The following is a 72089-nucleotide window of genomic DNA, read 5'->3' on the forward strand; positions in this document are numbered from 1 at the left end:
AGTATCTGTTATTTATCTTTTTTGCTTCTTTCAGAGAATTTGGGCTTGTTCTTGACAAGGCCACTTTGAGACATATATGACTCAGGAATATCGGTGGTTGTTGTCTGGGTGGGTTTTTTGGTGGAGCTGCCAAGAATAACAAATGTGATTGTGGCACACACATCATTATTAGTCCGCGTATGGATTATCATTTTTGTTGGCATGGGGGTGAAGTTTCCAACACTCGTGCGTAGATTATTGCATTATGGGGATTGTTATACTCTGCTAAGTGGCTATCTAAAGAGACTTTGGAGGTATTTGGAGATTCTAAGGTGATTATTTAGTGGGTAGCAAAGCAATCTTCTTTTAATCCTCCATTAATGACAAGATGGTTACAAAGAATTCAGAGGTACTTTTCAAAGGGGGCGAACTTCTCTCATATACACATGGAGCAAAATAGAATTGTGGATGCAAAATTATTGAGGTTGAATTACACTTATTTTTATTTTTACTGTAAATTTCAAGGATATTTTAGAATCTTATAAATAGATATAGAATGGATTGCACCACAAAATCAAGTAAAATATCTTTATCAGACACACAACAGGGGATAAACGTTAAAAAAGGCAGTAGTAGGTCGAAGAATCGAGACTCCTGAGAAGCATGGGCAGTGGAAATGCAAAAGCGAACTTATATAATGTTGTGTTTAACAAAATATTTATGTTTTCTTTTGGTTAATTCTTAACCTGTTTCATAGGAAAATGATACTTATGTATCAATCCACAAATTAGAGTAGTTATTATATAGCGTCAATTATAATAAGCATGGAAATATAATTAACGAAGCCATATAAATTATATTTTTCAAGCTGCTAAAATTAAAGAAATTTGTTATAACTTATTTAAAATTACCATAGATAATTAAATCTTGGTTGATTTTGCAAATTATTAATCTAGATTTGTGAATTATTAATAGTATCCACGAAAAAAACAATAACAACAAAAATAAAAGTAAAAATATTTATAATAAAGTAATATATATATATATATATATATATATATGAGATTTAAAAAAATAAATTAGAACGAACAATATAATAAATTAACACAATCACATTAATAAATGTGGTTGATATACTAATCATTATTATTGTTAATTATAATTTTTATTATAATAAAAAAATGTTTTTTTTTTTAAATAATTTTTTACCATTAATAATAATTATTCAAATTATAAATTGAAATTGGTCTCCCTTGATTAAAGAGGAGGTCAAGAGCTATTTTGTTGGCAAAGGATTCTTCGTATTCATCTTCGAAAACCCGGACGATAGAAGTCTAATCTTCAGAAATGGCCCTTATTTTATGGGACCGCAAGACCTGTATCTAAACAAATGGTCCCCTGATTTTGTTCCCTCCCAGGACGTTCCCTCCGCTATCCCGGTTTGGGTGCAACTTACCCATTTGCCCCTCCACTGCTAGAACCAAAAAACCTTCCATATCATTGGTAACGCTCTTGGAAAGTACATGACCAAGCTGCAAGAAAAGACCAGTACTCATGTGCCCGAATCTGTGTAGAAGTCGATCTAGAAGAGGGTTTGCCTGAAGCAATTAAGCTCACTGTGGCTGGGTGGACACACGTCCAGGAACTGGATTACGAACAGCTCCCTTTCAAATGCAGACACTGCCATGGTCACGGTCATTTTGCAAAGCACTGCAAGAAAAAGGCAGAGGAGCAGGCAGACAAAATAAACGAGGAACAATGGACAGTAGTCCAAAAAATTGCCCACCAGAAAAAGGGAAATGGCAAAGGGTACACCTCCGGAGCTCTAGGCAGTTCCAAGACCAATCAAGAAAAGGATTCAACCCCGAACGTCTCAGGAAAAACTCAGATCAACCCAGCAGGCTCGATCCAGGAAAATCAGGAACACATAAGAGTCCCTCCTCCCAACAAAGAAGGGGAAGAAGCTTTGAGGCCTCACAAGGTAGCCCCTCCAACCCATCTTATGCTGAAGTAACAATGAAAAAACTAGTAGATAGCTCGAGTTCCTCAGAGGATGAAGCCTTCGAGCGTCCCTCCAAAAGAGCAGGCAGGAAATCCTGCAAAGAACTAAGGGAAGAGGAGGCTGAACGACTCAAAGTTCAAGGAAGCCAGTCCACCATAGAGATGTCCATTGGAAGAAACACCAGACCAAGGCCTTCTAAGGGAGGCCCTATCCCCCCCCTCAAGTAAATTATGAAGCTAGCCTCTTGGAACTGCAGAGGATTGGGGAACGCCTCTAAAATAGAAGTAGTCATGGACCTCCTGAAAATAGAACCCTCAGACATCGTCATGCTCCAAGAGACGAAGATAGAAGGGTGAGCTCTTGTAGACATCAGAAAGTCAAAATGGAAGAAAAGCGCAGGCAAAGCAGTAAGTTCAAGGGGATCTTCCGGAGGGCTGGCAACTCTTTGGACAGAAGATTTATTTTTGCTTAAAAAATCTCATGAAACCCAGCACTGGATCTTCACAGAGCTGACACATTGTGCAAGTACGCTGTCTATCTCTCTATTTAATCTTCATGTCCCTGTCACATACTCTGAAAAACGAGAATGCTGGAACTCCCTCTCAGCATTTTTAGAACTGCATAATCCAAGTAATATTATCATAGCAGGTGATCTCAATATAGTCTTGAAATCAAAAGAGAAAAGGGGCGGCTCCAACAGCAGAGATCCTATGCTGGCCTTTGTGGAAGAACTCTCTCAGCAATGGGACCTTTTAGACTTGGTCTAATAATAGATCTGCGCTGGACCATATTTCTGCTCGCCTGGATCGATTTCTGGTCCAAGGCTCCCTTATGATGAATAAAAAGATAATCAAGACCAAAATACTACCTAAGCTGACCTCTGATCACAAGCCGATCCAGCTACTCCTTGAAGATGAAGAAGATCTAGGCCCTCTACCATTCCGCTTCAGTCCCTTATGGATTGAGAGAGAAGGCTTTACCGATACTGTAAAAGAAGCTCGGGCCAAATCCTTCTTAGGCTCCTCTAGTTTTGTTTGGGAGCAAAAACTTAAGGCCACAAAACAAGCTCTGAAGGAGTGGATAAGGAAACCAGTCCCTACTCCAACCAACATAAGGAAAGAAGCAGTGTATGCTTTGGAGACCCTGCAAATAGATATGGAAAGCAAAGAGATTACAGCGGATCTTTTGGAACAACAAATAAAGGCTCAATGCTCAACCTACTGATCCTTCCGAAAAGAAGAAGAATATTGGAGAATCAAATCCAGCAGTCTGTGGCTAAAAGCAGGGGATCGGAACACCTCCTTCTTCCACAAACAATATAGAGCCCGGCTGTCCAGGAACCACATATCAGAAATAAAGAAAATAGAGGGCCATGTCAGCAAAGGCTTCACCCAAGTCAAAGCTGCTGCGGATAGCCACTTCAGGAATCTATATAGTGAGGGAACTTAGGCCTCCGAGGAGGAAACAATAGATTTCCTCTCGAACATTCCTCATCTAATTAGATCTGAAGACAATGTTGCCCTTACCAACGAGGTAACAGAGGAGGAAATCATCAAAGTTATCTGGTCCATGGAATCAGATAAGGCTCCGGGGCCAGACGGATTCACGATTCATTTCTATAAAGCCTGCTGGAATATCATCAAAATAGATCTCCAAAAAATGATAAAGGGGTTCATGAGAAAAGCTAAGATCGGTGGAGGAACCAACTCCACTTACCTAGCATTAATCCCCAAAGATTCCAATCCGTAAACATTTGCTAGATTCAGACCCATATCGCTTTGTAACGCATCTTATAAAATTCTGGCCAAACTGTTAGCAAACAGGATCAAGCCTCTGCTTAAAAGGCTTATCTCCAGTCCCCAAGGTGGTTTCATGGAAGGCAGGCATATCCTCGACAATGTCATTCAAGTCCATGAGACAATCCACTCCAGCAAAAAGTGAAAAGAGAAAGGTATGTTGATTAAATTAGATATGGCGAACGCGTTTGACAGAGTTAATCGCTCTTTCCTCATCAAGGTTCTCCTCTCCTTCGGCTTCTCTCCCCATTTTGTCCAGCTTATAAATGCTTGCATTGATAACCCATGGATCCCACCCCCTAGTTAATGGTCGCCCCTCCAATTTTTTCCAAGCCCGGAGAGGCATCAGGCAGGGATGCCCTCTCTCTTCCTTCCTGTATATCTTAATGGCCGACTCCCTCAGTAGAAAACTCACAGCTGGAAGAATTGCTGGCTCCCTCCCTGGTCTCAAACCCTCCTCAGATGTCGCTCCTCTGGATCATGCGCTCTTTGCAGATGACTCACTTCTCCTCGGAGGTGCGTCCGCCAGAATTGCCAAAGCCTTTGACTCGGTCCTAAAAGGCTACTATACAGTTTCAGGAGCACTAGTCAATGAGAGAAAGAGTGAAATTTACAGCTGGAACACAGGTCAACAAGAGCTCATAAGCATCTCGAACCTCCTGGGATTCAGAGGACATGCTCGTTGGGATCGGATTAAATATCTGGGTCTCCCTATCACAAATGGAGCCAACAGAAGGTCGCTATGGACAGATATCATATGTAAAATCAAAACAAAAATAGCAGCCTGGGGTGGCTTCTGGTTAACTAAAGGAGGAAAAGTCATTTTAATCAAGTCACTGTTGTCCGCGCTCCCAATTTATCAAGCCGCATTCTTACTGGCCCCCAGAAATGTTATGGAGCAGATATCTAAACTTTTAAGGGACATTTTATGGCAAGGAGGGAAAGGTAACGAAAGCAAATTGCATTTAGCTAATTGGGATCTGGTCAAAAGGCCGATCGTAGAGGGTGGCCTCCAAATTCGAGATCCCTCCCTTGTTAATCTGGCGTTGGGAGGAAAGCTCCTCTGGAAAATGGCACACGAGCCCAACCATCCAATCAGCACTACACTGTTGTCAAAATACGCCCACAATTCGTCCTTCAGAAACCTGCAATTCGATCCCTTTGTTAACAGCACGCATGTCTGGAGACTCTGCTGTAAAAGCAGTATTTTATTTAAAAAATTTCTGTACAGAGTGTCGGGCAATGGCAAGCGTATTAAATTGTGGCAGGACAGAATAATAGGGAGCGATCCTTTGGAGGGGAACGAGGATATCGCCGACATCAGAGATTGGTTGATACGCACAGGCATAAACAGTTTATACGATCTTTCGATTTGGGATCACCGGGGAGCATGGGCAGGCTGGGACTTCCATGGCGTCCTTGCTTGGTTAACGCCCCAAAAAAATCTGCTTGCCGAACTGCTGGAAGGCTCCACACCTGAAAACCGTTATACGAAAGACAACTGGGCTTCGGGACAGTCAGGCACATACACCGCAGCAGCTGGATATAAAGCTCTTCAGGACCCAAAGAACAACAGTCACTCTCCGGCCTTTTGGAAACTAGTCTGGGACAATCTAGCTCTCCCTAAAGTGAATTTCTTTTTCTGGACACTGGTGCACAACAAACTTCTTACATGAGACAATCTAGAGAAAAGGAACATTGCAGGGCCTCATAGGTGTGACCTATGCAGAAGCAACCTTGAAATAGCCCAACACTTATTTCTGGATTGCAATTTCGCTAAGGAAGTATGGGGTCTCATTCTTTTGGATCTGCAGATTCCTGCTTTCCCTCAGAGCACTGTTGCTGAACTGTTCGCCTCTTGGAGAAATTTCTATCCTCACAGCATCCCCACCAAATCCTTCTGGCGTAAAGTTTGGACAGTAATTCCCAAAATTGTTTGCTGGCAGCTATGGTTGGCCCGTAATGATCAAATCTTTAATGGAAATCGACACTCCCCTCTTCAGGTCGCAGTTAAAGCTAAAGCATTCCTCTTGGAAGCTGCCCAACAACAGTTCTTCAAAGAAGATCCACTGCTCCTTCCTGACGAAAGGAGATGGCTTTGCCCCCTTGAACCTTCTCCTCGTAAGTTCCTCCTCACTCCTCAAACAGTAAATCCTGAATGGCGAATAAGAGATCCCGAGGACTTTTTCATAAACTGGTGGAGATCCAAAAATCTCACCACAATCTTCTTTGACGGGACCTCCAAAGGAAACCCCGGGAACGCTGGTGCTGGAGGGGTCATTTACTCTTCGGATGGGAATTCAAGAGACTGCTTCTACTGGGGTTTAGGCCAAAAAACCAACAATCAGGCAGAGATTTTTGGTCTCCTCAAAGCTTGTCTTATAGCAAGAGAAAAGGGGGTTAAAGACCTCCAAGTCTTTGGAGACTCAGAGATTCTAATAAAAAAATTAAACACGGAGGATCTCTTCATCAATGCTAGTCTCAATAAAATTCTGGGCAGATTGAAAAGAGTTCTTCAAGAATTCACTTCCCACAAGTTCTACCACATTCTTAGAAATCTGAATGGCGAAGCGGACCAGATGGCGAACAAAGGATGCTCCCTCATGAAAGGGCAGCTATTTATAAATGACGATAATTTCTTTCAAATTCCTTGAAAATGATGTAAATCAAAAGCTGAATAGGCTGGCTGTTTTCTTTGTAACTGGGGCTGCCTTGGCAAAGACCACTCCTACCTTTTTCAAATAAATAAAATTCATAACCGTTACAGTTAAAAATAATAATAATAATAATTATTCAAATTATTATGTAACATAGAAACTTAAAATATTTTTGAAAAAAAAAAGGATATTTATTAAGAAAATAATATACAATATTTCTTATAATATTTTTTCTAAAGGTAATGTCCATAAGCATAAAATTTCAGTTTGAAACATCTATAGGCAAGGAGGAATTACCGTTGCTTTGAAAATAAATTTGATTTTTACTTATAATCTTAGTTTATTACCATTATATATATATATATATATATATATATATATATATATATATATATATATATATATATATGTATATATGTATATATATATATATATATATTGAGATTAATATTAATTTTTTTTTTTATGATTATAATAATTAAGTAATTAGTTATTATAAATAATCATGGCCATAGTTGACCATGGACGCCTATAGTGGATGGGCACGAATAGGCATAACCACCATTTCAATGGTGACCATAATGAAGTCATGGTTAACTATAGAGACAAAATAGTTGAAATATGGTTGAAATCAACCATGGTCCAATGTCGCATTGTCACAAAGATTGTCTCGATATGAAAATCAATCATGGCCAACCATGGTCAAATGTCATATTGTGACAAAGATTGTGTCAATATAAAAATCAACCATGGTCAACTGTGTTTATTTTAGGGTTTATAATATTTATCTTAGGGTCGCATATTAATGGGTCAAGTGTGGTCAACCATGGTTCATTATTGTTAGCCATGGTCGACCATGGTTAGCCATGGTCCAACGTTGTAGGGTTTATAATATTTATCTTAGGGTCCCATGTTATTGGGTCAAGTGTAGTCAACCATGGTTAACTATAGAGACAAAATAGTTGAAATATGGTTGAAATCAACCATGGTCCAATGTCGCATTGTCACAAAGATTGTCTCGATATGAAAATCAATCATGGCCAACCATGGTCAAATGTCATATTGTGACAAAGATTGTGTCAATATAAAAATCAACCATGGTCAACTGTGTTTATTTTAGGGTTTATAATATTTATCTTAGGGTCGCATATTAATGGGTCAAGTGTGGTCAACCATGGTTCATTATTGTTAGCCATGGTCCAACGTTGTAGGGTTTATAATATTTATCTTAGGGTCCCATGTTATTGGGTCAAGTGTAGTCAACCATGGTTCATTATTGTTAACCATGGTCGACCATGGTTAGCCATGGTCCAACGTTGTATTGTGACAAAGATTATTTTAATATGAAAATCAGTAATGGTGAACCATGGTCCGACCTCGTATTGTGAAAAAGATTGTCTCAATCCCTCGGGTTCTAATATCAAAATATGAAAAATATTGTCTCAATCCCTTGGTTTTATTAATCCAAGGGTTCAATTCCTAGGGTATAATATTATTCACATGGTTTATAATAGTAATCCTAAGGTTTAATATAAATCCCTTGTGTCTATAATCATGGTCGTCCAATGTGAAGAAGAAGACTAGTTGCCTGTTCCAACGTCTCATTGTGACAAAGATTGTTTCAATATGAAAATCAACCATGGTCAATCATAGATCTAAAGGCTTTAGGAAGATATGCAAATATAAACATAGATCTATCTTAAGTCCTAATCTACCAAATTGCACCAATTGGGTAGTCGAATTGGCTTGGGAGTAAAGCCAATTTGTTGTTATGTTGCATGTGGAATCTTAGTTTTTTTTTTCATTCATTTACAACCAAAGTTCTAATTTTGGCTTATAATTTGAGATTTCTAGTCGTTGTTTCAAACTGTATGTGTTTGAGGAAGATAAACGAGTTCCCTAAAACAAAAACAAAAAAGTCTTAGACTTGTAGGTAGGATAATGCCCTACAAAAAAATATATTTCCTTTTCCAAATTGTTGGAGAAATTCAAAATTTATTTACAAAATTGTTATAGTCCTTTGTACACACATGTTTTAAACTATAAAAAAATTTCTTTGTATCGTTGTTTAGCACGAGGAAGTGATCAAGAATAAATATGGACGAATTGTACCAAAACAACCTTAGGTAGCAAATCAAGATCTATTTCTTCAACAAAGGACTCATGATTTGTTTTCTTCAACATAAGACTCATGATTTGTAAGGCTCAAGGAGGCAGTAAGATTTCATTATTGCTTGGTCCTTCTATTTTTTTGGTCTTTCAACAGTTGTCAAAGAAGCAATAATTAGTGTTATATGCTATCTATTGCCTTACAAGCATTAGTTAGTGTTATATGTTATCTATTGCCTTACATAGGAATCATGATTTGTTTTCTACAACATAAGATTCGTGATTTCTAAGGCCCAGGGAAGCAGTAAGATTTCATTATATCACAGTCCTTGCCTTTTCTTGATATTTTTTTGTCTTTCAACAGTTGCCAAAGAAGCATTAATTAGTGTTATATTCTATCTATTGCCTTACGGCGTTTCCTTTGCAACATATGGTGCAAGTGATAGTTAATAATATGTTATCAAGGGTGTTATGAAACCAGCTCACAAAAAGATAGAAAAGTATAGACAAACGTTTCTTTCTTTCTTGAGGGGGATATTCATGATGTGTTTGTTGTGTCGTATTAAGGGGACACTGTTTGTGCTGCTTTTCCTTTTTCAAGGGAAAGAAACAAAAATAAAAAAGTGGTATAACAATACTATTTCAAATAGAAATTTGAATCTAAATGGTATATATTTACTATATGAAAAATAGAAATTTGAATATACAATGCTGTAATGGGCCTGAGCATTGAGGAAAAGATCTTTGTCAATATCAAAGCCTGAGCAACAAAAGGAAAAGAGGGGGAAGGCTATAAAGCCCAATTACTGCATACATAAAAAAGAATTGTCATGCACGCTCGCTCTCCTAACAAAAGCTTGGATCCAGATCTTCCCTGTGGAAAAGCCAAAAGAATGAAACAGCGGGCAGATTTATCAGCATCTGTCCTGCAGTTGCTGGGGCTAGCCTCCTCATTGGGTGTTAATCACTTAAGCATCCGATAGTCATATAAGCATCTGACAGTGGCCGAGAGTTGGGACTCTGCTTCTTCCCCCTGACTCTACAAACGTGTTGAAAAGAAACTTTATTGAAATTCTCTCTCAACTCCTTGGAAAGAGCTCTCCGAGATTGGGAAAGGGTCAAATTTTGGAGATTTACTTTACTATTAAGAGCTTTCCAAGACTGGGGAAAGGGTCAAATTTTGGAGATTTACTTTACTGTTAATCTGGTCAATGGCTATCTTCGAATTTGAATTTGCAGACTCCTTTTTCATGTTTCCAGCCCTATCAGCAATCAAAGAGAGATCAGCGTTGCCCACTTATTTGTAGCCTCTCTGAATGCTTCTCTGAAACTCGCTCCAAATATGAAATCCTTGCTGCCCCAACTTCGGTGGCTCTCCTTGACAGGGTCCATCAAAATATTCCCGTCTAGGACTTTTGTCAATATGTGGGTATACATTTATCCTCGCAGGGGTTTTTTCTTTCGCGGTAAGCAACTCTAATTTAGTGGATGACTTGAATGAGAGGACCTTTCCGGGTTTCCACACCCCCATTGGCCTAGCTTTGGGTCATTTGTGGGGGCATTAATAAAACCATCCTTTTATCGTATCAGGGGTTTCACGGTTCTCACCTATCTCTATCTGGATATGTCGTTCAATTAAACATGTCTTTTCCTTTTTTATCATGCACCAGAGGTTTTCAATCCAGCCTAGCTTCACTAGTTTGTGTGGGGGAGTTCTGAATTTACCACTCCCTAAACCCATGACCTAGGGGGCGGGGGGCAATTTCATCACTATGGCTATATGGCACTCTAGGGTCTAGGCTCTGCGAGTTGAAAACAGTTGACCTCTTCCCCCAACGACGTTGGAGGTTAAATCCTTGGTGGCCATGTCCCCTGCCGCTGTCATGTTAGAAGTGAGCTTGAGTTTAATTGTAGCATTCGAGAGGGTTTCGGTTGTTGTTACCATTCGCTGTAGAAGGCTCCTTGTGATCATAGCCTCTTGGAGCCGTTCCTCCATGCTACTATCCCTACATTCTCAAGTTCCTACATTTCTTTGTTCTTGTTACAACCCGGCAGAGGCGTGTGCTCTATTTCATGGATTGTTATCGTTGTACGCAGATAGAGTGAGGACGTTGATCGTCATTGGCGATTCAAGCATAATTATCAACCTTTTGGACCCTAAAAATGCTCCCTCTTAAAAGAATTGGTTGGAAAGCCAAAGAAAAATGACAATACCCCCGGCAAAGGAAGGAGACCTAACAAACCGATCAAGATCAAGATTGGGTGTCGCCAAATGACAAGCCCAAGAAGGAGGTGTAGCTCCCACAACTGTGGCTAGGAGTAGCAGCGCTCTGTTTGTTGGCAGCAAATAATAAATATCTATCTCAAGTAGGAATGAGGAAGGGATGCTTCCCAGGGCCAAACGGGTGTAGCGGATGCCTGGAGGAAGAGGAAGACTGGATCATTTACAAGAAACCTAGATAGGATCCTCCATGATAGCAATCACAAAAACCTGGGTCAAACAGGGAGGAAGACTCAATCCTCTACTAGTGCACTAAAGAAACCTAGATAGGATCATCCATTGTACTTGGATTCGCTCCAGATTTCGTTGTCCAATGATGATTAATTTGATCAAGGGGTTTCCACACCTCTCACATGCAGATGCTCTTCAGGTGCCATGATGGATGGATTCATTTTGCGACAAGGCGGATTGATGGCTTGAATTGCCATCATTAAAGTTCCTTGATCCTGCCACATTATTCCTATATGATGCTCTCTATGCATGATTCTCGATGTGGAGTTGTTGATTTTTGTGTTTTCGTATCCCCCGGAGGATGCTCCAAATCTGGATATCTTCTTGCACCCGTCCTTCCTGCTCCTTACCTTTTCGAGTTTCAAATTGGCTATGAGGGAAGGCGACAATGGATTCCAACCTCCAATGGTCCATGGAAGATTTTCGATTCCTTAATTGCTCACGGTTGAGTTTTGAGTCCCCTTTCAGGTTTATGCTTCCACATTCAAATAAATTTATGGACGCTTCCGTTCCTTCTTGGATGCCACAACGTCGACATAATCCTTGGCAGGTTAGACTATATTCCCTACAGCAACATAGGCTGGTTCTTCCATGCGATTCCTCATTACAAACTCAAAAGCTGCATTGCTAGGGCAACCTCTTGAAGAACCATCAAGATCGAAATCGAATTTAGAATGGAGACTTTCCCAACTGGACATATAGTAATTGGATTTCTGGTTTTTACAGCGTGAAATATATGTTATATCTATTTTTTGAGCCAACGTGGTTCAAGTGAAACACGGGCTAACAGAACAGTGGAAGAGCAGAGAACAGTTTTGCAAACGTTTGGCTCAGCAATATTTCATGCATTCCAATGTCACAATTGATTTTTGTTACCTTGAAAGAAGGGGCCCAAGACCAAAGTTGCAAATTCTCATTCCTATTTGCCCATCGGGTTTGGATGATGTTGTTCAAAGTGTCATCTGCCTTTGCCCAAAACGAGTCCAGCAATCCTATATCTGTGGAGAGGAGAAAATGCAGAAACAGGGTAACCACAGAATTTCCTAGTTTTAAAAGGAGCCATTGACAGCTGTTTTGAACAGTGAATGTGAGTGCGACCGAGACTCAGACCTATGGGTAAGTTGCGAGAAAAAAAGGACTTGGTCGTGCTGTGGTTTTAATTGTTACTGTTGTAACAGCAACAGCCATTGGAGGTTGCAAGTGCAAGCACTGTAAATTCCATTACCAGGATAACTAATAAAATAAAAAGCAAAACCCGTTGTGTTTATTGTGATTATTCCTTGAGCACATGCACATGCTTGAGTTTGTGTCCCACCCAACTTCCCAGTGAACTGAACTGAACTGTGCGTGATGCTCTGTAGGCAGGGGCGGTCTTTGTCCAATCACCCTTGCTGCACCAAATAGAGTCAGAGCACAGAGCATCTAAATCTTTACCAATCAAAGTGAACTTCACATTCTTTTGCCCAAAATGAGTTCAGCAGTCCTGTATATATATTTTTGAGCACGCACCCTGCACTCTCCCTAAGAAATCAATCTCTATTCTGCCCTCGTCGCAACATCATCTCATTGAGCACGCACCCTGCACTCTCCCTAAGAAATCAATCTCTATTCTGCCCTCGTCGCAACATCATCTCATTGACTGTTCTGCCCTCTTCGCAACATCATCTCATTGACAATGAAAAAAAATCCCTCAACTCTCTATAAACGTACTCACCCACATTGTCACATTTCAAAATTAAATTTTCAACGTTTCCCAGACTGCTGCTCATGTTGTGAGTGACATTGGAATATGCACGACATCCCTTTTGCAGAGTAGGCAAGCCATAGTTGAAATCGCTGCTGATATACATACATATATATATATAAACCAATTTCAGATCGGAAAACGCTTCCGTGCAGGGCACAACATTGAGAAAGTGCGTTAAAAGCTTAGGGAGTTGATAAAACTTATCAGTGGTATATATCCATTCCACCTTCAAAGCTTTTTACTGCGTTCTTCAAAGAACAACAGTTCAAGAATTGAGTCTGTAGATCGATCATATTGGATTTAGGACGACTGAGCACTATGGAATTGAGATAGCTTGAGCACACTATGGAATTGAGATAGATAGCTGGACCATACGCTTAAGCACTATACTATGGAATTGAGATAGATAGAGGTGGAGCATCAAAGGCTCTACAGACAGACTGTTGCTGGGTTGACATCAGAACGTGACGGTGAAGTTCGAAAAGCTGCAAACGGGACAGACTGTTGCTGGGTTGACATCAGAACGTGACGGTGAAGTTCGAAAAGCTGCAAACGGGGAAGAACTGGAAAATACCCAAAACGAGCGACAGTTATACACCATAATAATACCTGCTGGACTTGGCGCGGTAAACAACACGATATCTGATCAAGTCAATGCGCGGCTAATCAACCGACCGATTAGAATAGAATATAGAAGACAAAATTCCATTTGATTAGAATAGGATATAGAAGACAAAATTCCATTTCATTCACGGTAAATACAAGTTGTTCAATCCTAACAAACAAACCATTACATTAACAACATTCAACAATTTATTATTATTTAAATAAATTTGGTCTTGTCTTGGTGGGGTACGCCAGGCTGGTGCTGTAGTGCAACGCACAAGCGACGCCCGAGAGCCCCAATAGCAAGCTATTGTAAGTGGGCCCTCCCCCTAGAAAAATACATTTAATATCATGTGGTTCTATGAACCACGTATCAGATATTAAACTGATAAGAACAGATACTACACTTGATCTTAGCCAAAAGGCCGAGAAAGGTATGCTTTTCCTCTCCTCTTTCGCTTCTTTTTCTATTACTCCCCTTCTCCTCTATCCCATTCATCCATGCATGTGGGATAACTCATTTCTATTTCTTCTCATACCCTTTACTACCATTTAAATAGACATGCTTTTTAATATCATACTTATATTTTCAATATTCTCACCATTTTCACTTCCCTAGATCTATTTTACTTTTCGATTTCAGGGATCAAATCTCTTTTCACCTTAAAAGAGGTTTCCCAGATTTGATGCCAATCTCTTTTCACCCTAAAAGAGGTTTGCCAGATTTGATGCCTTACCGGGAATTCAGATGGATGTTTATAATTAAAATTATCTAGAAAGTACAAATATGAACTTTATTGCTTTTTATATATAAATAAAAGTAACTAAATATCATAATATTATCTACAATTAAAAATATGAAACTTCATATATATATATATATATATATATAATATCAAAATAATTAATTATATGGGAAAGAATCACTAAAGATTTTTATTTTTATTTTTTCCCTTTCCATGTTATCTTAAACTTGTGGTGGATGTTATCGTAACATAATAATAATTTATATATTAATATAAAGGAAAAAATTACACTATTTAAAAATCCTTCAATGTGATGTTTAATGCCATTGGACATAATCAATGGAGATCATTGCTCACCCATTCCTTGAAGTCAAATTCACCGGGATGTGTCTTAACTTAGTCAGATTTAATCAACAACCTATTGTTATGTCGGCCTTTCCATATTTAATCACCCACCGCGTTAACGTATTGATCATGTTGTAATTGTTGATTATGATACAATATAGCGTGTTTAGTTGTCTTTGAGAAAGCATAATGAGTTTACTACCAAGTTAACATAAAACAAATTTATTAATGGTTTTGAAAGATTAATCCACTGAGACATTTATATTAACTACTTGTGGAGAGTATATCATGATTTGATTTTGGCTATTCACGAAAGGTATATCAAGGTCTAATTTTGTTGCGATGAATATATATATATATATATATATATATATATATCACCGTTACAAACTAAACTAATACTCACATAAACTAAATTAGCAGAAGAATTAAAGCTATACACTTATTAAGTCAATTCTTGGGTTATAACACTTAATCTATTCGGTGCTTCACTCACACAAAACACTCGTCAAAGTTTAAGCTCTCTCGCACAGAAGCCTAGTCAAAGTTTAAGTTCGTGTGCAATGTACAACACTTTCAAAACTCTGCTCGTGAGTAATTTTCACATCTGCGTTGTTTCGAAAATGTGTTGCTAACCATTTTTACGAAACCCTAAGGAAGCAAGCTTTCGGTTCAGAGAGCCCTACAAAATCCCATTGTGATTGGTTTACCTGAGAGAGATAGAGAGAGAGGCATGAATTGCAGGTTAAGAAGCTGCTCGACGCCCCATACAGGGGCGGAAATGCGATCCTGTGAAATAGCGTTCGACGCCCATGGGCAACCGCATCTCTATTGTGGATCTCGAGAAGTCGGAGACTGCGACGCTCCCCTACGAGAACACCAAGAATGCGATGTAGATCGTTGTCCCCCAATAGGACCCTCCTGCTCTCCATTGATGATGAGGGCCAATGTCTGCTCATCAACCTCCACCGTCGCGTCCTCCTGTGGCTGGATTTCCTTCAAGAACGGCGTCTGGCCTATCAAATTTAGCCGCGACTTGGCCGCGACCGTAGGAGGGTTGACCGGGAGGAGAGCTCGAGGAGGATTCGATCTATATCTTCCTCCACTATCGACGTTCTATTCCATTCATATTAATATGTTAAATTAGCGAGAAGTTCTGGCATCGGGGTAAAATAGAGTTTGGCCCTAAAACAAATCACAACGACCTACCACCTGTAATCAACAACTTGACCGCTCATATTCCTTTCACATATGGCAAAGTGTCAGGACCCCGAGCTGGCACCAAGGCCAACGGGCGCCCCTGATGGGTCGTGCTCACTTGATGGCGAAAAACCGACTTGGAGGTACGATGAGAGTGCCCAAGTGCGACGAGCGCTCCCGCATGGAGGAGAGGCGCCCAGGTCGACACAAGGGGCAGCGTGCACGAGATGAGGGGCGCAAGCCCTAGGCGCGCACACACGAAGGCGGGGCACCGAGAGAGATGTAGTGGGCACGCCTGCCCACACGACGTGGTATATCGAAGGGCACATGAAGAAGAGTGCCCCCCCACAGCGGAGATCGTGCAAGGGAGAACGCGCACATCACAACGTAGCGACAACCTAATTCGATGGACCCGTACCCACGAGCGCGCCCGCACACAAGGTGTGGCACCGCGATGGTGCAAGGCTCAGTGGAAGTGCGACCGAGACATAGCGAGCAGTTGCGTGACAGGCGAGCGAGCAGGCAGCGCAATGTGGAGTGTGCGACACAGAAGTGACCAGAGGTGGTAGCGTGGGCAGCACGGTAGGCGAAGCTCCTAGGGTGGGGTGCGTCGGCACACCCACGAGCAGGTCGGCCCAGGGGCGCGCCCGCACAAGATGAAGGGTCGACTCAAGAAGAGAAGGGGCGTCGGTCCACGTAAAATCAAACGACTAGAGCATTATAAGATGAGGAGCTCGACACTTGGAGGAGTTAGCGAGCAAGTTCGCACAAGATAAGTAATATCACAAAAGCTAATCGCAGAAAGGACAAAGTCAGCGATATCGCAGAAATGTAAGGGGTCTGATATCGCAGAACTGCAAGGCTTACATTGCAGAATTTGAAAACGTAGTTAAGGCACGTCGCACAAGGAGGAGAGCTCGCCCAAGCGAGCTGGTTTCTGGGCAGGGCCGAGGGTTAGTTTTCTGGGCTGTTTTGGGACTCCGGTTTGGGGTTTCTGTTGGGAAAGGTGCACACCCTGGTTGCGAAACTTGGCACTTTTCACTAGTGAGTTGGGCTGGGCCAACCACTGCCACTCTTTGTACTTGGGCAGCGCATGAGTTTGGACACGGCTGGCCCCTTTCTATCTCCACTGTAAATATTATTTCAAGTTTAAGAGTAAAGGGGAGAAGTGTTTTGGGAGTTGCCCCCTCATGTCGCAAATACTTGTGTTCATATTGTTCTTTACGATATCGCAGACTGTTAATGAGTGTTATTCCGCTGCTTGTACTGAAGTTAGAGTATCACATAATTGTATAATTGTTGAATGAAATAATTGAATATAATAACACTTGAATGAAAAATTGGCTAATTGTTTAAGCGAATGAGAAGTTAGGTGCAGTCTGGGTTAGAGTAGCTGTACAACTGCGACGAAATATCACCGGTGGTGCACGTCGCCCACAGTGATCATAAGGCATCACAGCGTGGGGCCGTAACAAAAAGGAATCCATCTCCAAATGACTTGGTGCATCCAAATCCCCGTGGACTCAAGGAAAACGCGCCAAAGGGGAAGATAAAATCGGTGGACTATGAGAGGTAAAAGACCCCTTCAATCTCTATCACTCACATGGAACTCTCAAAGAACAACGTTCGAGCTCGAGACTAAGATTCTGACAATATGCTTTTACGGGTGAAATGTAAGTGCACACTCAGTGACATGGAAAAGATCAGATTAACCTTCAAAAGACAACACATTTCAAGGGATACAACACATTGACAACAAAAAACGATGAAGTAAACAGTGAACGTGGTCATTCAAAGTTCCTCCTAGTAGGATTTGTATCCAACACAGTCAATAAACATCTCCTTAATCGCACATGAACATCATCACCATCCAACTATTTGCTACAAGCATACGTGAAGAAGACAGAGGAAAAAAATGCTCCCATTTCCCCGAACAATTTAATAAAGAAGAGTTATCGATCACTGCAAAAGCGTTGGATTAGGTGTCTGCCTTGCTATAAGAGCCTTTAAAAGGAGCATCTCTTTTTATTATTGTAAAAACATTTGCAAAATAAATTATCTTGGTTGGAGTTGAACCCGTGTCTCTCAGATGAGAGATGAGTATCCCAGTCAACTAAAATACAAAAAGAAAACATTGAAATATAACTGGAAGTAATTCCAAAGACGATTTAGTTTTAGATTCAAAAAATTGGGGAATTTTTTAATTTGTTTGCACCGATAGTTTAATAAATTAGTCGCTTGAATTTGTTCAAGGCAATGCAACCCAAATATCGAGCTTGTGTTTTTCATTGAAAGCCAAAAGGTGTATATTGGCAAATATCCAAAGCCATCCTTTTATCTACCCTCAACTTTGTGGTGATGCATGATATCCATTCTACATATTGTATTATTCCTGTGATCCGCATCGATAATTCCAGAGTATCTTCTATTTTCTCGACCCTCCCCTCATTGGGTGCCAGTGATGCTGATAGGGATTTCGCTGGTCATTTGGGGGTCGACGACACTTATATCCGGGAAGGGTATTGCTCTCCTTCAGCGTATCCACCCACTTTGATGCTTCAATTTGGTTCCATTAGTGGACATCAGCCGCCTACTAATTCGATGGGGAGTGATATTGAACTTTTGAAATTAAACCCGGCACTTGATTTGGAGCCTCTTGCCATCCACTCGAAAGTGTCGCCATCAGATGGGGTGACTGTGATCCCCCACTCTCGACTAAATTTTACTATTATAAAGAAGCGACGGGTGAAGCATAAAGTAGATGGTATTTGGGGGTTGCTCCTACAGGTGTCTCTTTAAATTTTTGGAGGGGTCAAATCCTACCTTCCCATCTTCTCGTGTGAATTCACCCACTCAGGATCTTAGAGATCTCAAGCTCGTCAGTAAACTTTCGATATGAAAATCTTGTCACTGAATATTCGGGGTCTGGGAAGCTCCGTTAAACGACAATGCCCGGAATATTTTATTAAATTCCATCATCCTTTTATCATTCTTTTGCAGGAGACCATGATGCCTGGCCTTTACTCTTAAAAAATTGTCATGGTGGAGGGTTTATGCTACAGATGCTTCGGGACAATCTGGGGGTTTGGATGTGTTATGGGATCCTTGGGTTGTTAACTTCTTGGCCTATAAATATTTTGCAGGTATTTTACTATCCGGGTTTGCCAGGGATGCTAAGCTCTGGTTTCATATATTGAATATATTATGGGGCCAGAATTTCTTCTTTTAGCTGAGGAGTTGAGAACAACTTGCGTCATATCTTGTGAGCTAAACTCTACATTCATCACGTTGATTGCAAAGGTCTCAGGCATGATTTCTTTCAAGGACTCTCGACCCATAGCCTTGTGCAACATTGTGTATAAAATTATCTCTAAGATCATTGCTAACCGATTGAAAGTTACCCTATAGAAACATATTGCGTCGGAACAATTTAGGTTTCTTAAAAATCATCAAATCTAGGATGCCATGGCCATTGCCCGGGAATGTTTACATTGTATGAAAATGAAGAAAAATGATGCTTTATTATTGAAACTGGACCTTCACAAGGCATATGATTGTGTTGATCGGGAGTTTCTGCGTTCGGTGCTTCATAAGATTGGCCTCTCTAGATTGGTGATTGAGTGGATTATGGCTTGTATAACTACTGCAAATTTTGGTGTCTTAACCAATGGGGTGCCTTCATGCTTTCTGAAGGCATCTCAGGGCTCACTCTCTCCACTGTTATTTTTACTTGTCATTGAAGGCATGGGCAAAATGATTTCGGCGGCACACTCCCATGGGTCATTCTCGGGTATGTGGATTACGTGGAACATTTTTATTACCCATCTCATTTTTGTGGATGATGTCCTCATATTTGGGAATATTTTTGTTATGGAATTACATGTATTGCAAAAGATTATATGCACTTTTGGTGATGCCACGGGTCTATACATGAGAAAAGCTAAATCTCAGTTGATTTCTTCATCTCAGGCGGAGGCCAATGTTTTGGAGACAACGAGATTATTTGATGCTGAGAAGGTTTCATTGTGCGAAGGGTTTAAGTATCTTAGTTTCTCCCTTCCACCTAATAATTATGGCATTAAAGATTGGGTTTGGCTAACCAGAAAATTTGAGCATAGGTTGTTATCATGGTCACACGAGTGGCTTACAGTTGGCGGAAGGTTGATTATGGTGTAAGCGGTTTTGCAGAGTATTGCAGGATACTGGTTGCATCTATATCTGATGCCCAAATACATCATTGAGAGGATTAAATCCATTATGTCTAAGTTCATTTGGGCTTGTACTAAAGATGGTTACAAAATTCAACTTATTTGATTGGAGGATATCATCTCAAGTAAGGAGGATGGGGGTTGGGGAAACCTCATGGATATTGGAAAATCCAGTTGGGTCTTATCAATGAAGAGTTTGTGGCGTTCTTTAAATCGTGTTGGTATTTGGAAACAAATCATTAACGATAAGTATCTGAAAAACCAGTCTTTGGTAACTTGGATTAAGGATGGGGCTGGTGTCCCAGGTGCTATCTCATATATTTGGCGGCGCAAGATTAAAATTAAACATTGGCTCTTGGGGAAATTAAAATGACATATTGGGTCTATTTTCGGGGTGGATACCGTCTAGATCCCATCTATGGTTTTGTCGGTGAGCATACATTACCTTTCCCACTCATTCAACATCTTCACAATCTCGGTATTTATTACATTAACCAATTGCAGGGACCAACCAGCCCTCCCTATATTGCATCCTATGTGGACACTGGTTTGTGGGACCTTCTTATTTGGTACACTGGCTATGGCTTGGGACATATATGTGTACAATCTTAATACAAATGAGATATTTCTGGATTGCAATTTCGTAAGGAAGTATTCTCATTCTTTTGGATGGCAATTCCTGCTTTCCCTCAGAGCACTGTTTAGTTGAGGAGCATATTTGCAAATCACATCGACGTCTCCTTTTTCTATGTCTAAAAGATGGTTCAAAAAGGTAATGGAAATGGACACTCCCCTCTCAGGTCGCAGTTAAAGCTAAAGCATTCCTCTTGGTTAGCTGCCCAACAACAGTTCTTCAAAGAAGATCCACTGCTCCTTCCTGACGAAAGGAGATGGCTTTGCCCCCTTGAACCTTCTCCTCGTAAGTTCCTCCTCACTCCTCAAACAGTAAATCCTGAATGGCGAATAAGAGATCCCGAGGACTTTTTAAATGGTGGAGATCCAAAAATCTCACCACAATCTTCTTTGACGGGACCTCCATAGGAAACCCCGGGAACGCTGGTGCTGGAGGGGTCATTTACTCTTCGGATGGGAATTCAAGAGACTGCTTCTACTGGGGTTTAGGCCAAAAAACCAACAATCAGGCAGAGATTTTTGGTCTCTCAAAGCTTGTCTTATAGCAAGAGAAAAGGGGGTTAAAGACCTCCAAGTCTTTGGAGACTCAGAGATTCTAATAAAAAAATTAAACACGGAGGATCTCTTCATCAATGCTTCTCAGAAAATTCTGGGCTTGAAAAGAGTTCTTCACAATTCACTTCCCAGAAGTTCTACCACATTCTTAGAAATCTGAATGGCGAAGCGGACCAGATGGGAACAAAGGATGCTCCCTCATGAAAGGGCAGCTATTTACAAATGACGATAATTTCTTTCAAATTCCTTGAAAATAGTAAATCAAATGGAATAGGCTGGCTGTTTTCTTTGTAACTGGGGCTGCCTTGGCAAAGACCACTCCTACCTTTTTCAAATAAATAAAATTCATACCGTTACAGTTAAAAATAATAAAATAATAATTTTCAAATTATTATGTAACATAGAAACTTAAAATATTTTTGAAAAAAAAAGGATATTTTTTAAGAAAATAATATACAATATTTCTTATAATATTTTTTCTAAAGGTAATGTCCATAAGCATAAAATTTCAGTTTGAAACATCTATAGGCAAGGAGGAATTACCGTTGCTTTGAAAATAAATTTGATTTTTACTTATAATTTATTTTATTACCATTATATATATATATATATATATATATATATATATATATATATATATATATAATATATATATATGTATATGTATATGTATATATGTATATATATATATATATATATATATATATATATATTGAGATTAATATTAATTTTTTTTTTTATGATTATAATAATTAAGTAATTAGTTATTATAAATAATCATGGCCATAGTTGACCATGGACGCCTATAGTGGATGGGCACGAATAGGCATAACCACCATTTCAATGGTGACCATAATGAAGTCATGGTTAACTATAGAGACAAAATAGTTGAAATATGGTTGAAATCAACCATGGTCCAATGTCGCATTGTCACAAAGATTGTCTCGATATGAAAATCAATCATGGCCAACCATGGTCAAATGTCATATTGTGACAAAGATTGTGTCAATATAAAAATCAACCATGGTCAACTGTGTTTATTTTAGGGTTTATAATATTTATCTTAGGGTCGCATATTAATGGGTCAAGTGTGGTCAACCATGGTTCATTATTGTTAGCCATGGTCGACCATGGTTAGCCATGGTCCAACGTTGTAGGGTTTATAATATTTATCTTAGGGTCCCATGTTATTGGGTCAAGTGTAGTCAACCATGGTTAACTATAGAGACAAAATAGTTGAAATATGGTTGAAATCAACCATGGTCCAATGTCGCATTGTCACAAAGATTGTCTCGATATGAAAATCAATCATGGCCAACCATGGTCAAATGTCATATTGTGACAAAGATTGTGTCAATATAAAAATCAACCATGGTCAACTGTGTTTATTTTAGGGTTTATAATATTTATCTTAGGGTCGCATATTAATGGGTCAAGTGTGGTCAACCATGGTTCATTATTGTTAGCCATGGTCCAACGTTGTAGGGTTTATAATATTTATCTTAGGGTCCCATGTTATTGGGTCAAGTGTAGTCAACCATGGTTCATTATTGTTAACCATGGTCGACCATGGTTAGCCATGGTCCAACGTTGTATTGTGACAAAGATTATTTTAATATGAAAATCAGTAATGGTGAACCATGGTCCGACCTCGTATTGTGAAAAAGATTGTCTCAATCCCTCGGGCTCTAATATCAAAATATGAAAAATATTGTCTCAATCCCTTGGTTTTATTAATCCAAGGGTTCAATTCCTAGGGTATAATATTATTCACATGGTTTATAATAGTAATCCTAAGGTTTAATATAAATCCCTTGTGTCTATAATCATGGTCGTCCAATGTGAAGAAGAAGACTAGTTGCCTGTTCCAACGTCTCATTGTGACAAAGATTGTTTCAATATGAAAATCAACCATGGTCAATCATAGATCTAAAGGCTTTAGGAAGATATGCAAATATAAACATAGATCTATCTTAAGTCCTAATCTACCAAATTGCACCAATTGGGTAGTCGAATTGGCTTGGGAGTAAAGCCAATTTGTTGTTATGTTGCATGTGGAATCTTAGTTTTTTTTTTCATTCATTTACAACCAAAGTTCTAATTTTGGCTTATAATTTGAGATTTCTAGTCGTTGTTTCAAACTGTATGTGTTTGAGGAAGATAAACGAGTTCCCTAAAACAAAAAAAAAAAAGTCTTAGACTTGTAGGTAGGATAATGCCCTACAAAAAAATATATTTCCTTTTCCAAATTGTTGGACAAATTCAAAATTTATTTACAAAATTGTTATAGTCCTTTGTACACACATGTTTTAAACTATAAAAAAATTTCTTTGTATCGTTGTTTAGCACGAGGAAGTGATCAAGAATAAATATGGACGAATTGTACCAAAACAACCTTAGGTAGCAAATCAAGATCTATTTCTTCAACAAAGGACTCATGATTTGTTTTCTTCAACATAAGACTCATGATTTGTAAGGCTCAAGGAGGCAGTAAGATTTCATTATTGCTTGGTCCTTCTATTTTTTTGGTCTTTCAACAGTTGTCAAAGAAGCAATAATTAGTGTTATATGCTATCTATTGCCTTACAAGCATTAGTTAGTGTTATATGTTATCTATTGCCTTACATAGGAATCATGATTTGTTTTCTACAACATAAGATTCGTGATTTCTAAGGCCCAGGGAAGCAGTAAGATTTCATTATATCACAGTCCTTGCCTTTTCTTGATATTTTTTTGTCTTTCAACAGTTGCCAAAGAAGCATTAATTAGTGTTATATTCTATCTATTGCCTTACGGCGTTTCCTTTGCAACATATGGTGCAAGTGATAGTTAATAATATGTTATCAAGGGTGTTATGAAACCAGCTCACAAAAAGATAGAAAAGAGAGATGAACGCCTTAGAATTCAGCCTCTTCGAGGGGGAAACCTCCTTTACATTACACAAATGAACAATTCTTGGATGATACAAATGACAAGACCTCCTTTCTATATATAGGAGTCTAAGGGGTCATAATATAATCGGAGCCGACATAACAATAATAATGTACGGGCACAACAATAACAATAGTGGGCTTCTATGGGGCACATTAGTAACAATATGGGGACTGCATGGGTACATCAATATAATAACGGGGTTGTACAAATAACAATAGGGGGTTACACTAGTAGTACAGGGGCCTAACAAAGGGACCCACTTTTAAATAATACCATTAAGATATTAATGCAAGAATTCATCATTCAACATATAAAGAGCTCTCTCTGTCACCCTTAGGCCAAAGGAGTAGCAGCGTCTTCCAACGAGATTTCGATGAAGAGGCCGACCAAAATTTGAAACATCGGCAGGGATAAATAGGATGACAAAGACTTGAGATTCTTAAGAGCATATGGGAAAACCCACAAGAACAAACATGCCATATCCCATTTCAAATTACGCAAGGACAAAAAGCAGTGGCACTCGATGCCTCCGACAACAAAAAATACACGTGTGCTTAAACTTGACATGATGGCGCCTATGGAAGATAGACCAATATATATTACGACTTCACAACATGCATTACAATGCCTATAAAAACAACAGATGCACCGAAATCTCGCCATGATCAAATATAAGAAATGAGCAATTCAAGAATGGAGACCTTGTACCAATATATGGCAGTAAAACTAAGGGTAAGATGAGAAAATTGGAAATCACTAGACTTGGAACTTATATTGTCAAAGACATCAGAGCTAATTGCCTCGTCCAAATAGAAACACCCATTCGCATTCTTCGAGCGATGTTAGTCATCTCGCCGCTTCATTCCATTTTGAGCTAAAACCAAATTGTCCCGTAGCGTGCGAAGAATGGCTTCTTTGGTTTGGTGTGAAGCGTGAAGCCAACTTTTTGTAGCTAGGGTGTGCCTGGCAAATAGGAAGCCATTGCTAGGAGTTTTTGGCCATAGGCAGCGACACATGGCGTCATTTAGGTAGCACCGTGATTAGAGGTATTACGCCACAATTCTGTAAGGGGTGGCCATCATTCTCATTGGTGTTGCCCTTTCGAGGCAAAGCATCTCAAACAAGTTTCCACGCACTTATTGACCACCTCTATCTGGCTATCAATTTGGGGATGACGACCAGTGCTCACTTTCAATTGAGTACCCTAAAGTTTAAACGAATCTTGCTTGAAACTGTTGGTGAGTGCGGGGTCTCGATTCAATGCAATGGAAAGTGTGATGGCATGCAACTTAAACGTTGGGTCCACGGAAACATGAGTAACCACAGAAGGTGTAAATGGGTCTGATAGGGTACAAAAGTGAGCACATTTGCAAACGTGGTCGAAGAACAACATGGTGACATATTGGTTGTCTGTTTTCAGAAGGTCCACTGTGAATTCCATGGAAATGTCGGTCCTGATGGTGGTTGATATTGCTAGTGGCGGTGGCACTTCTTCACCATCTCACCCTTGTTCCTTTAACAAGCACCACATGTAGGTACAAAATCCTAGATGTGTGTTTTCAAGCCTTCCCGCAAGGAAGAGCGCGTAGTCGATTTGTAGGTACACTGAAAGCCAAAGTGCCCGTGGTGGGAGATGAACACAACTCCTCTAAGACGGGCATTGTTTTAAAGCACAGTTTTGAATCAAAAGAATGCACGCTTTATGCTTCAAGGTATCTTGTTGCCGCGTGCAGCCCTCAGGGGGATTGGGATTCTCCTAAAGCACTTGGATGAATTGAACCGCCATGTCAATATCGAGCCATTCTTGACAAGCGTTGATGAGGCAATCAAGTACTGTAAGGATAGGGCAAAGAGAGATCCTTTCTCCTCATATTTCTGCAATAAAGCAGATGCCTCGTTGCCTTTGTTGTATATGATCTCATAATCATACCGATGCATCTTAGTGACCCATCTATGTTTCTCCAAGGATGGTAACCTATCGTCGAGAAAATACTTCAAACTATGACGATGATCTCGATTTGGAAGCAACTCCATATAAGATATGGGTGTCAAGTCTCGACTACACAAAAGATGGCCATCATCTCTTTTCTCATAGGTGGACGTGCCCACGTTTTTGTCAATTGCATCAACATAGCGCCCACACCCCTACCTGATGCACCACATTCCAAGCGCAATTCGGCACTAGTAAAGTGGGTGCATTGCACATGGTTTCCTTTAACGCTGAAAAGGCCCACTCAACAACATCGTTCCATACAAAAGGCACTTGTTTTTAAAGCCGAAAAGGCCTGCTCGACAACATCATTCCAAAGTTATCGACAATATCTTACACGTAGCCGAAACAATTATTCCGTACATGGACGCATATCCACAATGGTAAGAACAAGCATCGAGCAAGGTTTGAACCTCAATGAAGGCCATGTTACCTACCCAGTTTCACTAACGGGTATCAACAACGACGATAATAAGAGGGATGAAATTAACGAATTGAGAGTGCACCATGTTACCTACCCACTTTCACTAATGGAGATGAACAACGAAAAGAATAATAAGGATGGAATTAACAAATTGAGCATGAATATCAACAGCAAGAGTAATGTAAGGATGAAATTAAGGAATTGTGAGTGAATATCATCATCAACAACAAGAATGATATAAGGATGGAATTAACCAATTGGGCGTGAATATGATCAACAAGAAGAATAATAGAAGCGTTAACGAATTGTGAGTGAATATGATCAACGACAACGAGAATGATATCAGGATGGAATTAACGAATTGTGAGTGAATATGATCAACAACAACAAGAATGATGTAAGGATGGAATTAACAAATTGGGCGTGAATATGATCAACGAGAAGAATATTATAAAGATGAAATTAACAAATTGAGGGTGAAGAAAAATATAAAGATGAAATTATCAACCAGAGCAATAAGAATAAGGATGAAATTCTTCATTCAACACCACCAATAGTAATAAGGATGAAATTAAGCAATTGAGTGTGTATTTTTTAAGGATGAAATTCTTCATTCAACACCACCAATAGTAATAAGGATGAAATTAAGCAATTGAGTGTGTATTTTTTAATTATGGAATAAGACATTATTGTATGGTGGATATATATATCCCACATTCAAAGTGGGGATGCACGGAAGGAAAGGAGGGGGTATAGAGGGGTAAGATGGAAATGTTCAAAACATACTTACCTGGGCGGGGTCAATCGATGATCATGAAGGTCGATGGCCTAGGAAGACCACTTCCATTGCACTTGGGAGGGGGGTTTACCTAGCATCTCCCATCGAGGAGAGTGCACGTCATAATTTGTGGCAGCGGAGGCTCGCGTTCGCGCGGCCTCCACACAAAAATTAAAATCAAATTAAGTTAACTGCAACTACGGGAGCTTTTGCATCTTTAAAAATTAAAATCAAAATCAAATTAAGTTAACTGCAACTACGGGAGCTTCTTTAAAAATTAAAATCAAAATCAAATTAAGTTAACTGCAACTACGGGAGCTTCTTTAAAAATTAAAATCAAATTAAGTTAACTTCAACTACGGGAGCTTCTTTAAATCTAACAGTCTGTCCGTAATTCCAGTTAAATTAAAATCAAAATCAAATTAAGTTAACTGCAACTACGGGAGCTTCTTTAAAAATTAAAATCAAATTAAGTTAACTTCAACTACGGGAGCTTCTTTAAATCTAACAGTCTGTCCGTAATTCCAGTTAAATTAATTAGCATCCGCAGCTCTGCTTTAAAATCAAACTATTTGTAAATCCAGTTGAATAAATTACCGGAGGTCTTACTTCATGATTACATACATAGTTGAGAGACGAGCGGAGTGCTCTGCTGCTGCGAGGCGAGAGGAGAGGGATGCTACGCCATTCCGTGCTAATCTTCTTGTTCCTGTTTGTTTGCAGATGCCATTCCCTTTCATAGATTGATACTGGTGCTAGTCTTCTTGTTACTGCTGTTTGTTTGCAGCTGCCATTCCCTTTCACAGATTGATATTGGTGGTGCTAATCTTCTTGTTACTGCTGTTTGTTTGCAGCTGCCATTCCCTTTCACAGATTGATATTGGTGGTGCTAATCTTCTTGTCACTGCTGTTTGTTTGCAGCTGCCATTCCCTTTCACAGATTGATATTGGAGCTAATCTTTTTGTTACTGTTTTGTTTGTTGTTCAAATGCTATTCCTTTCGCAGATTGATATTGGTGCTAATCTTCTTGTTACTGTTTGTTTGCAGCAGACGCCATCCCTTTCACAGGTTGATATTGGTGTTCCAACATATATAATAAACCCCACACCACACACGCCATTGATAGATTGACTGTCCACAACTCCAATTTCTTAAATTACAAGCTTGTCTTCAATATTACTCCATACACCTCACGCTCAACTGAACTTTTTATTCCGGTTTATAAAGTCTACTTTTTCGGCTCTCACCTGAGAGAGAGAGAGAGCGATCGATCCTGGTTTGGTTCATGTCCCAGCAGTAGCAGTGGAATTTATATTTGTCAAACGTTTTCACTGTATACGGCAAACGTTTCTTTCTTTCTTGTAGTTGGATATTCATGATGTGTTTGTTGTGTCGTATTAAGGGGACACTGTTTGTGCTGCTTTTCCTTTTTCAAGGGAAAGAAACAAAAAAAAAAAAGTGGTATATTTACTATTTCAAATAGAAATTTGAATCTAAATGGTATATATTTACTATATGAAAAGAGAAATTTGAATATACAATGCTGTAATGGGCCTGAGCATTGAGGAAAAGATCTTTGTCAATATCAAAGCCTGAGCAACAAAAGGAAAAGAGGGGGGAAGGCTATAAAGCCCAATTACTGCATACATAAAAAAGAATTGTCATGCACGCTCGCTCTCCTAACAAAAGCTTGGATCCAGATCTTCCCTGTGGAAAAGCCAAAAGAATGAAACAGCGGGCAGATTTATCAGCATCTGTCCTGCAGTTGCTGGGGCTAGCCTCCTCATTGGGTGTTAATCACTTAAGCATCCGATAGTCATATAAGCATCTGACAGTGGCCGAGAGTTGGGACTCTGCTTCTTCCCCCTGACTCTACAAACGTGTTGAAAAGAAACTTTATTGAAATTCTCTCTCAACTCCTTGGAAAGAGCTCTCCGAGATTGGGGAAAGGGTCAAATTTTGGAGATTTACTTTACTATTAAGAGCTTTCCAAGACTGGGGAAAGGGTCAAATTTTGGAGATTTACTTTACTGTTAATCTGGTCAATGGCTATCTTCGAATTTGAATTTGCAGACTCCTTTTTCCTGTTGCCAGCCCTATCAGCAATCAAAGAGAGATCAGCGTTGCCCACTTATTTGTAGCCTCTCTGAATGCTTCTCTGAAACTCGCTCCAAATATGAAATCCTTGCTGCCCCAACTTCGGTGGCTCTCCTTGACAGGGTCCATCAAAATATTCCCGTCTAGGACTTTTGTCAATATGTGGGTATACATTTATCCTCGCAGGGGTTTTTTCTTTCGCGGTAAGCAACTCTAATTTAGTGGATGACTTGAATGAGAGGACCTTTCCGGGTTTCCACACCCCCATTGGCCTAGCTTTGGGTCATTTGTGGGGGCATTAATAAAACCATCCTTTTATCGTATCAGGGGTTTCACCTATCTCTATCTGGATATGTCGTTCAATTAAACATGTCTTTTCCTTTTTTATCATGCACCAGAGGTTTTCAATCCAGCCTAGCTTCACTAGTTTGTGTGGGGGAGTTCTGAATTTACCACTCCCTAAACCCATGACCTAGGGGGCGGGGGGCAATTTCATCACTATGGCTATATGGCACTCTAGGGTCTAGGCTCTGCGAGTTGAAAACAGTTGACCTCTTCCCCCAACGACGTTGGAGGTTAAATCCTTGGTGGCCATGTCCCCTGCCGCTGTCATGTTAGAAGTGAGCTTGAGTTTAATTGTAGCATTCGAGAGGGTTTCGGTTGTTGTTACCATTCGCTGTAGAAGGCTCCTTGTGATCATAGCCTCTTGGAGCCGTTCCTCCATGCTACTATCCCTACATTCTCAAGTTCCTACATTTCTTTGTTCTTGTTACAACCCGGCAGAGGCGTGTGCTCTATTTCATGGATTGTTATCGTTGTACGCAGATAGAGTGAGGACGTTGATCGTCATTGGCGATTCAAGCATAATTATCAACCTTTTGGACCCTAAAAATGCTCCCTCTTAAAAGAATTGGTTGGAAAGCCAAAGAAAAATGACAATACCCCCGGCAAAGGAAGGAGACCTAACAAACCGATCAAGATCAAGATTGGGTGTCGCCAAATGACAAGCCCAAGAAGGAGGTGTAGCTCCCACAACTGTGGCTAGGAGTAGCAGCGCTCTGTTTGTTGGCAGCAAATAATAAATATCTATCTCAAGTAGGAATGAGGAAGGGATGCTTCCCAGGGCCAAACGGGTGTAGCGGATGCCTGGAGGAAGAGGAAGACTGGATCATTTACAAGAAACCTAGATAGGATCCTCCATGATAGCAATCACAAAAACCTGGGTCAAACAGGGAGGAAGACTCAATCCTCTACTAGTGCACTAAAGAAACCTAGATAGGATCATCCATTGTACTTGGATTCGCTCCAGATTTCGTTGTCCAATGATGATTAATTTGATCAAGGGGTTTCCACACCTCTCACATGCAGATGCTCTTCAGGTGCCATGATGGATGGATTCATTTTGCGACAAGGCGGATTGATGGCTTGAATTGCCATCATTAAAGTTCCTTGATCCTGCCACATTATTCCTATATGATGCTCTCTATGCATGATTCTCGATGTGGAGTTGTTGATTTTTGTGTTTTCGTATCCCCCGGAGGATGCTCCAAATCTGGATATCTTCTTGCACCCGTCCTTCCTGCTCCTTACCTTTTCGAGTTTCAAATTGGCTATGAGGGAAGGCGACAATGGATTCCAACCTCCAATGGTCCATGGAAGATTTTCGATTCCTTAATTGCTCACGGTTGAGTTTTGAGTCCCCTTTCAGGTTTATGCTTCCACATTCAAATAAATTTATGGACGCTTCCGTTCCTTCTTGGATGCCACAACGTCGACATAATCCTTGGCAGGTTAGACTATATTCCCTACAGCAACATAGGCTGGTTCTTCCATGCGATTCCTCATTACAAACTCAAAAGCTGCATTGCTAGGGCAACCTCTTGAAGAACCATCAAGATCGAAATCGAATTTAGAATGGAGACTTTCCCAACTGGACATATAGTAATTGGATTTCTGGTTTTTACAGCGTGAAATATATGTTATATCTATTTTTTGAGCCAACGTGGTTCAAGTGAAACACGGGCTAACAGAACAGTGGAAGAGCAGAGAACAGTTTTGCAAACGTTTGGCTCAGCAATATTTCATGCATTCCAATGTCACAATTGATTTTTGTTACCTTGAAAGAAGGGGCCCAAGACCAAAGTTGCAAATTCTCATTCCTATTTGCCCATCGGGTTTGGATGATGTTGTTCAAAGTGTCATCTGCCTTTGCCCAAAACGAGTCCAGCAATCCTATATCTGTGGAGAGGAGAAAATGCAGAAACAGGGTAACCACAGAATTTCCTAGTTTTAAAAGGAGCCATTGACAGCTGTTTTGAACAGTGAATGTGAGTGCGACCGAGACTCAGACCTATGGGTAAGTTGCGAGAAAAAAAGGACTTGGTCGTGCTGTGGTTTTAATTGTTACTGTTGTAACAGCAACAGCCATTGGAGGTTGCAAGTGCAAGCACTGTAAATTCCATTACCAGGATAACTAATAAAATAAAAAGCAAAACCCGTTGTGTTTATTGTGATTATTCCTTGAGCACATGCACATGCTTGAGTTTGTGTCCCACCCAACTTCCCAGTGAACTGAACTGAACTGTGCGTGATGCTCTGTAGGCAGGGGCGGTCTTTGTCCAATCACCCTTGCTGCACCAAATAGAGTCAGAGCACAGAGCATCTAAATCTTTACCAATCAAAGTGAACTTCACATTCTTTTGCCCAAAATGAGTTCAGCAGTCCTGTATATATATTTTTGAGCACGCACCCTGCACTCTCCCTAAGAAATCAATCTCTATTCTGCCCTCGTCGCAACATCATCTCATTGAGCACGCACCCTGCACTCTCCCTAAGAAATCAATCTCTATTCTGCCCTCGTCGCAACATCATCTCATTGACTGTTCTGCCCTCTTCGCAACATCATCTCATTGACAATGAAAAAAAATCCCTCAACTCTCTATAAACGTACTCACCCACATTGTCACATTTCAAAATTAAATTTTCAACGTTTCCCAGACTGCTGCTCATGTTGTGAGTGACATTGGAATATGCACGACATCCCTTTTGCAGAGTAGGCAAGCCATAGTTGAAATCGCTGCTGATATACATACATATATATATATAAACCAATTTCAGATCGGAAAACGCTTCCGTGCAGGGCACAACATTGAGAAAGTGCGTTAAAAGCTTAGGGAGTTGATAAAACTTATCAGTGGTATATATCCATTCCACCTTCAAAGCTTTTTACTGCGTTCTTCAAAGAACAACAGTTCAAGAATTGAGTCTGTAGATCGATCATATTGGATTTAGGACGACTGAGCACTATGGAATTGAGATAGCTTGAGCACACTATGGAATTGAGATAGATAGCTGGACCATACGCTTAAGCACTATACTATGGAATTGAGATAGATAGAGGTGGAGCATCAAAGGCTCTACAGACAGACTGTTGCTGGGTTGACATCAGAACGTGACGGTGAAGTTCGAAAAGCTGCAAACGGGACAGACTGTTGCTGGGTTGACATCAGAACGTGACGGTGAAGTTCGAAAAGCTGCAAACGGGGAAGAACTGGAAAATACCCAAAACGAGCGACAGTTATACACCATAATAATACCTGCTGGACTTGGGCGCGGTAAACAACACGATATCTGATCAAGTCAATGCGCGGCTAATCAACCGACCGATTAGAATAGAATATAGAAGACAAAATTCCATTTGATTAGAATAGGATATAGAAGACAAAATTCCATTTCATTCACGGTAAATACAAGTTGTTCAATCCTAACAAACAAACCATTACATTAACAACATTCAACAATTTATTATTATTTAAATAAATTTGGTCTTGTCTTGGTGGGGTACGCCAGGCTGGTGCTGTAGTGCAACGCACAAGCGACGCCCGAGAGCCCCAATAGCAAGCTATTGTAAGTGGGCCCTCCCCCTAGAAAAATACATTTAATATCATGTGGTTCTATGAACCACGTATCAGATATTAAACTGATAAGAACAGATACTACACTTGATCTTAGCCAAAAGGCCGAGAAAGGTATGCTTTTCCTCTCCTCTTTCGCTTCTTTTTCTATTACTCCCCTTCTCCTCTATCCCATTCATCCATGCATGTGGGATAACTCATTTCTATTTCTTCTCATACCCTTTACTACCATTTAAATAGACATGCTTTTTAATATCATACTTATATTTTCAATATTCTCACCATTTTCACTTCCCTAGATCTATTTTACTTTTCGATTTCAGGGATCAAATCTCTTTTCACCTTAAAAGAGGTTTCCCAGATTTGATGCCAATCTCTTTTCACCCTAAAAGAGGTTTGCCAGATTTGATGCCTTACCGGGAATTCAGATGGATGTTTATAATTAAAATTATCTAGAAAGTACAAATATGAACTTTATTGCTTTTTATATATAAATAAAAGTAACTAAATATCATAATATTATCTACAATTAAAAATATGAAACTTCATATATATATATATATATATATATAATATCAAAATAATTAATTATATGGGAAAGAATCACTAAAGATTTTTATTTTTATTTTTTCCCTTTCCATGTTATCTTAAACTTGTGGTGGATGTTATCGTAACATAATAATAATTTATATATTAATATAAAGGAAAAAATTACACTATTTAAAAATCCTTCAATGTGATGTTTAATGCCATTGGACATAATCAATGGAGATCATTGCTCACCCATTCCTTGAAGTCAAATTCACCGGGATGTGTCTTAACTTAGTCAGATTTAATCAACAACCTATTGTTATGTCGGCCTTTCCATATTTAATCACCCACCGCGTTAACGTATTGATCATGTTGTAATTGTTGATTATGATACAATATAGCGTGTTTAGTTGTCTTTGAGAAAGCATAATGAGTTTACTACCAAGTTAACATAAAACAAATTTATTAATGGTTTTGAAAGATTAATCCACTGAGACATTTATATTAACTACTTGTGGAGAGTATATCATGATTTGATTTTGGCTATTCACGAAAGGTATATCAAGGTCTAATTTTGTTGCGATGAATATATATATATATATATATATATATATATATCACCGTTACAAACTAAACTAATACTCACATAAACTAAATTAGCAGAAGAATTAAAGCTATACACTTATTAAGTCAATTCTTGGGTTATAACACTTAATCTATTCGGTGCTTCACTCACACAAAACACTCGTCAAAGTTTAAGCTCTCTCGCACAGAAGCCTAGTCAAAGTTTAAGTTCGTGTGCAATGTACAACACTTTCAAAACTCTGCTCGTGAGTAATTTTCACATCTGCGTTGTTTCGAAAATGTGTTGCTAACCATTTTTACGAAACCCTAAGGAAGCAAGCTTTCGGTTCAGAGAGCCCTACAAAATCCCATTGTGATTGGTTTACCTGAGAGAGATAGAGAGAGAGGCATGAATTGCAGGTTAAGAAGCTGCTCGACGCCCCATACAGGGGCGGAAATGCGATCCTGTGAAATAGCGTTCGACGCCCATGGGCAACCGCATCTCTATTGTGGATCTCGAGAAGTCGGAGACTGCGACGCTCCCCTACGAGAACACCAAGAATGCGATGTAGATCGTTGTCCCCCAATAGGACCCTCCTGCTCTCCATTGATGATGAGGGCCAATGTCTGCTCATCAACCTCCACCGTCGCGTCCTCCTGTGGCTGGATTTCCTTCAAGAACGGCGTCTGGCCTATCAAATTTAGCCGCGACTTGGCCGCGACCGTAGGAGGGTTGACCGGGAGGAGAGCTCGAGGAGGATTCGATCTATATCTTCCTCCACTATCGACGTTCTATTCCATTCATATTAATATGTTAAATTAGCGAGAAGTTCTGGCATCGGGGTAAAATAGAGTTTGGCCCTAAAACAAATCACAACGACCTACCACCTGTAATCAACAACTTGACCGCTCATATTCCTTTCACATATGGCAAAGTGTCAGGACCCCGAGCTGGCACCAAGGCCAACGGGCGCCCCTGATGGGTCGTGCTCACTTGATGGCGAAAAACCGACTTGGAGGTACGATGAGAGTGCCCAAGTGCGACGAGCGCTCCCGCATGGAGGAGAGGCGCCCAGGTCGACACAAGGGGCAGCGTGCACGAGATGAGGGGCGCAAGCCCTAGGCGCGCACACACGAAGGCGGGGCACCGAGAGAGATGTAGTGGGCACGCCTGCCCACACGACGTGGTATATCGAAGGGCACATGAAGAAGAGTGCCCCCCCACAGCGGAGATCGTGCAAGGGAGAACGCGCACATCACAACGTAGCGACAACCTAATTCGATGGACCCGTACCCACGAGCGCGCCCGCACACAAGGTGTGGCACCGCGATGGTGCAAGGCTCAGTGGAAGTGCGACCGAGACATAGCGAGCAGTTGCGTGACAGGCGAGCGAGCAGGCAGCGCAATGTGGAGTGTGCGACACAGAAGTGACCAGAGGTGGTAGCGTGGGCAGCACGGTAGGCGAAGCTCCTAGGGTGGGGTGCGTCGGCACACCCACGAGCAGGTCGGCCCAGGGGCGCGCCCGCACAAGATGAAGGGTCGACTCAAGAAGAGAAGGGGCGTCGGTCCACGTAAAATCAAACGACTAGAGCATCTATAAGATGAGGAGCTCGACACTTGGAGGAGTTAGCGAGCAAGTTCGCACAAGATAAGTAATATCACAAAAGCTAATCGCAGAAAGGACAAAGTCAGCGATATCGCAGAAATGTAAGGGGTCTGATATCGCAGAACTGCAAGGCTTACATTGCAGAATTTGAAAACGTAGTTAAGGCACGTCGCACAAGGAGGAGAGCTCGCCCAAGCGAGCTGGTTTCTGGGCAGGGCCGAGGGTTAGATTTCTGGGCTGTTTTGGGACTCCGGTTTGGGGTTTCTGTTGGGAAAGGTGCACACCCTGGTTGCGAAACTTGGCACTTTTCACTAGTGAGTTGGGCTGGGCCAACCACTGCCACTCTTTGTACTTGGGCAGCGCATGAGTTTGGACACGGCTGGCCCCTTTCTATCTCCACTGTAAATATTATTTCAAGTTTAAGAGTAAAGGGGAGAAGTGTTTTGGGAGTTGCCCCCTCATGTCGCAAATACTTGTGTTCATATTGTTCTTTACGATATCGCAGACTGTTAATGAGTGTTATTCCGCTGCTTGTACTGAAGTTAGAGTATCACATAATTGTATAATTGTTGAATGAAATAATTGAATATAATAACACTTGAATGAAAAATTGGCTAATTGTTTAAGCGAATGAGAAGTTAGGTGCAGTCTGGGTTAGAGTAGTTGTACAACTGCGACGAAATATCACCGGTGGTGCACGTCGCCCACAGTGATCATAAGGCATCACAGCGTGGGGCCGTAACAAAAAGGAATCCATCTCCAAATGACTTGGTGCATCCAAATCCCCGTGGACTCAAGGAAAACGCGCCAAAGGGGAAGATAAAATCGGTGGACTATGAGAGGTAAAAGACCCCTTCAATCTCTATCACTCACATGGAACTCTCAAAGAACAACGTTCGAGCTCGAGACTAAGATTCTGACAATATGCTTTTACGGGTGAAATGTAAGTGCACACTCAGTGACATGGAAAAGATCAGATTAACCTTCAAAAGACAACACATTTCAAGGGATACAACACATTGACAACAAAAAACGATGAAGTAAACAGTGAACGTGGTCATTCAAAGTTCCTCCTAGTAGGATTTGTATCCAACACAGTCAATAAACATCTCCTTAATCGCACATGAACATCATCACCATCCAACTATTTGCTACAAGCATACGTGAAGAAGACAGAGGAAAAAAATGCTCCCATTTCCCCGAACAATTTAATAAAGAAGAGTTATCGATCACTGCAAAAGCGTTGGATTAGGTGTCTGCCTTGCTATAAGAGCCTTTAAAAGGAGCATCTCTTTTTATTATTGTAAAAACATTTGCAAAATAAATTATCTTGGTTGGAGTTGAACCCGTGTCTCTCAGATGAGAGATGAGTATCCCAGTCAACTAAAATACAAAAAGAAAACATTGAAATATAACTGGAAGTAATTCCAAAGACGATTTAGTCTTAGATTCAAAAAATTGGGGAATTTTTTAATTTGTTTGCACCGATAGTTTAATAAATTAGTCGCTTGAATTTGTTCAAGGCAATGCAACCCAAATATCGAGCTTGTGTTTTTCATTGAAAGCCAAAAGGTGTATATTGGCAAATATCCAAAGCCATCCTTTTATCTACCCTCAACTTTGTGGTGATGCATGATATCCATTCTACATATTGTATTATTCCTGTGATCCGCATCGATAATTCCAGAGTATCTTCTATTTTCTCGACCCTCCCCTCATTGGGTGCCAGTGATGCTGATAGGGATTTCGCTGGTCATTTGGGGGTCGACGACACTTATATCCGGGAAGGGTATTGCTCTCCTTCAGCGTATCCACCCACTTTGATGCTTCAATTTGGTTCCATTAGTGGACATCAGCCGCCTACTAATTCGATGGGGAGTGATATTGAACTTTTGAAATTAAACCCGGCACTTGATTTGGAGCCTCTTGCCATCCACTCGAAAGTGTCGCCATCAGATGGGGTGACTGTGATCCCCCACTCTCGACTAAATTTTACTATTATAAAGAAGCGACGGGTGAAGCATAAAGTAGATGGTATTTGGGGGTTGCTCCTACAGGTGTCTCTTTAAATTTTTGGAGGGGTCAAATCCTACCTTCCCATCTTCTCGTGTGAATTCACCCACTCAGGATCTTAGAGATCTCAAGCTCGTCAGTAAACTTTCGATATGAAAATCTTGTCACTGAATATTCGGGGTCTGGGAAGCTCCGTTAAACGACAATGCCCGGAATATTTTATTAAATTCCATCATCCTTTTATCATTCTTTTGCAGGAGACCATGATGCCTGGCCTTTACTCTTAAAAAATTGTCATGGTGGAGGGTTTATGCTACAGATGGTTCGGGACAATCTGGGGGTTTGGATGTGTTATGGGATCCTTGGGTTGTTAACTTCTTGGCCTATAAATATTTTGCAGGTATTTTACTATCCGGGTTTGCCAGGGATGCTAAGCTCTGGTTTCATATATTGAATATATTATGGGGCCAGAATTTCTTCTTTTAGCTGAGGAGTTGAGAACAACTTGCGTCATATCTTGTGAGCTAAACTCTACATTCATCACGTTGATTGCAAAGGTCTCAGGCATGATTTCTTTCAAGGACTCTCGACCCATAGCCTTGTGCAACATTGTGTATAAAATTATCTCTAAGATCATTGCTAACCGATTGAAAGTTACCCTGTAGAAACATATTGCGTCGGAACAATTTAGGTTTCTTAAAAATCATCAAATCTAGGATGCCATGGCCATTGCCCGGGAATGTTTACATTGTATGAAAATGAAGAAAAATGATGCTTTATTATTGAAACTGGACCTTCACAAGGCATATGATTGTGTTGATCGGGAGTTTCTGCGTTCGGTGCTTCATAAGATTGGCCTCTCTAGATTGGTGATTGAGTGGATTATGGCTTGTATAACTACTGCAAATTTTGGTGTCTTAACCAATGGGTTGCCTTCATGCTTTCTGAAGGCATCTCAGGGCTCACTCTCTCCACTGTTATTTTTACTTGTCATTGAAGGCATGGGCAAAATGATTTCGGCGGCACACTCCCATGGGTCATTCTCGGGTATGTGGATTACGTGGAACATTTTTATTACCCATCTCATTTTTGTGGATGATGTCCTCATATTTGGGAATATTTTTGTTATGGAATTACATGTATTGCAAAAGATTATATGCACTTTTGGTGATGCCACGGGTCTATACATGAGAAAAGATAAATCTCAGTTGATTTCTTCATCTCAGGCGGAGGCCAATGTTTTGGAGACAACGAGATTATTTGATGCTGAGAAGGTTTCATTGTGCGAAGGGTTTAAGTATCTTAGTTTCTCCCTTCCACCTAATAATTATGGCATTAAAGATTGGGTTTGGCTAACCATAAAATTTGAGCATAGGTTGTTATCATGGTCACACGAGTGGCTTACAGTTGGCGGAAGGTTGATTATGGTGTAAGCGGTTTTGCAGAGTATTGCAGGATACTGGTTGCATCTATATCTGATGCCCAAATACATCATTGAGAGGATTAAATCCATTATGTCTAAGTTCATTTGGGCTTGTACTAAAGATGGTTACAAAATTCAACTTATTTGACTGGAGGATATCATCTCAAGTAAGGAGGATGGGGGTTGGGGAATCATGGATATTGGAAAATCCAGTTGGGTCTTATCAATGAAGAGTTTGTGGTGTTCTTTAAATCGTGTTGGTATTTGGAAACAAATCATTAACGATAAGTATCTGAAAAACCAGTCTTTGGTAACTTGGATTAAGGATGGGGCTGGTGTCCCAGGTGCTATCTCATATATTTGGCGGCGCAAGATTAAAATTAAACATTGGCTCTTGGGGAAATTAAAATGACATATTGGGTCTATTTTCGGGGTGGATACCGGTCTAGATCCCATCTATGGTTTTGTCGGTGAGCATACATTACCTTTCCCACTCATTCAACATCTTCACAATCTCGGTATTTATTACATTAACCAATTGCAGGTCCCAACCAGCCCTTTTATATTGCATCCTATGTGGCCTGGTTTGTGGGACCTTGGCTTATTTGGTACACTGGCTATGGCTTGGGACATATATGTGTACAATCTTAATACAAATGAGATATTTTTAAGTGATCGTGAGGATATTTATTCGTGGGATGGAAATACATTACCGGGACAAGTATTAGTTGAGGAAGCATATTTGCAAATCACATCGACGTCTCCTTTTTCTATGTCTAAAAGATGGTTCAAAAAGGTATGGAGTTGGAACATTCCATTAAAGCTCAAATGATTTGGCTGGTTAGCTTGGCATAACAAGATATTCACTTGGGACAATCTTTGTCGGCGGGGGGGGGGGATTCTGTGGTCCTGTCAGATGTACCTTGCGCAAATCGGACCTGGAAGATGTGGCACATTATTTTTAAATGTCTGTTCGTGGTGCCTATCAGGTTTGATGTGACGCATAGTTAAACATTTTCGCTGATTTGAACTCATCTACGTTGGAATTATGCTTGTAGGAATGGATGTCTAAATGTAAAGGATATCGTTCCTTGCCTCTATTTATCATCTGGGGTATTTGGAGATGCCGAAATTCATGAGTTTTTTAAGTGCAGGTTGAGAATGTCAATAGTATCTGTTATTTATCTTTTTTGCTTCTTTCAGAGAATTTGGGCTTGTTCTTGACAAGGCCACTTTGAGACATATATGACTCAGGAATATCGGTGGTTGTTGTCTGGGTGGGTTTTTTGGTGGAGCTGCCAAGAATAACAAATGTGATTGTGGCACACACATCATTATTAGTCCGCGTATGGATTATCATTTTTGTTGGCATGGGGGTGAAGTTTCCAACACTCGTGCGTAGATTATTGCATTATGGGGATTGTTATACTCTGCTAAGTGGCTATCTAAAGAGACTTTGGAGGTATTTGGAGATTCTAAGGTGATTATTTAGTGGGTAGCAAAGCAATCTTCTTTCAATCCTCCATTAATGACAAGCTGGTTACAAAGAATTCAGAGGTACTTTTCAAAGGGGGTGAACTTCTCTCATATACACATGGAGCAAAATAGAATTGTGGATGCAAAATTATCGAGGTTGAATTACACTTATTTTTATTTTTACTGTAAACTAAATAGCCACTTCAGGAATCTATATAGTGAGGGAACTCAGGCCTCCGAGGAGGAAACAATAGATTTCCTCTCGAACATTCCTCATCTAATTAGATCTGAAGACAATGCTGCCCTTACCAACGAGGTAACAGAGGAGGAAATCATCAAAGTTATCTGGTCCATGGAATCACATAAGGCTCTGGGGCCAGACGAATTCACGATTCATTCCTATAAAGCCTGCTGGAATATCATCAAAATAGATCTCCAAAAAATGATAAAGGGGTTCATGAGAAAAGCTAAGATCGGTGGAGGAACCAACTCCACTTACCTAGCATTAATCCCCAAAGATTCCAATCCGGAAACATTTGCTAGATTCAGACCCATATCGCTTTGTAACGCATCTTATAAAATTCTGGCCAAACTGTTACCAAACAGGATCAAGCCTCTGCTTAAAAGGCTGATCTCCAGTCCCCAAGGTGGTTTCATGGAAGGCAGGCATATCCTCGACAATGTCATTCAAGTCAATGAGACAATCCACTCCAGCAAAAAGTGAAAAGAGAAAGGTATGTTGATTAAATTAGATATGGCGAACGCGTTTGACAGAGTTAATCGCTCTTTCCTCATCAAGGTTCTCCTCTCCTTCGGCTTCTCTCCCCATTTTGTCCAGCTTATAAATGCTTGCATTGATAACCCATGGATCCCACCCCCTAGTCAATGGTCGCCCCTCCAATTTTTTCCAAGCCCGGAGAGGCATCAGGCAGGGATGCCCTCTCTCTTCCTTCCTGTATATCTTAATGGCCGACTCCCTCAGTAGAAAACTCACAGCTGGAAGAATTGCTGGCTCCCTCCCTGGTCTCAAACCCTCCTCAGATGTCGCTCCTCTGGATCATGCGCTCTTTGCAGATGACTCACTTCTCCTCGGAGGTGCGTTCGCCAGAATTGCCAAAGCCTTTGACTCGGTCCTAAAAAGCTACTATACAGTTTCAGGAGCACTAGTCAATGAGAGAAAGAGTGAAATTTACAGCTGGAACACAGGTCAACAAGAGCTCATAAGCATCTCGAACCTCCTGGGATTCAGAGGACATGCTCGTTGGGATCGGATTAAATATCTGGGTCTCCCTATCACAAATGGAGCCAACAGAAGGTCGCTATGGACAGATATCATATGTAAAATCAAAACAAAAATAGCAGCCTGGGGTGGCTTTTGGTTAACTAAAGGAGGAAAAGTCATTTTAATCAAGTCACTGTTGTCCGCGCTCCCAATTTATCAAGCCGCATTCTTACTAGCCCCCAGAAATGTTATGGAGCAGATATCTAAACTTTTAAGGGACATTTTATGGCAAGGAGGGAAAGGTAACGAAAGCAAATTGCATTTAGCTAATTGGGATCTGGTCAAAAGGCCGATCGTAGAGGGTGGCCTCCAAATTCGAGATCCCTCCCTTGTTAATCTGGCGTTGGGAGGAATGCTCCTCTTGAAAATGGCACACGAGCCCAACCATCCAATCAGCACTACACTGTTGTCAAAATACGCCCACAATTCGTCCTTCAGAAACCTGCAATTCGATCCCTTTGTTAACAGCACGCATGTATGTAGACTCTGCTGTAAAAGCAGTATTTTATTTAAAAAATTTCTGTACAGAGTGTCGGGCAATGGCAAGCGTATTAAATTGTGGCAGGACAGAATAATAGGGAGCGATCCTTTGGAGGGGAACGAGGATATCGCCGACATCAGAGATTGGTTGATACGCACAGGCATAAACAGTTTATACGATCTTTCGATTTGGGATCACCGGGGAGCATGGGCAGGCTGGGACTTCCATGGCGTCCTTGCTTGGTTAACGCCCCAAAAAAATCTGCTTGCCGAACTGCTGGAAGGCTCCACACCTGAAAACCGTTATACGAAAGACAACTGGGCTTCGGGACAGTCAGGCACATACACCGCAGCAGCTGGATATAAAGCTCTTCAGGACCCAAAGAACAACAGTCACTCTCCGGCCTTTTGGAAACTAGTCTGGGACAATCTAGCTCTCCCTAAAGTGAATTTCTTTTTCTGGACGCTGGTGCACAACAAACTTCTTACATGAGACAATCTAGAGAAAAGGAACATTGTAGGGCCTCATAGGTGTGACCTATGCAGAAGCAACCTTGAAATAGCCCAACACTTATTTCTGGATTGCAATTTCGCTAAGGAAGTATGGGGTCTCATTCTTTTGGATCTGCAGATTCCTGCTTTCCCTCAGAGCACTGTTGCTGAACTGTTCGCCTCTTGGAGAAATTTCTATCCTCACAGCATCCCCACCAAATCCTTCTGGCGTAAAGTTTGGACAGTAATTCCCAAAATTGTTTGCTGGCAGCTATGGTTGGCCCGTAATGATCAAATCTTTAATGGAAATCGACACTCCCCTCTTCAGGTCGTAGTTAAAGCTAAAGCATTCCTCTTGGAAGCTGCCCAACAACAGTTCTTCAAAGAAGATCCACTGCTCCTTCCTGACGAAAGGAGATGGCTTTGCCCCCTTGAACCTTCTCCTCGTAAGTTCCTCCTCACTCCTCAAACAGCAAATCCTGAATGGCGAATAAGAGATCCCGAGGACTTTTTCATAAACTGGTGGAGATCCAAAAATCTCACCACAATCTTATTTGACGGGGCCTCCAAAGGAAACCCCGGGAACGCTGGTGCTGGAGGGGTCATTTACTCTTCGGATGGGAATTCAAGAGACTACTTCTACTGGGGTTTAGGCCAGAAAACCAACAATCAGGCAGAGATTTTTGGTCTCCTCAAAGCTTGTCTTATAGCAAGAGAAAAGGGGGTTAAAGACCTCCAAGTCTTTGGAGACTCAGAGATTCTAATAAAAAAATTAAACACGGAGGATCTTCTTCATCAATGCTAGTCTCAATAAAATTCTGGGCAGATTGAAAAGAGTTCTTCAAGAATTCACCTCCCACAAGTTCTACCACATTCCTAGAAATCTGAATGGCGAAGCGGACCAGATGGCGAACAAAGGATGCTCCCTCATGAAAGGGAACCGATTTATAAATGACGATAATTTCTTTCAAATTCCTTGAAAATGCTGTAAATCAAAAGCTGAATATGCTGGCTGTTTTCTTTGTAACTGGGGCTGCCTTGGCAAAGACCACTCCTACCTTTTTCAAATAAATAAAATTCATAACCGTTACAGTTAAAAAAAATAATAATAATAATTATTCAAATTATTATGTAACATAGAAACTTAAAATATTTTTGCAAAAAAAAGGATATTTATTAAGAAAATAATATACAATATTTCTTATAATATTTTTTCTAAATGTAATGTCCATAAGCATAAAATTTCAGTTTGAAACATCTATAGGCAAGGAGGAATTACCGTTGCTTTGAAAATAAATTTGATAAATTTGATTTTTACTTATAATCTTAGTTTATTACCATTATAATTAATATATATATATATATATATTGAGATTAATATTATTTATTTTTATTTATGATTATAATAATTAAGTAATTAGTTATTATAAATAATCATGGCCATAGTTGACCATGGACGCCTATAGTGGATGGGCACGAATAGGCATAACCACCATTTCAATGGTGACCATAATGAAGTCATGGTTAACTATAGAGACAAAATAGTTGAAATATGGTTGAAATCAACCATGGTCCAATGTCGCATTGTCACAAAGATTGTCTCGATATGAAAATCAATCATGGCCAACCATGGTCAAATGTCATATTGTGACAAAGATTGTGTCAATATAAAAATCAACCATGGTCAGCTGTGTTTATTTTAGGGTTTATAATATTTATCTTAGGGTCTTATATTAATGGGTCAAGTGTGGTCAACTATGGTTCATTATTGTTAGCCATGGTCGACCATGGTTAGCCATGGTCCAACGTTGTAGGGTTTATAATATTTATCTTAGGGTCCCATGTTATTGGGTCAAGTGTAATCAACCATGGTTCTGGGAGTTCTGGTGTAGACAACCATTGATTTTCCAAGTTCAAGATTATTGGTCAGAAAATTCTTACCGTATTCAAATGAATTAAGTTAGATGCATGTTACGTTACATAGACTGAAAGTTATGGTTTGTTACTCACGTTGGGTATTGTTCCTTATCTGTACAAATTTGGTGGTTAATTACATTAGTTGTATACCAACAATCTATTATCATCTGTAGGTAACCATTTTTCTTTAGTTATAGGAGTGTAAGTCATTATTAATTTGACTGCATGTTGATGATTGTTACCTTATGTGGGTGAATCTTCTTATGAGTTGTAGAGCTATACTTTAACTAATAAATTAATGCATGATGTGATTACCTAGCTTTTGGAGGAATGATAATTAGTATTTGATGCAGGTTGATGATTATCTAGCGTAGGGATGATATTTCTTATTAGTCATATAGTTGCATGTCATGTTATAACATATGAATGTCAATTAAGAGTAACATTTGTGGAAGATAATGGCTATTGATCAACACAGAGCTCATTAAAAGTGTAGGTGACTTTCTGAGCGGAGCTGGTAGGCTCCTATATTGGTGAAGTAAAAAAATAAATAAAGAATCACAAGCCCCATAAACCATGGGAATTTGAGTCCATTGATCCATATGGTAACATGTTAGGTGTGGGGTATATGTAAGGATGAAAAAATAGTAAAATATTAATGGTTATTGTTCAAAAGAAAAAAACGTAATTTTGTACTACTAAGTTAGGGGAAGACTCTAAATTTGGGCATGTAGGTGCTCCGGACGGAGATTGTGTCCCACAGTTGTGAACTGTAAAAAAGAAAAAAATATGTGAACTAAACATCTGGACTCCTTTCTTTGCAGAACTTCTGCGAGAAATGAAAATTTAAATCTGAAGAAGTGTAACATGAGAAAAAAATAACGCTAATATCAGACAGAATGAGTATATACATGTATATAATGAACAACAACAAATTAGAACTGAGAATTCAGAATCTACCCAAATATCCAATTGAACGAACAATAATAGCATCAGAGTCATAGCCCCATTGTTTATTAAAATGAAAATATGAATAAGACAAACCCTAGTTATTAAAATCGATCCATTCAACAACTATATTACCTTAAGTGAAAAGCTACAGCGACTACTACGATATAATCGAAGGATCTTAAGAACAATTGCATAAACATTAGTAAAAGAAGGAAGGATTTAACAATGATGGAAGGATTTCTGCCGCCAAATACGGGAAATGAGGAATTGTATGTGGATTTGGGGGAAGTTGGCAGTGCTTCTGTCATAAGCTCTCAGTTGGTGGAAACAGTAAGGACACTGCAATCTGAGTTAGTTCAACTCCATGGCAATAACGAAAAGTTGATAAAAGCTATTGAAGATCAGGAGAATCTAATCCGAGAATGGACGGAGAAGTCCAATCATAGGAGTGTAAATCAGGAAGGTGCCGAGAAGATAGGATATGACAAGTCAGGAAGTAGAGAAGAAACTGATCTTGAATCATCAAAAACATATGAGAAACGAAGGAAGGCCGAATTACAAGGAGAATTTAGAAAGATCAAACCACCAGTGTTTGATGGCAAGAAGGAGGAGGATGCAGAGGCATGGCTTCTGAATATGACAAAATATTTTCAAGTATATGGATATGAAAGAAACTTGAAGGCATGATTGGCAATTTACCAATTCCAGGGTAAAGCCACTCTGTAGTGGGAGGAACGTAAGAGTGTTCAAGCGCTGGAAGAAAAAATAGTATCGTGGGAAGAATTTCAGTAGCAATTCAAGGCCAGATTCCTGGGTGAGAGGTATTATGATGACAAGGCTAAGGAATTTCATGAGTTGAAACTGGGGCAGCTAACTATGGATGAATTTGTAAATAAATTCAGCGGTTCCTAAACTGTTTACCGATCCCTTATAAGGAGATGATAACCCAAAGACAATGGATGAAGTAATCAGGAAAGAGAGGCTATGATATCAACTGTTTAAAATTAAAAGTGAAGGTGGAAAAATGTGGGAGAACAAGGATGGTGGAAGAACTGGTGGGGGAATGAAGAAACAAAAATAACCTTATTTGAGAAATTTTGGTAGAGATCATTGAAAGAAGAAAGGAATCAGAGAAGAGACACTCTTGCGAGCTGAGTCTCACACAGGTTCAAGAGTAACATAATAGAATAACAAAACTTATGACACCACCAAAGAATTACTAAGGTGTTGGGGATGTGGGGGACCTCATATGATGAGAGATTGCCCACGTAACTCTCGATCAATGCACAATATACAGATAGTTCGGGAGGCCACTACAGTAAATCAGCGTTGCCCTGGAAAATCGACACGCTGAACATCAAGCTACTATGCTGGAAATAGAAGGTAAAATCTCAAGCCAAACTCTTTCTATTTTAATAAATCCAAGAGCTACCTTAAACTATATTAGTCCCCAAACTGTAGAAAGGTTCAACCTGAAAGCAAAAAAATTTAGGAATGCATGGCTAGTACAGTTAGCCACGAGCACTAAGAGAAAAATAACTTAGTATGTGAAACAATGCCCTGTTGATTATAGTATGTGCGCATATACGGAAATTGGGCATATACAGAAGATATGCGCATGTCTTCCGTATATCCCTAACTTTCCTGTATGTGCATATCTTTCGTATATGCACGTCGTTCATGTATCTGCATCGTATATGCGCAGATTCCATATACAGAAATTGCGCATATACGGAAACTGGGCATATACGGAAGATATGTGCATATCTTCCGTATATGCCCAGTTTCCATATATGCGCATATCTTCCGCATATGCACAGTTTCCGTATATGCACATACAGGAAAGTTAGGGATATACAGAAGACATGCGCATATCTTCCGTATATGCGCAATTTCCTTATATGCGCACATCTTCCGTATATGCCCAATTTCCGTATATGCGCAATTTCTGTATATGGAATTTGCGCGTCTACGATGCAGATACATGAACGACGTGCATATACGGAAGATATGCACATACAGGAAAGTTAGGGATATACGGAAGACATGCGCATATATTCCGTATATGCGCATATCTTCCGTATATGCACAGTTTCCGTATATGCGCAATTTCTGCATATTGAATTTGCGCATATACGATGCAGATAAATAAACGACGAGCATATACGGAAGATATGCACATACAGAAAAGTTAGGGATATACAAAAGATATGCGCATATCTTCTGTATATGCGCATATCTTCCGTATATGCACAGTTTCCGTATATGCGCAATTTCTGTATATTGGATTTGCGCATATACGATGCAGATACATAAACGAAAATATGTACAATTTCCATATAAAGAAATTGCGCATATACGGAAGATGTGCGCATATAAGGAAATTGGGCATATATGGAAGATATGCGTATGTATTCTGTATATCCCTAACTTTCCTGTATGTGCATATCTTCCGTATATGCACGTCGTTCATGTATCTGCATCGTATATGCGTAGATTCCATATACAAAAATTGTGCATATACGGAAGATATGGGCATATGCCAAATTTCCAAATATGCGCATATCTTCTGTATATGCACAGTTTCCGCATGTGCACATAGATGAAAGTTAGGGATATACGGAAGACATGCGCATATCTTCCGTATATGCGCAATTTCCGTATATGCGCATATCTTCCGTATATGCACAATTTCCGTATATGCGCAATTTCTGTATATGGAATTTGCGCGTATACGACGCAGATACATAAACGAAGATATGTACAAATTCTATATACATAAATTGTGCATATACGGAAACTGTGCATATACAGAAGATGTGCACATATACGGAAATTGAGCATATACAGAAGATATGCGCGTGTCTTCCGTATATCCCTAACTTTCCTATATGTGCATATCTTCCGTATATGCACATCGTTCATGTATCTGCATCGTATATGCGCAGATTCCATATACGGAAATTGGACATATACGGAAGATATGCGCATATATTCCGTATATGCCCAATTTACGTATATGCGCAGTTGCGCAGTTTCCGTATATGCACATACATGAAAGTTATGGATATATGGAAAATATGCACATATCTTCCGTATATGCTCAATTTCCGTATATGCGCACATCTTCCGTATATGCGCAATTTCTGTATATGGAATTTGCGCATCTAAGATGCAGATACATAAACGACGTGCATATACGGAAGATATGCACATACAAGAAAGTTAGGGATATACGGAAGACATGCGCATATCTTCCGTATATGTGCATATCTTCCATATATGCACAGTTTCCGTATATGCGCAATTTCTGCATAATGAATTTGCGGATATACGATGTAGATAAATAAACGACGTGCATATACAGAAGATATGCACATACATGAAAGTTAGGGATATACGGAAGATATGCGTATATCTTCCGTATATGCGCAGTTTCTATATATTGAATTTGTGCATATACGATGCAGATACATAAACGAAGATATGTACAATTTCTATATAAAGAAATTGCGCATATACGGAAACTGTGCATATACGGAAGATGTGCGCATATACGGAAATTGGACATATACGGAAGATATGCGAATGTCTTCCGTATATCCCTAACTTTCCTGTATGTGCATATCTTCTGTATATGCATGTCGTTCATGTATCTGCATCGTATATGCGCAGATTCCATATACAAAAATTGTGCATATACGGGAATTGGGCATATACGGAAGATATGCGCATATACAAAATATATGCGTATATATTCCGTATATGCACAGTTTCCGTATATGCGCAATTTCTGCATATTGAATTTGCGCATATACGATGCAGATAAATAAACGATGTACATATACGGAAGATATGCACATACAGGAAAGTTAGGGATATACGGAAGACATGCGCATATTTTTCGTATATCCACAGTTTCCGTATATGCGCAATTTCTGCATATTGAATTTGCGCATATACGATGCAAATAAATAAACGACGTGCATATATGGAAGATATGCACATATAGTAAAGTTATGGATATACGGAAGATATGCGCATATCTTCCGTATATGCACAATTTCCGTATATGCATAATTTCAATACAGAAATTGTGCATATACGATGCAAATACATAAACGAAGGTATGTATAATTTCCATATACAGAAATTGCGCATATACGATGCAGATACATAAACGAAGGTATGTATAATTTCCATATACAAAAATTGCGCATATACGGAAACTGTGCGTATACGGAAGATGTGCGTATATACGGAAAATGGGCATATACGGAAGATATGCGCATGTCTTCCGTATATCCCTAACTTTCCTGTATGTGCATATCTTCCGTATATGCACGTCGTTCATGTATCTGCATCATATATGCGCAGATTCCATATACAAAAATTGTGCATATACGGAAGATATGCACATATCTTCCGTATATGCCCAATTTCTGTATATGCACATTTTTCATATATGTACATATAAGAAAGTTAGGGATATACGGAAGACATGCGCATATCGGAAGATATGCGCATGTCTTCCGTATATGCGCAATTTCTGTATATGGAATTTGTGTGTATACGACGCAGATACATAAACGAAGATATGTACAAATTCCATATACAAAAATTGCGCATATACAGAAACTGTGCATATACGGAAGATGTGCGCATATACGGGCGCATGTCTTCCGTATATCCCTAACTTTTCTGTATGTGCATATCTTCCGTATATGCACGTCATTCATGTATCTGCGTCGTATATGCGCAGATTCCATATACAGAAATTCTGCATATACGGAAACTGGGCATATATGGAAGATATGCGCATATCTTCCGTATATGTCTAGTTTCGTATATGCGCGTATCTTCTGTATATGCACATACAGGAAAGTTAGGGATATAGGAAGATATGCGCATATATTCCGTATGCCCAATTTTCGTATATGCGCAATTTCTGTATATGGAATTTGCGCATCTACGATGCAGATACATGAACGACGTGCATATACGGAAGATATGCACATACAGGAAAGTTAGGGATATACGGAATACATGCGCATATCTTCCGTATATGCACAGTTTCCGTATATGCGCAATTTCTGCATATTGAATTTGCGCATATACGATGCAGATAAATAAACGACGTGCATATACGGAAGATATGCACATACATGAAAGTTAGGGATATACGGAAGATATGCGCATATCTTCTGTATATGCGCAATTTCCGTATATGTGCATATCTTCCGTATATGCATAGTTTTCGTATATGCGCAATTTCTGTATATTGAATTTGCGCATATACGATGCAGATACATAAACGAAGATATATACAATTTCCATATACAGAAATTGCGCATATACGGAAACTGTGCATATACGGAAAATGTGCGCATATATGGAAACTGTGCATATACGGAAAATGTGCGCATGTTTTCCGTATATCCCTAACTTTCTTGTATGTGCATATCTTCTGTATATGCACGTCATTCATGTATCTGCATCGTATATGCGCAGATTCCATATACAAAAATTGTGCATATACAGAAATTGGGCATATACGGAAGATATGCGCATATACGAAAGACATGCGCATATCTTCCGTATATGCACAGTTTCCGTATATGCACAATTTCTGCATATTGAATTTGCGCATATACGATGCATATAAATAAACGACGTGCATATACGGAAGATATGCACATACAAGAAAGTTAGGGATATACGGAAGACATGCGCATATCTTCCGTATATGCACAATTTCTGCATATTGAATTTGCGCATATACGATGCAGATAAATAAACGACGTGCATATACGGAAGATATGCACATACAAGAAAGTTAGGGATATACGGAAGACATGCGCATATCTTCCGTATATGCGCACATCTTCCGTATATGCACAGTTTCCGTATATGCGCAATTTCTGTATATTGAATTTGCGCATATACGATGCAGATACATAAACGAAGATATGTACAATTTCCATATACAGAAATTGCGCATATACAGAAAATGTGAAAATACGGAAGATGTGTGCATATACGGAAATTGGGCATATACGGAAGATATGCGCATGTCTTCCGTATATCCCTAACTTTCCTGTATGTGCATATCTTCTGTATATGCCCAATTTCCCTATATGCACAATTTTTGTATATGGAATTTGCACATATATGATGCAGATACATGAACGACGTGCATATACGGAAGATATGCACATACAGGAAAGTTAGGGATATACGGAAGACATACGCATATCTTCCGTATATGCCCAATTTCCATATATGCGCACATCTTCCGTATTTTCACAGTTTCCGTATATGCGCAATTTCTGTATATGGAAATTGTACATATCTTCGTTTATGTATCTGCATCGTATATCCGCAAATTCAATATACAGAAATTGCGCATATACGGAAACTGTGCATATACGGAAATTGGGCATATACGGAAAATATGCGCATGTCTTCCGTATATCCTTAACTTTCTTGTATGTGCATATCTTCCGTATATGCACGTCGTTCATGTATCTGCATCGTATATGCGCAGATTCCGTATACGGAAATTAGTTATATACAGAAGATATGCGCATATCTTCCGTATATGCCCAATTTTCGTATATGTGCATATCTTCCGTATATGCCCAATTTTCGTATATGTGCATATCTTCCGTATATGCACAGTTTCCGTATATCCACATACAGGAAAATTAGGGATATACGGAATACATGCGCATATCTTCCGTATATGCGCAATTTTCGTATATGCGCATATCTTCCGTATATGCACAATTTTTGTATATGAAATTTTCACGTATATGACGCAGATACATAAACGAAGATATGTACAAATTCCATATACAGAAATTGTGCATATACAGAAGATGTGCGCATATACGGAAATTGAGCATATACAGAAATTATGCACAATTTTCGTATATGCACAATTTCTGTATATGAAATTTTCACGTATATGACGCAGATACATAAACGAAGATATGTACAAATTCCATATACAGAAGATGTGCGCATATACGGAAATTGGGCATATACGGAAGATATGCGCATGTCTTCCGTATATCCCTAACTTTCCTGTATGTGCATATCTTCCGTATATGCACGTCGTTCATGTGTCTGCATCGTATATGCGTAGATTCCATATACAGAAATTGTGCATATACGGAAATTGGGCATATACGGAAGATATGCCCATATCTTCTGTATATGCCCAATTTCCGTATATGCGCAGTTTCCGTATATTGAATTTGCACATATACGATGCAGATATATGAACGACGTGCATATACGGAAGATATGCACATACAGGAAAGTTAGGGATATACGGAAGACATGCGCATATCTTCCGTATATGCGCACATCTTCCGTATATGCGCATGTCTTCCGTATATGCATAGTTTCCGTATATGCGCAATTTCTGTATATTGAATTTGTGCATATACAATGCAGATACATAAACGACGTGCATATACGGAAGATATGCACATACAGGAAAGTTAGGGATATATGGAAGATATGCGCATATCTTCCGTATATGCGCATATCTTCCGTATATGCACAATTTCCGCATATGCGCAATTTCTGTATATGGAATTTCCGTATATGCACAATTTCCGTATATGCGCAATTTCTGTATATGATGATGATGATGATAGTGGTTAACGTCCACTGAGACCAAATTTGTCTGTTAGACCTATAATTTTCTTATTTTTTAATTGTCTGACTCCTCGTCTTTCTTGGAAAGATTGGTTTTTTATTTTTTATTTTTTTTTATTTTTTATTTTTATTTTTTATTTTTTTTTATGGTCTTCCAACTTCCTTTGTCTTGCATCTCCTTCATCTCTTCTGGTTCTTGGGACATTGGTGTCTTAGCTTCGCGATCTATTGTGTTCATCCTTTTGATGATAGTCGAAGAAGAAGTTTGGTCTAGGAGATCTGCTTTGCCGTTAAATGAAGATTTATTTTGTGTGGTATTCGAATCCTCATAACTGTTGATGCTTGAGGGGTTGTCGAGTTCATTTTTTTGTTGTTGGGCGGGGCTTTCTCCCTGCTTGTCTTGAGAGTTGTTTATTTCTTGCCCGATTTCTTGTGATTCAGAGTTTTCTCTAGAGTATTCTTCCACTACTTCAATCCTACAAAGAATGTAATTAAAAAACCATTGACTCTCACCATGGATGCTAATATTGTTGAACGTAATTATTTTGCACATAGAAACTATTGTGAAAAAGTAATGATCTTACTCCTTGCATGTTATTAAAGAGAAAACACATAATGTTGACATTATCTATTCTAGATATTTATTTTTAGGAATGTTCATAATATTTTTCCCCAAAAAAATATACTCACTATTTTAGTTGAAAAATGAACCCCTTAAGTGTATTGCGATTGCATTACTATCTTAATTCAAAATGGAATACATTCTTTACATAAAAAAACTAATATGCACACTATATCCATCACTGAAGGGATTGTCAAAACTGTATAAAAAAATTGAAATAGCAAAACAAGAATACAGGCCCAAGTGGATCACTGTATTTTTAGAAAAGTGGATCATTATATTTTTAGAAAGTTTTTCAGAGATCATTCCTATGATAACAAATTCTTTTCTAACTAATTTATAAAAAAACTAATTACATATACCATGTACTAAAATCTTAAAACAAAAATGATTATATAACTAAATTTCAATATGTGTTCACCATCTACTCAAGTAGAAATAATGTAATTAAATATTAAGAGAAAATTCCCAATAGAAAAATATTTAATCTAGTAACCAAAAAAACTGAATTAGAAATTTACGCTTCACCATCTACTAAAGTAAAGACAATGAGACTAAATATGAGAAAATTCAGAATGGAAAAGACTAATTATAGCTTGTTTATCTCAACTTCTAGTTTCTTGAATGAGACTATGCTCTAATCATCAGGAATCTTTCAAAAGTCCTGAAACTGATTATACCCAGAATGATATTTTGTATCAGTCATTATTCCAAGGTCAATTTGGAACTATAAACATTACCAATCGATGAAATTTCGAAAATCATTAAAAGACAAGAAAGGTAAAGATTGTTAAAGGTTCAGAAGCCATTAAAAGGCAAGGAAAGGTAAAATTGGAACAAATAACCATACTGAGGATCGAACCCAGAATTTCTATTCATTAATTAATTAGTCTAATAACCAAAAATTATAATTGAGCCGAGAGGCTCATTTACTAATTCGTTTCATTTGTTGCTGATGTTTCACTTCCTAGTGGGTTCTAATCAACTAACTTTGATTTCGGAACCGGAATTGGTTCATGACTCTCACCGATCTGGATCTATCGCAATTACCTGAACTGTAGATTGAAAATGAACTTAATCCTTTGGAAAATATGTATGTGACCCTGTAGGACGATGTGTGCCCCATATCCACGGCGCATTGCGTTTGCTCCTCTACCAAAACATCTTACTGGAAGACAAAAATATTAGTGAATAGGATTATTATAAGAAAATGAGAGAGAGAGTTAACAACATATAATTCCAAAAATATAAATGAGTAAAACCAATTTGCTACCACTTTTAATTGATGATAAATTTGTAGAAGGGCCAAAATTTGTCACCTAGATTTGAACATTCATCCATTGGATAGTGAGATACAAGTCTTTTGAAACCTGCAAGTCAAAAAAATTTAAAATTTTTTTCATTGCACATTTAAGGAGAGTAAACAAACCTTTAAACTCTTTTTCATTGTTTGATTCTTGTGAGTTTGAAACATGCCAAATGAATCCTACCACTCATGTGATCCCATCGTTGATAGGTGCTATTGAAATAACCCGAGGAAACATTCTTGTTGATGCTTGCCAATTTTATCTCACTAAAAATTTCAAGCAAGACCATCGTCCAGCAGCACACAGCCCAAAAGAGGAAGAAACACACCAGGAAGCCAAGCAAGGCCATCGTCCAGCAACACCCAGCCAAAAAAAGAAGAAACACACCAAGAAGGTAACCTAATGACCATGTAGGCGGACAAAAAATTCAAATTCAAATTCAAATAGAGCGACTGACGATAGGCCAATGGTGCAACAGGTTGAAAATTCAAAATTTAAATTTCAGAAGGTAGCTGGTCCATCCATGCTTTAATTGCATGCATGGTCTGGATAGGACGATGGCAACAAATGGAGATGTGGACGGTATAGGGCCTGTTTCGGCAGTCATCGGAAAATTAGGTAAACACGTTAGAGATATCAGATGTGATGTTGGATACATGTTATGGAATGCATGTATCACCATCCATAAGGAGGTCACGTCAATTTCAAAAAGTTAATTGGTGAGCACATGACCGAACATGTAATATGCAGTTAACCAGCTTAGTCAAGCTATGGTTAAGCCTACAAAATTGTATTGGAAGGTAGCCAAACATGTTTTGAGATACCTCAGAGGCACCACTCAGTTTTGTATTTGGTATAGACGAACAAAAGTAGTGAAGCTTCAAGGCTTCACCGATGCTAATTGGGTAGGAAGTCCATCCGAAAGGAAGATCACATAAGGTGGGATCTTCCGTATTGGGTCAACAACTATTTCTTTGTACAACATGAAACAAAGATCAGTTGCACACAGTTAAGCAAAAGCAGAGTACATGGCTACCCGTCAAGTCACTTGTGAGGCTATCTGGGTGAGGAAGATTCTGGTTGGTTTGTTTGGTCAGCAAATGGATCCAACAGTGATTTACTTTGACAATCAGAGTTGTATCAAACTCTCTAGGAATCCAATTTTTCATGATCGGTCCAAACATATTGATATCCAGTATCATCACCTTCGAGATTGTGTGCAGAGGAGAATCATGTTGCTGGAGTACATTCCTGCAGAGGAGCAGGATGTAGATATTTTGGCAAAGGCATTGTGAAGATGTAAATTCGCATTTCACAGAGGAAGGATCAGGGTAGCAGATAATCCATTTCTTGTTGACAGGGAGTGTTAAAAATAGCAACAAGAAATCCTAATTTAATTTGTCCTTGAATTAAATTAGGAATTAAATTGAAATTCTATTTTCGTAGCAACTTGTAATAGTTAACTAAGTTAATTTGACTTAGTTGGCTCAATAAATTTGGGTTGGAAGTCTATATAGAGTCATGTAGAGTGATTCCTAAATTTTAGGGGCCCAGGTTCAGTTCTTTTGAGTTGTAATTATTTAATTCAGTTTAACTGAGTCAAATTCAGTTAAACTAGTTCAAATAGTTGGAGGAACTAGTAGGAGGTCTAGTAGTGGGGATCAACTTTAGTGCAGCTTCATCACTCCACGAGTTAATTGAAAATTCTCTCATAAAAAACTCATGCATGTCAGTTCAGAAGAAGACCCAGTTGAGATTAGAGTTCAGGGACAATGTACTATCAGTTATATAATTTTCTGAGTTGTATAGATGGTTCATGCAATCAGTAGAAGGGCTATGAAGGATTGCACAGTTGTGGTGAGGCATTTTCCCAATTAAATATGAGCTAATTATCTCAAGAATTGCACAAGGAAGTAGGGGCTTGGTAGGCAGCAAAATTGGCTAAGTGTTGGCTTGAGATGGTTTATGAAGCAAAGAGATAAATTGTACTTGTGTAAGGATTGTTTGGGTTGAACAATCATTGTATTTGGGTCTCATATATTCTAGTTAATGCAATATAAATAGTCGGGGTTTTCAGCAGTTGCTTTCCCTAGAAAAATATTGTGTTATGTGCGATTGAAATTCTTCCTTTTCTTCTTAGTGTTTTCATTGATCACTTTTGGTTTCCGCTGATGAGTAGAGTAGATTATTGTTTTTTGTTTTAGCATATCACATAAGGTGTTGAATCTACAAGTAAAAATATACATCCTGCATTGCAGGGCTTCCATAGAGAGACTTTCCATGGTGGCAAATTGTGTTTATTTCTCATGCAACCTCTCTCTCATCATTGTGTTTTATGCCTGTAGCTCCTCCTTCATAATAGACTCCCTTTGTCTCAAATCACTCAATTCCTTGCCCATTTCAATGGCTTTCTCCTCCATGAGGTCCACATATTCCACATTCTTGGATTTGGCAATTTTCATCCACCTGTGGGTTCTGCCTCTCTCTGTCTCCAGCCCATAGAAGAGTGGGACTACAATTTTTTCAGGGATAATCCCTCCTCCAATAAATTTGTAGTAGGACACCAAGATAGGTTGTGGATCAGGGTCTTGGAGCTCTTGGAGGTCCTTTCCAACTGGGTTTGAGGTGGCTTCTTCTTTCTGTAGCTCATTTTTCTACTCCTATAGCTTCCCTTGTTCTTGCTGTAGCAAACTCTGCCTCTCCTGTAGCAAACCCTATCTCTCTTGTACCTTCTCTTCTTATGCTTGCTCAAATGCAACTTGTATCTTGGGTTTCTTGAAGGTCACTGACCTAGTGGTGGGCCTACCCATAGATGTTAACAATGACTTGGTTTTGGTTTTAGGAGAAGTGACCTCCTCAATCTTTCCCTCACTGGGTCCTACTTCTTCTTTTTTACTCGATGAATCATCAATAATGATACGGACCCTTGTGGGAGTTTGTGATTTCCCTTGTCTAATTATGATGATTTTCCTGGTTTTGAATTATAGGGGACCTTGTCTTGGTTTGCTCCTCTTGGGCTTGATAGGTGTGCCCAATGTAGCCAATGTTGCAGCTACTTCTTGTCCAGTATCCCCTGGAGATAAACTTGTTTGATGTGGTTGTTTCTATGATTCTTGGCGTTTAGAAATCTCCTTAGGGATTACTATTCCTTCTACTTATTTCTTCCCATCTTCTCGTTTAATTTATGCTTCTCTTTCCTCCTCTTCCTCTTTTTGTCTTTCCTCTTCTTCTATTTTTGCTGCCTCTTCCTCTATTTTTCTGCTTCTCATTCCTCTGGTTTTCCTTCTTTACCTCTAGTGTTAGAGGTTGGTCTTTCTCAAGGTGTGATGGCTTGGGTTTTTATGAAATTTTCCCTATCCATGTCCACAAATTTATTCCATAGGATAGGGTTCCTTAAGTGGCTCAAAACATCCATCACAATTAACTTGATGAGGCCATGGTGAGCTAAGTGTTGGTTCTTTCCTTCCATCAACTGATTCAACTCCATGATTAACTATAGGAGGAAATGGGGAACAATAAGTCTTTGAGGGAGAGGCGATTATGCCTTGAATCTCAACTCATGGAGCAATATGAAGGGGTAGGCATAAACTACACTCAATCTCCCTTCACAAGATATATATGATTCAAGGATCTCCTATAAGATATCTGGTGTTATAAACTCCATGTTTATTGCTTTGATTTCTAAAGTATCATTGGAAAAATCCTTTATGGATTATAGACCAATTTCAATGTGCAATATTGCCTACAAAATGATCTCGAAGATTATTGCAATGTTTCTAAAGGATACACTGTCAAAATATATTGCACCAGAACAATTTGGGTTCTTAAAAAAATCGACAAATACAAGATGCAGTGGTGATTGCACATAAATCTATGCACTCCATTTAGGTGAAAAAGAAGAATGCCTTATTATTAAAATTAGACTTGATTAAAGCTTATGAATGTGGTGACTTCTGTTTTCTACAAATGATCCTACACAAGATTAGTCTTGCTTGGAGATAGTCAATTGGATTATGGCTTGTATCACCTTTGTAAACTTTGCAGTATTGATTAATGGGGTGCGTTCTCGGATTTTCAAGGCCTTTAGGGGTTTGAGACAAGGATGTTCTCTATCACCTCTTTTATTTTTACTAGTTATCGATGGGATGAGCATAATGATTTTTGAGGCTCATCTCCAGGGTTATTTCTCAGGGTTTAAGATCACCAAAAACATTTCCATCACACACTTAATATTTGTGGATGATATCTTATTTCTTGGGAAGGCTTCTGCTAGGGAATGGAAATATTTATACCATATTATCTCTTCTTTTGGTCATGCCTTTGTCTTTTATACAATCCATGTAAAATCTATATTAATTGATGCAACATTGGCGCTAAACATTATTGATATATTTCTTGTCGAGGTAGTCCCAATGGATTTGGGATTCAAATACACCAATTTCCATCTGAAATCAAATAATTATGGCAATAGAGACTGAAGTTGGCTAATTGAATTGTTTGATTGGAGATTATCAAATTGGTCTCTAAAGTGGTGGACACTAAGTGGCAAGTTGATTTTGGTTCAGTCAGTCTTGTAGAGCATCATTGCTTATTAGATGCATCTATATTTATTGCCTCACAATATCATCAAGTGAATTGATTTTATTATTTCTAATTTCATCTAGTTTGGTTCCAACATCGTAAAAAAAAATCATATGGTTCGGTTGGAAGATATATCCAAGATGAAAGTGGATGGTGGATGGGGTATAATGAATATTGAGAAGTTTAGTTGGGCTTTGAGGGTGAAGAGCCTATGGCATGCATTATGCAAAAATTGCATATGACGACATATTATAAAGGAGATATATCAAAGGAATATGTCGATAAATGAGTGGATAAAGAAAGAGGCTCGAGCACCTTGCTCAGTGTCATACATATGGAATGTTTTGATGAAAATTAAACATTGGTTAATTGGGAACTTAAGATGGGAGATTGAATCGGGCACACTGCTGGAGATTGGGCTAGAATACCTGTTTGAGGATTCAATGGTGATCATACATTGCCTATAACACTCATTAGACATATCCATAATATGGAAATATATTATTTAAATCAGATCCAAGTGGCATATGATCCTATTTTCAATATCCATCCTAGTTATGCTTGCGATATTTGGGTCTTTTTGGCGAAATGGTTGTGTTGGGACATGTACATACAAAACTTATCTATGGCGGGTACCATATTAAGGGATAATGAAGACATTTTCACGTGGGATAGCAAGATTGAAGAGGGGTTTATATTTGTAAAGGAGGCTTATAGGTATATCACACATGTTCAATAGTGTCCTATAGGTCGGGGGTGGTTTAGAAAAAGTTTGGATCAGACAATTCCTCTAAAGCTAAAATGTTTTGGTTCGCTGGTCAAATAAAATATTAACCTAGGATAATTTATGTCACGGGGTTTTATTGGATTGGGCAGATGTGTATTATGTAGGGTTGCACTTAAGGACGTGACACATCTTATGCTAAATTGTCTATTTGTGGTATCCATATGGATTGCAGTGTTGAACACTTTAAAGATATTTGTTGATTGGAATACAACATTTGTGGATGCTTGTATTTAGGACTTAAGATGGGCTACAATTACCACCTATCTCTTCCTTTCTATATTATGTTGGCCATTTGGAGGTGTAGAAATGCTTGCATTTTTTAAAATATTTCATTGGACATAAAGCATATATGCATTATGATTTGTTCATACTTCAACGAGATTGGACCTGTGGCCAACAAGGGACCAATGAGATGCATCAAACTTGTGGACATCTAGTGAAAATACTCATAAGGGTTTTTCGATAGCACTGCAAATATCAATATATGTCGCAGTGGGGCATACATTGTTTTAAAGTCTAGTCAATACTTTTATTTTTGTTGGAATAGTGGGGCAGGCTCCAACACTAGGGCGAAGATCATGGCACTCTGGGGTGTATTATATTTCACTAAATGGTTATCCATTAAGTTGATCAATGTATTTAGTGACGCCAAAGTGATTATTGAATGGGTTGCAAAGAATATTTTCTTTGATCCTCCTATATTTTCCTATTAGATGAAAGGGATTAGGAAGATGATTGGATTGTTTTATGTGTTGACATTCACCCATATTTTCCAAGAACATAATGGAATTTTTTATGCTCTATCTAAAGTTGGCCATAGATATCATCCTAAGAAGATCATCTACTCTGTCTTCATCAATGACAGTTATCATGGGACCAGGAAAATCCAGTTTACATGAATACTTTTTTGCAAAATGAGGACTTTTTTGTTTTTATTTCCATAATCAAAACTAGCATATTTCTCTTTAACTTGTAGTGGACATATATGTAATTTCTATTGTTTTGGAATGTCTATATGACATGCTACATGGGATACATGGACTATATTGTTCACAAGGTCTTCTCTAGAGAATGGTGTTATTAATATGAAGGTATATATCTATATATATATATATATATATATCTATATATATATATATATATATATATATATATATATATATATATATATATTGAACTTTTTTAGCTATGATCACTTAAATTTTGAATATTTAATTGAAAATATTCATTTTCATTGATTAATCCTTGGAAGAATTAATATGAGACATGTTCTTCATGTTATATTTAAAAGAGAATTTCAAAATTCTAATTTTGAATTTGTAGCTTCAAACTAGTCAAGTCGACCCTCCCTCAATTCAAGTCGGTCCTAGTGTAGAGACACACCCATTCGCAAATGCAGAACAATATATAAAGAGCATTCGACCGCATAAGACACCACTCAACCACACATAAGCAAGAATTCGAGGAAGTTTTCAAGTGGCATATTCTGGGCATGCCCAAATTCTAGGCATATTATGGGAGGCCAAAGTTCGGCCTAAGCAGATTAAAAAGGGTAAAATATTGAAGGGAAAAATTTTAACTTGAGTAGAGAGTTCTTTGACAAAGTTTGACCATAACTTGTTGGACAATTTAATCTCATAGTTGATTAGCTACATTAAATGTATCTTTTGTTGAATTAAAAATTTTCTAGAAGGAAAAAGTTGTTGTGTTTTTCCCCAAGTGAGTTGTTTTAAGGTAAATTTTGTGTTTTCTTTGTGCATTGTGATCTCTACTATCCTTGCGCTTTTATGGTTAAATTTTTAAAGTGTAATTTTTTAATAATGATTTTGTTAAAAGAAAATCTACATCATAATACTTTTGCATTCTAATGTCACACAAAAATCAATCATAATCTTATATTCTACAACTTATATGTAACAACTTCAAGAATATTTTGGATTTAGGGATTGAAATTCTACATCAACTACTTTTTTTTGGAAAAAAAAAAGAATGAGAATTTTTATTTTGAGAAAAAAAGAAAATCACATTGAATATACTCATTACTACATTTGATGATGGATTTTTGATATTTCTTTCATACATATATATATACATACATACATACATACATACATACATACATACATACATACATATATTTATTTATTTGAACTTTAATGAAAATTGTAGCAATTTGTAATTTTTTACTAGTTATTGTGATTATTTTATTTAATTTTTGACATTCACAAATTTCACTTAATTGATATTTTAAGAAAAACATTAGTTAATGCTTCTCTTAATCAAGATTCAGTGTCTATAATCTCAATTTTAGTGTGCTAATATGATTTCACACCTATTAATAGATGTTTGCGGATTTTTTTTGAACAATGAGTGAATACTTTTAACATTTGTGTTGACAAAGTTCATTTCCATGTTTTAAAACCCATTCACATGAAAGAAAGCAATCCTAATTTTTTTATAAAGAGTTGGATTTAGGAGACATAATATTATAAGTAAATTTTGTTACCCATAGTTGAAATTTTAAGTGGTTAAAATTTGTAAATATCATTTAAATTCAGAATTTGTGAAATTATTTGACTATATTCTTAATGTGTTCCAATCTTTGTTGAAATAGAAAACAATGTCAAATAATCCTAATTAAAATGTTGATGCTTCTCACTATTTGAGTCATACATAGAATGTAATTAAAGAAACATTGAATCTCACCATGAATGCCAATATTGTTGAATGTAATTATTTTGCACATAAAAGCTATTGTGAAAAAGAAATAACCTTTCTATGGCATTAAAAAACCCCAATCAAAGTGTTGATGATTCTCGTTACTTGAGTCCTACAAAGAATGTAATTAAAAAAACATTGACTCTCACCATGAATACCAATATTGTTGAATGTAATTATTTTGCACATAGAAATTATTGAGAAAAATCAATAACCTTACTCTATGCATGTCATTAAAGAGGATGCACATAATGTTGACATTATCTATTTCAAATATTTATTTTTACAAATGTTCATAATATTTTTTCACCTAAAAATATACTCACTATTTTAGTTGAAAAATAAACGTGTTAGGTGTATTGCGCTCGTATCACTATCTTAGTTGAAAATGAAATACATTCTTTACCTTAAAAACCAATATGCACACTATATCCATCACTGGATCAACCAAGGATTGTCAAAGCTATAAAAAAAAATGAACTAGCTAAACAAGAGTAGAGGCTAAGGTAGCCCATTATATTTCTAAAAAGTTTAGTTGCATTCTCTTCCATAGATCATTCGTCGAGTAGCAAATTCTTTTCTAACTAGTTTATAAGAAAACTAATTATATATACAGTGTAATAAAATCTTAAGACAAAAATAGCTATGTAACTAAATTTCAATATGTGGTTCACCATCTACTCAAGTAAAAATAATGAAACTAAATATTCAAGTTGCAAATTCTTTTTTAACTAGTTTATCAGAAAACTAATTATATATATAGGGTGTAGTAAAATCTTAAAACAAAAATAATTATATAACTAAATTTCAATATGTCATTCACCATCTACTCAAGTAAAAATAATGTAACATCTACTCAAGTAAAAATAATGTAACTAAATATTGGAATAGCAAAATTTTTTCACTAGTTTATAAGAAAACTAATTATATATACAATATAGTAAAAACTTAAAACAAAAATAACTATATACCTAAATTTCAATATGTAGTTCACCATCTAGTCAAGTAAAAATAATGTAACTAAATATTATGAGAAAAGAGAAAGTTCACCATAAAAAAGCTATTTAATCTAATTAAAAAAAGACTAATTGGAATTTTGGGCTTCACCATTTACTCAAGTAAAGACAATGTGACCAAATATGAGGAGAAAATTCAGAATATAAAAGACTAATTATAGTTTGTTTATCTCAACTTCTTGTTCCTTGAATGTGACTCTGCTCTCATCATCCGAATGTTTCAAAAGTCTTGAAACTGATTACCCAAAATGATATTTTGTATTAGCTGTTGTTCCAAGGTAAATTTGGAACTGTAAGAATTACCAATTGATAAAAGTTTGGAAACCATTAAAAGGTAGGAAAGGTGAAATTGGAACAAATGACCATACTGCGGATTGAACCCAGAATCTCAGGTTTCGTAGACCAGCGCCTTATCCATTAATTAATTAGTCTAATAACCAAAAATATAATTTATTCCATTTGCCTCTCACTTCCTCTCAGACGCTGTCTAATTAGTTCCATATGTTACTGATGCTTCACTTCGGAGTGGGTTCTAACTGGCTAACTTTGATTCGGGAAACGGAATTGGTTCACGAGCACAGATCTGGCTCTATCGCAATTGCCTGAACTTAACTCTTTGGAAAATATGTATGTGACCCTGTAGGATGATGTGCGCCCCATATCCACAGCCGATTGGGTTTGCTGCTCTATCAAAATATCTTGCGCATATCTTTTATTTTATTTATTATTATTAATCCATTATTAATAATTAATAATTATTATTTATTTTATTTATTGTTATTTTAGATTTAGTTTTTAATTTAAGATTTAAATTAGCTTTCTGGAATTTTGTTCATTTAGTATTTATTTTGAATTTTCCTTTATTCATTCATTCATTGTAGTGAAAACGGATCAAGGTTAGAAAGTAAACCCAATTCATACTATAGCGTGGACAATCCTAACCATCTTTCTCAAAAATGATAACCACAGGAATTCAAAGACTAACAATATAAATTTTATTATAAAAAACCAGCTTGATAAAGTATTCATAAAATGTATTTAATGCTTATTTAAGAACTATTAGCGATATAGTTGATAATTAAAATAAATTTTTAAAATTAATATTTCAAAATAAATACTGTTTAAAATAAGTGTTAATCATAAATAATTTTGTGCAAATGTAAGTAAGAAAGTACATCCAGAAATTGAGATGACACTTATTATTTTAAACTTTTAATAAATTACTTATTTTTTATAAAAATTGCACTAATTGATATCTCATTATATAACTAATTGATCTCTCATTATATAATTATACATTTGATAAAATGCCTCCATATCTCGTTGAAAAAGCAAAACAAATATAGGCACTGTGAAGATTAACGTGTCGGCATGTATAACGAAATGCACCATCGTCGGCTTAAAAAACCATCACAACCCTAACCAATGGAAACACTATTTAGACATGTTACTAATGCAATTTCGAAATCAATACTCTCATTTCGTATCAAATCTTTCACACGCGAGGTCTTTCATCCACACAAGTATAAAGCTATTATTTTATTTTTGAATTAGTTTGGGAACCATGGAAGGAGAAAATCGAAACAGTTCTACAAATTCCCATAACGAGTATTTGAGAGAAAAGGTTCTCGATGTTATGCGATCTGTGGAAGCAGAAGCCCGCGAGGAAAATGCAGGCATTCTTCCTACTGCTCTACAAACCTCAACAGGCGCTACAACAAGAATTGAAAATGACCATTTGGTGTCGACTGTGAGGTTTCATAAGGTGATGTCGACATATGTCGAGCACCAACTTTCGGGGGAGAGTTCATTAGAGAATATTGGTATACGCGAATTAAATGACCAACTGCATCAAGAGAATATTGTTCTCCTCAGAGTCAGTACTCAGATCGAGAGTTTATCAGAGAATATTGATATACGTGAATTAGATTTTGAATGGCGTGAAGCTATTGTTAATCGTTTCAGAAGCAATGAAGGTGAATATGACGAGAGCGAAGACTATCTAACAACATTTACATTTCCTGATAATACTATTGTTTTTCGATACATACATGATCATCGAACAACATCTTGAGGACTATACGTATAACTTCCATTTCAGATCTGAAATTATCCATATTGGCATGGGTGACATTACAGAGGAAGGAGAAATAAGTAGTCCCGCGGAGGAAGAAGTGCCTAATAGCCTTCGTGTAGCAGTGGATGCGTTGCCATCATTAGCTGTGGTTAGCGAAGAAAGTGAAAGCAGTGATGGAGACATGTGCTCAATTTGTCACGAAACGTTTTCCAGTGAAGAGCCTGCAAAAGAATTGCCATGCCAACACCTCTATCACTCGAAGTGCATTCTCTTATGGCTTCACCTAATAAATTCTTGTCCAATGTGTAGATCTGAATTTTCTTCTTTAAGCAAGCTACTGCTTTCTCCAACGAATACATTTGATTATAATTTCTTGCTGAAAGTAAACATTTAACTTCAAATTAGATTTAGAAATCCATTCAACATGACAAGCTCACAAAAACTTAAACCCTGATGTTCACATTCATCACTCTGCTATCTTTTAACTATGCAAATTAGACTTGCAAAAATAATATAATCCAGAACCTAGGCATTGTGGCCAGTATAGGCATGATACCATTGAAGAATTTGCCACAACATAAAATCTATAAAGAAAACAGATGAGGTATAACTTTCTCTTATTTCATTTTTTACTCTAAATTTATTAGAGTAAGATGACTATATTTGAGTTTCCAACAAAATATGAAACATATACACACAAATATCTTACCTCAGCTGACAAATCTACATTATTAAAATCAAGAATGAATAAAAACCTCAAGGCAGTGAGGGGTGGAAGGGATTTTAATTAAGTACGGCTGCGGCCATAGAAGTGGGTTTACCAAGGAAGGTTGGCCTCTCATCGTTGGCCATAGTCACAATCACTCTCATGTCGTAATGTTCATCAGAATGTTTTGAGATATCCTCCGTGCTCTGGTTCACCCCATCTTCATTACGAACATCCTGTGATGTGTTTCTTTCTCGAACTTCAGAAAGTGGCCCACGCATGGACTCCTTGAGGTAAGAGCATACGAGAATAATCACAGGAAAGGGAAAGAGAATGAGAATGACACCTAACAGATACAGAACAAGCAAACTCCAATTTGATAATTTGCTGCCTCCTGAGAACATCTCCCCTCGTTGGTGTTGGTATCCTTCCTGCAAGGCCTGCACGACGAAATTCTGTTATAGCAAGGTATTAGAAAGCTATACGATTTTTAGATCACACAAAACCATAAAATGTAAGAAACAGAGACGCACAATCAAAACTTCAAGAACATCAAGATGAAGATGAACACTGCCAAGTACAAAAGATGTCGTGCCCATTACAGCTGATAACGGTACAAATTTTTTGCTGAATGATATTTGATGGCTGAGATTTTAAAATCTCAACGATGATGTCTTTGTCTTCTTAGGCGTAAATATCCCCCAATTTGGCGGTGCAGAATTCATCCAAAACCTTGGTTTGGCAGCTTCAACGTGTATATTTTGCAGTACCATGTCGGGAGCCGAGTAGAAAAAAAACTTCAACTACATGTCCTGCATGACAATGATCAACAGGCCCCTGATGTGTTCGACGAAGGTGTCTTTGGACTGAAGCTTCAACTTTCTTGAATGAAAATGTACCGCCGAATTCTTCCAGATGCCGCGGTTTCAATTTCAAATTTCAAACCAACTTAGAATAATGAATGGCCCGGTTCAAGTTCTTGTTTCGGCCGGTTTCCAAATTCAAATGAGTGTACGGTCTGGTGGTGGCATTCAAGGCGGAGGCAACCGACTTACCGACGTGTGCCTGCACGCCACAGTGGAGGCCAAAGTGGAGGCGGGCAGGGTCGTCGATGGGTAGGAGCACGGCAGACGGCAGAGTTGCCGGAGCTGCGTGCCCTGTAATTGCTAGAGAGGGATGCATGCTATGATGCATGGTCGAACATGGAAGGGCCCCATGACGTCGAGGAGGCTGTCTGCCGCTGTCAGAGGGTGTAAGGACATAGCATTAACTTTGCTATGGAGGTGGAAATAGGAACTGCCCAAAGTCTGGCGCCTTGTGATGGTGAGAGTGACTGTCCAATGCCACTGTGCGATGGTAGTCGGGCGCCTTGTGATGGTGAGGGTGACTGTCCAATGCCATTGTGCGATGGATAGACCATATATGATGGGCGACCTAGATGACAAGTACGCACGAGGCATGATGATTACTGTCACGACCCCATGATGGTCGCATCGTCGTGGGCGTGCAACACTGACGAGATTTTGTATCAAGAACTCAACTACTTTCTCCCAGGCTACGCCTGTAGCCTCTGTGTCTTTACAAAATCATTTTCAACTTTGCTGAATTAAGTTTTCAGAACATTTCCAACACAGTAGCCAACTTCTTAAATAGGGCACTACTGAAGCGGGTGCATTGCACGTGGCTTCCTTTAAAGTTGAAACGGCCTATTCGACAACATTGTTCCATACAAAAGGCACTTGTTTTTAAAGCTGAAAAGGCCTACTCGACAACATCGTTCCATACAAAGGGCACTTGTTTTTAAAGATGAAAAGGCCTACTCGACAGCATCGTTCCAATGTTTTCAAATCTTACACGAAGCCCCAACAACTATTGCGTACATGGTTGCATATCCACAATGGTAAGAGCAAGTAGCAAGCAAGGTTTGAAGCTTAATGAAGGTCTCCATGCCCCATGGACCTACCTTTCGGTCACAACATCAATAAAATTAATCTCTCTTTCTCTCTTTCTTTCTTCTTCTTTCTTTTTTCTTCTTTCTTTTTCTTTTTCTTCTCTCTTTTTATTTTTTTTAATATATATATCTTATCTTTCGGTATAGGGGTTTCAAGGTTTCACCTATCTCTATTTAAATATGTTGTTCAATTAAGGTGGTCTCTTCCTTTTTGTATCATTTGTCAGAGGTTTGTAATCATGCCCAACTTCACTAGTTTGTATGGGGGAGTTCTGAATTCACTACCCCCTAAACCCATGACTTGGGAGGCGTGGCGTGGCGGGGGGTTGGGATTTCATCATTGTGGTTATATGGTACTCTTTGGTCTAGGCTCTTTAAGTTGAAGACACTTGACCTCTTCCCCGAACGGCACTGGAGGTTAAATCCCTGGTCGCCATGTAGCATTCAAGAGGGTTTATGTTGTTATTACCTTTCGCCGTAGAAGGCTCCTTGTGATCATAGCCTCTTGGAGTTGTTTTACTATCCCTGGTTAAGTACATTGTCAAGCTCCTATATTTCCCTGTTCTCCGCGGGGAGGGAAATTGATTTATGCGTGGGGCCTAGGGACAACATAAAACAATCAGGCAGAGGCATGTGCTCTACTTTAGGGATTGCTATCGCTGTACACTGATAGAGTGAGGATGTCGACCGTCGTTGTTGATTCAAGCATAATTATCAACCGCTTGAACCCTAGAAACACTCCCTCGAAAAGCAAGTCCGCATCACAGAATTCGAAAAGAGACCTTTCGTTTCCAAGAGGTTACCTTCTTTCGAGCCCTGAGGGCTCTCAACCTACAAGCCGATAGTCTTGCAAAATGGAGGAACAATGTTGAATGAGGGGATCTTGGAAAAAATACTAAACAACAAGTTGGCATCACTACTCTCAACCGACTAGTGAACAGTCTTGCAAACAGAGGCATAATGCTGAATGAGGGGATCTTGAAAAATTAATAAATTGCAGGTTGGCATCGCTCACCAAAAGAATTTGAAAAAGAGACTCTTCGTTTCCAAGGGGTTACCTTCTTCCGGGCCCCTAGATTTCTCAATTGGCATGCCAGGCCAGGGGGACGGCGTTGCAAATGGAGGCACAAAGCCGAATGAGGGGATCTTGAAAAATAAAAATAAAAGAATTTGGGGTTTTATATTCCCATCCCATGCCCTAAATTTATTTTCAATTCACCAATCGTGAAGGGCATCCCTTCGTTATTGCTACTTGAGATAGGATTTATTATCTGCTTCCAACACACAGAGCGCTGCTTACTTCTAGCCACAGTTTTGGGAGCTACACTTTCTTCTTGGGCTTGTCATTTGACAAGACCCAACGTGAAGTCAATTTATTTTCAATTCACCAAACATGAAGGCATGTTTGGAGGTCAGCAACCGACACATGTCGAGTCAATTCACATGAGCTTTGCAACCAGAGCATGTCGAGTCAATTCAGCGAACATGAAAGCATGTTTGGGGCTCAACAGCCAACACATGTAAAGTCAATTCACCAAACATGAAGGCATGTATCCAGCTCAGCGGCCAAAAAATGTCAAGTCGTTTCAACGAAGATGAAGGCATGTTTCGAGCTCTGGAACCAACACATGTCAGGTCAATTCAACGAACATGAAGCCCTGTTTCGGGCACACCAACCGTGTGTCAAGTCAATTCACCAAACATAAGGCATGTTTCGAGCTCACCAATAAACACATGCCAAAGCAACCAGATGAAAATGGGAAGAATGTCAAAGACCACTGGAAAATTTTGTGAGGGGAGGGCTGAACATTTCAGATTAAAAAAACTAAAAGGGACAATGTTGGAGCAATGCTTGATATCTTTGAAATCAAAATCATCAACATTAAACACGGAAAGAGAAAAGTGATTCGTTAAAAGTGTATAATTCAAAATTGGTTGGAAAGCCAAAAGAGAAAGGACAATAACACCCGACAAAGGAAAGAGACACAACAAACCAATCAAGATTGGGTCTTGTCAAATGACAAGCCCAAGAAGAAGGTGTAGCTCCTAAAACCGTGGCTAGAAGTTAGCAACGCTCTGTTTGTTGGCAGTGGATAATAAAATCCTATCTCAAGTAGGAATAAGAATGGGATGCCTTCCAAGGGCCAAACAAGTGTAGCGGGTGCCTAGAGGAAGAGGAAGAGGAAGACTCAATCATTTACAAGAAACCTACATAGGATCCTCCATGATAGCAATCACAAAAACTTGGGTGAAGACTCAATCTTTAACCAGTGCACTAAAGAAAACCGAGATGGGATCCTCCATGGTAGCAATCACAAAAGACTCGCTCAATCAAACAAGGACAAAGATAGACAACATTACAGGGGAGAGACAACGTGCGATTAGAGTTCCATATACTGCAAACATAAGTTTAGGAATTTGTGTAGACCGCTGGAGGATAGTACGGCGTTCATCTTAGTGATCTCCTTGTCAGCAACTTTACACATCATACCATCCAATATACTTGCCTCTAGGTTCCGTTGTGTAATGATGATGATTAATTTGATCAAGGGGTTTCCATACCTCTCCCATGCAGATGCTTTTTAAGTGCCATGATGGAGGATTCATTTTGTGACAAGGTGGATTGATGACTTGAATTGCCATCATTAAAAGTTCCTTGATGGCAAGTTTTCTTTGCAGATATC

General features: G+C 38.7%; 3 non-coding genes across 3 annotated transcripts; 1 reads left to right on the top strand and 2 right to left on the bottom strand.

Moving 5' to 3' along the window:
- Window positions 1-13649: 13649 nt before the first annotated feature.
- LOC149222565 (U2 spliceosomal RNA) lies at window positions 13650-13846 on the bottom strand. Its single transcript, XR_016249842.1, has one exon. It is a non-coding gene; the product is annotated as a U2 spliceosomal RNA (small nuclear RNA).
- Window positions 13847-27225: 13379 nt separating this feature from the next.
- Window positions 27226-27385, top strand: LOC149222566 (U1 spliceosomal RNA). Its single transcript, XR_016249820.1, has one exon. It is a non-coding gene; the product is annotated as a U1 spliceosomal RNA (small nuclear RNA).
- Window positions 27386-33154: 5769 nt separating this feature from the next.
- LOC149222567 (U2 spliceosomal RNA) lies at window positions 33155-33351 on the bottom strand. The gene has a single exon (XR_016249843.1). It is a non-coding gene; the product is annotated as a U2 spliceosomal RNA (small nuclear RNA).
- Window positions 33352-72089: the final 38738 nt, after the last annotated feature.

The sequence above is a fragment of the Pinus tabuliformis genome, chromosome Q, assembly GCF_031772625.1.
Source record: "Pinus tabuliformis cultivar Carrire ecotype Pingquan chromosome Q, CPIR1, whole genome shotgun sequence".
Classification (NCBI taxonomy): domain Eukaryota; kingdom Viridiplantae; phylum Streptophyta; class Pinopsida; order Pinales; family Pinaceae; genus Pinus; species Pinus tabuliformis.